The sequence below is a fragment of the Cyprinus carpio genome, chromosome A5 (genome assembly GCF_018340385.1).
Source record: "Cyprinus carpio isolate SPL01 chromosome A5, ASM1834038v1, whole genome shotgun sequence".
Taxonomy (NCBI): Eukaryota; Metazoa; Chordata; class Actinopteri; order Cypriniformes; family Cyprinidae; genus Cyprinus; species Cyprinus carpio.
The window spans coordinates 31558517-31617137 of record NC_056576.1 but is presented as its reverse complement, the minus strand read 5'-3'; the positions used below and the strand labels follow the sequence as shown (position 1 = coordinate 31617137).

General features: G+C 36.3%; 1 protein-coding gene across 4 annotated transcripts; it reads right to left on the bottom strand.

Annotated features, from left to right (window-relative positions):
• Positions 1–9731: 9731 nt before the first annotated feature.
• On the bottom strand, positions 9732–33818 carry LOC109087913 (phosphatidylinositol 3-kinase regulatory subunit alpha-like). 4 transcript variants are annotated; one of them, XM_042756895.1, is made up of 16 exons: positions 33481–33818; positions 31774–32350; positions 21816–21911; positions 21648–21722; positions 20883–21014; positions 19274–19475; positions 19105–19187; positions 14585–14687; positions 14371–14469; positions 14068–14248; positions 13827–13952; positions 13558–13700; positions 13303–13479; positions 13107–13181; positions 12849–13019; positions 9732–12712 (listed from the first exon to the last, which is right to left on the bottom strand). In XM_042756895.1, the coding sequence occupies exons 2-16, from the start codon at positions 32102–32104 to the stop codon at positions 12523–12525; spliced, it is 2184 nt and encodes a 727-aa protein (XP_042612829.1). In that variant the 5' UTR covers positions 32105–32350; positions 33481–33818; the 3' UTR covers positions 9732–12522. The 4 variants fall into 4 exon arrangements, with proteins under 4 accessions (XP_042612829.1, XP_042612831.1, XP_042612832.1 ...); XM_042756897.1 differs by lacking the exons at positions 19105–19187; positions 19274–19475; positions 20883–21014; ... (2 more) ...; positions 31774–32350; positions 33481–33818 and adding an exon at positions 17214–18089; XM_042756898.1 differs by lacking the exons at positions 19105–19187; positions 19274–19475; positions 20883–21014; ... (2 more) ...; positions 31774–32350; positions 33481–33818 and adding an exon at positions 16022–16672.
• Between the last annotated feature and the right edge of the window lie 24803 nt (positions 33819–58621).

The following is a 58621-nucleotide window of genomic DNA, read 5'->3' as shown; positions in this document are numbered from 1 at the left end:
GAATGAGTAGTTGTTGTAAGTGTACTATTTCAATACTCATTGGGACTAAATTGGCCCACTTTCTAGTATATAAAAGTATACTTTTAAGTAGACTTTAACTATAACAGTAGTAAACTTTGAGTACACAACTAGTTTACATCTGTGTTTTTAGTTTGTACTGCAACTATACTAAAAGTGAACTATACTATACTAATTATACTATACTACAAAGGTATACTAATAATTTACTAATTAAATATTTTTTGTACACTTTGAAGTATAGTCTCAGTAAACTACTAATTTAGTAGTTTTATACTGCAAGTATACTCTTAAGTTTTCTTTAAGTGAGCTTTACATCATACTTTAAGTATACTACTATGTCCCCATTTAGGTATTAATCTGTATATATTTGGTTATATGAATACCTGAACATACAAAACATCAAAAGAAAGAACAGAGTATCAAACAAAAACAAAACTTGTAAACAAAAACATTTTTTTTTTATATAAACGCTTAAATGTGGGTAAATTTCATAAATAAAAAATAAAGAAATAAACAACATTTTGAACAAAAAGCTGAAAAAAGTGTATTAACTGGATTCAGAATGATAATCAAAACTAATGATATTACCTCTTCATTGGTCGACATTTTATTCCATAACGTTACACAGTTTTGATTCTGTTTCATGTGTGATGATCATGTTAGATACACGTGGAAGCATCTGTTGTTACGGTTTCTTCTTCACTTGTGTTTTTTATTTTTGGGAATTTCTGTACAGAAGACATGTAATAGCGCCCCCCTACCGTATAACAATGAAAACATGGATTCTCGGAGCACAAGTATAGCTCAAATATATTTAGACTTTTCTAAGTATAAGTCAGGTAAACTTAAATGTAATTTTAAGTGTATTTCTGAGAAGTACATAAAGCCCATTTCTGAGAAGTACATAAAAAGTAGACTGAAAGTATACTTTCCTATTTTTAGTTTAAAAGAAGTATACTAATAGCACACTCGAATAAGCTTCTTTTGCGTAAGTGATGTCATGACATTTAAAGTCATTCATGTTGACCAAGCACAGCTAGAACAAATAGAGTTAGATTTTTCTTTTTGCAATTAGTCTTTCAGTAACCCTTACAGTAAACCCTGCTCAATTTTTAACCAAAAGCTGTGAATTTCAACTCTTTTCAGCTCTAATCTGACATAAGTGCCATGGCATCATCCAGTGTGCCATTCTGGGTAGTGGGGCACTGGGATTAAAACTCATTGCATACTGTGTTTATTTTGGGACTTCCAATGAATGAGAAAAAAACAGCCTTTTCTATTCACTTTCCCTCTCTCTTTTTTTTTTAGTGCTTTTTTTACTATTTATTATGTATTATCTATTTGTTTATTTTATTCATTTATTTACTGAATATGTGAAAGGAACTACGCAAATATTCAGAAAATTAAAGAAAGGGAATCAAGACTTATTTCCTTAAACTCTTCGCATTCAGAGGGTACAGATGTCCTTGTGGCAGCATCTGCTAAATTATTCATAGCTTATAGTGATCTTTGATAGGCTGCACTTTTTCAATTAGGCACAATAGCCTAGTGCTCAGAGTATTTTTTTCCCCGTCTAAGTGAATTAGAAGCCCTACAACCTCATCTCCAGGGATATTAATCTCATAATCTCTGGAGAGCGTTGAACTCAATGTGCATTTTATGAGCCTGCTTGCCCATGTAATAAACATAGATTGAGCTCTGAAATTATTGACCTGATTTAACTTTTTGACCATATTGCCATAATGTCCCCCCCCCCTTAAAAATCACCAATTATTATATGGGATTTTAGTTACAGCAACAATTCCAAACAATAAACCACACACAATTGAAAGAAAATTTCAAATATTTTATAACAATGAAAGTATTATTCTGTATTGCATTTTACTGATTCTATCACAAGGTATAGGATGTTCTTAGTCACAATATAAAGCACAACAGTGAATAAATTATAATGTATAAATAGTTCAATACATAGTTAATAAATTCTAGTTTATCAATTATAAAAATCTAAATAAACATCTGGAAAACTGCTTATACAGTTGGCAAGTAATTTAGCATTTATATAGAGTGCTGCAGTGATGACACACATTTGACATTTATAGGCCAAACGCCGGAAATGATTTAGCATTTTAGGACTTTCATCGTCTAAGCAAAAGGCTTTTTTTGAATGGATTTTTGGTTTAATGCCTGAAATAAGGTCTGTGGTTAACAAGCGATTCTGGCACTATATGTATGTGTATGTGTGTGTGTCTATATGTATGTATTATCCGATTAATACTTAAGGCTTTTTTCAGCCCCATACATTAAATCTAACTCCAGTCACAAATCACTTGCTGTATCAAAATTGTGTCATTGTATTTGCACATTAACAATTGTTAATTAATGCAACATGTATTTAAAACAGCATTGCTTTAAATGAAGGTTGTGTCTTTTGTTGTCATATCATACACAGCGAGGGCACGTTGCCAAAGACAAGATGAATCATTGATCTTGAAGGGAATTACCATGACAGATAGCAGCAGGGTTACTGAAGGGCATGACTAAAAGAAAAAGGAAAGAGAATCTTTTTTGAGCACTTTCTTTTTCTGTTCATGGTTCTTGGTACTAGCGCGGAAGTTTTTGCACCTGTATTAAATTGGGAAGTGCATAACCTCAGTTGTCTTGCTCAAGCAGAAAACAGCATCGAACTAAATCATTTTCCTAGAAGCAGCTTCAGCGTGTTGCACTGGTGTAATGAAACTCGTAGAGCAGGCCATGGAATGATAATCACTGCTTATTAAATGAACTGTTGGAAATGCTTGGCATCAGCTTATAACCTGCGTAACCTACACTGAACTGTTAGAATTAGAATCAGAATAAAAAGATATTCCTGATGTGTCAAGTTTTCTTTTACTGAAAGACCATGACTTTAATGTATATGCTCAGATGGTATGTTATTTAGAAATTAATGTGTATATTGTATTGACGATTTTGGGTTAGTTCACACAGAATACAAGGACAAATGCTGATGAATGCACTTTTACATAGAATAAAAGTAAATGGAGAGTAGGGCTGTGAGATCCAAAATGACAAATAAACTACACAGATGTATGTTAAATATGGTCAATATGACTGTGGCACTATTTTCTCACACAAAGATAGCAGGTACCTTCAGAACTCCTGGAATATATTGCAAAATTAAGTACAGCATTGGTCTGCTCACTACCTCTTTCAGCAGTTAATTGTCCTCAACCAACTACCTCTTCTGTCAGTTTAAATAAAGAACTGCTCTCTGTGATTTTTGACACTTTAATCAGACTGAATAAGCTCCTTTGCACTACAATCATTATATCTGCACTGTTTACTTCACTGGTTTGCACTCTATCTGCCATGTGCCTTGTGCTGCTTAACTTATCTTTCTTTTTACATGACCTATTTGTATATTTGTAAAGTTGTACTTTATATTTTATTATCTGTATTTAATGTTCTACTGTTAGTGTTATCTGTATGCACCAAGGGTCTGAGAGTAACGCAATTTCAATTCTCTGTATGTATGTACTGTAGATGTGGAACAATTGACAATAAAACAGACTTGAAAATATTAATTTTTGGCCACCTTTGTCAGCAGCAGGGACTAAATAGCTTCAAAGTCATTCTGTTTTGGAATTACTTTGATAGCGAGTAAGCTATTAACTATTCCTTTAGGTATTTTTGCTCATTAACCTCTAAATATTCATAAACCCACACGTTTAGTGCTTCATCCTTTTCACAATTCTTCTTACAGATACACTGAAGAACCAATACTTCAGTTTCATAGATATGCCTGGCAAACCATTAACAGCTTATTGCATAAGAGTAAACTTCTGATCTGAGCTCTTTCAAGTGTGCACTTTAAACCTTTATCTTATCTTCATACCACACATCAGAATCTGAGGACCATCAGTTGAGTCAAAAGCACCCAATCCATTCAGTGCCAATAAGTCAATAAGTCAATATTATAAAATAAAGGGGAAAAATCATTTATATACATATACATATATATATAAATATATAAACATATATATATATATATATATATATATATATATATATAACTGATGCATCTTGGCACATTAGATAAAACTACTATTTATTTGACATTAGTTGCTAAATTATTTTTGGAGTAGGCTAATTGACAAATAGTTCCAGAAGTTGGCAATCCTTTATTTGAGACACTGCATATTGTTTTTGAAACTGAAATATTGTTCTAAATGTTATTCTCTGCATTCTAATCAGATTTGTATTTTAACAAAGTCAAAAGCTTATTACTCATGAACCCATGGCAGGTTTATTGCCATGCAGAAGATTATCTAGGCCAACAGGTGGAACAGCCAGGGCTGGCTTGTCCTACAGGTAATATGTGTATTTACCTTGGGCCCCAAAGTGGCTGGGGGCCCTTTAAGGAGATGTAAATGTAACTGTTTTAGTATAGTTACTGCCAAGTAAATATTCTTTGTTCTCCATTAAAAAATGTGATAAGCACAATGGCCACACAGCATATTGCATATGCAAGCATACGTGCATGGACCTCATTCTTTAACAAATAGACCACAGTTCCACAAAAAAATAAGTAAAAAGATAAGCTTTCAGTCGTCAAATAACAAGTAGCTTAAATCATAATAATTACAGCAACAGCATAAAAAAGCATCACTGATATATTATTTCCAATTTCCACAAATTCCTTCATCAAAAGTGATCAAGTTGTTGAAAATGTACAAAACAGTTCACAGAAATGATTGCTTTGCAGATTTCTTTCTGTGTTTCAAGCATGTTTGGATTGCAGAAACAGCCCTTCTGTTGTCCAAGGCTTGTCATGTTTTCTCAAGAATGTTCAGGGCAACAAATTTAAAAGCTGTCAATATAAAAATGTGAACAATCAGCAAAAATGTGGCCAATTAATCTATCAAACTAATCTATGTACTAAAGATCTGGTATGGAATGAGATGTGTACGTAGTCATTACTGACCTGTTTAGTTTATTATATACTCATCAATCCATTCTCCAAACCTAAAATATTGTTAGTGCCCCACAAACCCTTGGGCCAGCCCTGTGTTTTCTATCATGATGACCAGGACTGTAAAGAGTAACAAAAATCTAAATTATTCAGTGCATAGTTCCAATCCTGGATGCTGATTGGTCAATAAGGCATTTCAGATGAGCTAAAATGCATTGTATAGTAACATCTAAAACAACTATGACATCTGATCAATCGCAACTGTGTATATTTAAAGCACATCACACATTAGTATCCGTGCATGTCGTATAGCACTTCAGGCTGTGTTGTGTTGTGAATTAAGTCACAGCTGTGCTCTACTAATGAATTCTTGTTTTTGACACATTCTCTCTCCTGTCATCCCCACAGTCCCCTGTGCAAGCCTGTCTGCAAATTGAGCTGCCATAGAGAAGGAATTGGAAATGCTTGTTCAGTTTTTATCACAACACTCCAGTGTCAATATACATTTAGAACAACCAACTGTAGCAGTGCAATTTTTTACTTTGAAGGTTGACAAGAAACATCATTCTCAACTGATTATACTTCCATAATGTGAAGCATTTCTAAATGAAACAAGATAATCCAAAAGAAAGAGTGTGGATCACTGACACCCATCAGTTGAAGTTTAAAGGGAAAGTTCACCCAAAAATTAAAATTTGCTTTAATATTTAGTTTCTTGCACAGACTGATCGTTTTGCTTCATAAGACCTCAATATTGTTCCTTGACATGATTTTTTTTTTTTTAAATATTATTATTCTCATTAAACAAGTAGCAGCTGACTTGCACTTTATGAATCACTAAGGATCACAGTTTCAGCTAAAAAAAAAAAAAAAGAAGAATTTTTTTTTTTTGACCTAAATCTTTGATGCCCTGAGGGTGAGTAAATTAACAGCAAATTTTCATTTTTGGATAAACCGCCTTGGTGATATCAGCTGAAAAATACATTTGTAAAAAAAAAAAAAAAAAAAAAAAAAAAAAAACCAAGTGACCTAAATCTTTGATGGCCTGAGGGTGAGTAAATTAACAGCGAATTTTCATTTTTGGGTAAACCGCCTTGGTGACATCAGTTGGAAAATAAATTTATAAAAAAAAAAATATGTTGACTTTAAGTTTGCTGACACTAGATGATGTATGCTTTAATATTAAGTTTCTTGCACAGACTGATCATTTTGCTTCATTAGACCTCAATATTGTTCCTTGACAGGATTTTTTATTATTATTATTATTATTATTATTATTATTATTATTATTATTATTATTATTATTCTCATTAAACTTTATGAAAAACTAAGGATCACAGTTTCAGCTACAAAAAAAAAAAAAAGAAGAATTTTTTTTTGTTGACCTAAATCTTTGATGCCCTGAGGGTGAGTAAATTAACAGCGAATTTTCATTTTTGGATAAACCGCCTTGGTGATATCAGCTGAAAAAAAAAAACAACATTGTAAAAAAAAAAAAAAAAAAAAAAAAAAAAAATATGTTGACTTTAAGTTTGCTGACACTAGATGATGTATTACTAAATTAAACATTTGAGTTTGATGTTAGAGGCTTATATGCTTTGGATTGGTCAGGCCTTTTCAAGCTATAAGTGAGGAGCCTGCCTTCTGAAAGTAGGCTGAGAGCTACCAGGAAGTGCAAAGTCTCTAATGAATATTTAACTGTGAGAGATTACAGCTGGACACACTGACATTCAATGCACTCATGAAGATCTGAGCCTCTCAGCCTTACTAACAGATCAGCAGCTTAGCATAAGATACATTACAGCAAACCAACCCTGCAAATGAGATGTAGAATGAGCTCCAAATGTTCAGAAATCTAGTTTAAATTCTTCTATTTTGTATTTTACTAATTTAGTATAATTCTTTAATGATAGCAGCACTCAAGCTGCATAAACTCAACAAGTATAGCTGAATGATCATGTTCAATGATCCACATAACATCTTATGCTTCAGTGGAAGCAAAAACATCTGTACAAAGAAGTTTGCATGGTCAGTGTTACATAAATAATGCAGTCTTATTTATTTAGTTATTTATATTGCATTTCTTCATAAAAAAAAAGAAAAAAAAAAAGCGTAATGTATTTACAAATTTAAATCCAATGTTGGATTTAAATAAATTTGAATCTAACGTTGTCTCAGACTTAAAGACCCAGACTTAATTTATGAAAAATACAGGATATTGAGCAAGTCAATGAGAAAAAAAAAAAAAAAAAAAAAAAACATGTAAAAAAAATATTGCCATTCTATGACCTTCTTACAAAATATACTTCACAGAGCATTTTTTTTTTTAATACATTACAGGTCTCATTGTATACTGCATTGTTTTCACAGAAATTAATGCTCCTAGCCAAACTCATAATCAGAAGTGGAAGTCCACACTTTTGTCCATATATTGTAGTATATATGGTAAGAATGTTGGTGTAAAGGTAAGATATAATGACCCCACCCTGTTGCTTCACTGTGAAAAAGAACTGAAACAACATGCTATACTGCCGAACACAGATGGCCTGTGTACGTGTTGCACAAGTGATGAAATCTCGCAGTCTGTCAGTCATTTTTTTATGCATACCATTCTGAACCTGTGTCACAATCTACATGCCATGGTGTCAAATGCGTGGTATGCATCTATATCGGACGACTCTGTAGCTGTGGCCTGTTTTATTGATGCAAGAACACGGTTTTACACTCTCCCCTTTTCCTGAGAACAGTGCGTTTGACGCTGCTTATGACTGTGGTTTACTGTTTCCGTCTTACTTCTCTTGCTACTGAGTGGCGTGTTAAAGAACTGCATGGTCAACCAAATGCTATAGTACGACAGAAAGTAGGTCACAACTTTTAAAGCCACTTCTCAAGACTCATAATATCGAAGCAATTCAGAAGGTAACAGTTGCAAAAATCATTGCTGTTTTAATGTCAGTCACATTTGATACCCGTTTTCAGAAGGTACACGCTATTGTAAGAGGTCACACAAATGCAGTGTGTTCTATATAAAGTCTCTTTTCCCAAAATAGTCCCTCTTTCAGCAGTTCATCAATTTGACTCCTGACTTCTGAGTACTTCAGTTATGCAGGAAGTTATGTGAGACTGTTTCTGCCCTAATGTGGCATACGGTTGTTGTTTTTTTCTTTGGGAACAGTTTAAGTGAGGAGAGAATATGTCTTCCATCAAACGTGATGACACAAAGACAAAAGAAATAAATAAGAGAATGCATACATGAGACATTTGAATCATTGTATTTTTATTGAACTTGTATTACATTTGCAAAAGATACTGGTTGATTGCTGTTTTGATAGTGTCATGGGCAGCAGGAAAAATAAAATAAAACTAAACAAAATATAAAAAAAAACATCCATAAATAAAAAAAAACAAAAAAAAAACAAAGCAATGCACCTTGTTCCAAACATAAGGATTTTTGTCTATTGAACACAATAGAAGATATTTTGAAAAAAAAAATGTAACCAAACATTTGCTGCACCCAGAGAGAGAGAGAGTGAGAGAGAGAGAGAGAGAGAGAGATACAAAATTTGTCACTGGGAAAATACACTTTTGTACCTATAAGGTACCACTATGTACCCTTTAGGTAAGGTACTGCCGCAGTGACTGCTTTTATAATTTTTTTTCTCTCTCTGAGAGTATGGTAGCCATCGACTTCCATAGTATTTTGTTGTGTCACTTTATGTTTTCATATTAGGTGTCTAACTACTTAACTATATGTACTTACTTTAAAATGTAATTACATTTAAACTACATTTAAACAGGGACCCACTGAAAATTCTTTTAGCACTTTATTATAGGCATCTTTAACTACTTAGATTATAAAATTATGCATTTGACACAAAGTACTTACTGTATACATGTAAGTAACATGTAACAATACGTACTGTATGTACAAATATTTTAAGTACATAGTAGTTAAGACACCTAACTTTCTTTGTAGAAAGTTAGAAAGAACAGTGTTGATTTTAATTATTTTTTTCTAACAATGTAAACATCTTTACTGTCACTTGATCAATTTAATTCACTCTACCTGATTGATAAAAAAAAAAAAAAAGAACAGTAGTGTAGTTAGTATTAGTAAGTAGTTCAGTTGCATTATAGCATATCATGCCACAAACCATACAATAGTGTATAGTTAGAGTAACAAAATATATATTAAGTTATTAGGTTAATATCTATATTTCAAATCAATCTCTTGGAACAAGTTCACATATTTGAAGCTATTCAACTTATGCCAATAATTTTGCATATTATCGGGCCTGTGCAGGTCATGGTAATGTAAATACATTTCAAAGTTTCTAAAACCCAAAAATGTTGGTACTGTATTGGATTGCCACCACTGAACTTTAAAGTCTTTAAGTCAAACTAGTAAGACCCTTGTTTAAATAACTTTACAAGTTGTTAGCCAGGAAAGAACTCAGAGAGAAAGAGAGAAAAAAACAAACAAAAAAAAACCAAAAAAAAAAAACGCCAAGTAAAAGCACCTAACTAATCATGTAAACCTGTTGCATTTCTCAAAGCGAGACCATGAAGTTCTGTAACCTTCAGCCCGTTTAGTGACTGATGACATCAATGCCGTACCATCATATCACGCCACAACATTTGCATAACCTCAAGTCTCTGAAATAGAATGGAGTTCAACAGTCAACTGTCAAATTCTAGACATCTATAGAACAGACCAGAAATGATCATGACCAAAGACTTTTAGTCTCCAAAACATCATTTTATTTATCTTTATAAAAAAAATAAAATAAAAAAAGCCAATACAGATCTGAAGCATTTTTTAGAACTGGAACACACTGGTTAATTTCATTTTCAGCATTCTGGTAACAATGTCTGTAAACCAATGCTATGCAATTAAAAAAAAAAATGGATTCACAAAATGCAAGAAATTCTGAGATAAGGGGCTGCAGAAAGAGGACTACCATGATAATGTGAAACAAGGAAGTCTGAGGCCTTTCAGCGACAACTGAAAAGAAGAGTACAACAAAGAAAGGGGAGACAAAAAAAAAAAAAAAAAAAAAAGCCTCAGATAAGTTACCATGAAAGCTTTCTTCATTGAAATTGAGTGTGTAGGCTTAGAGTGACATTTGCAGATGTACAATAAAAAAGCAACAACAAATAATAAGATTGTGTGAACTTCGATTCCTGATTCTCAGACTTTCAAAATCACAAGCAGTAAAATTTCAAAAATAACTGGCCTGTGAAGTTTAAATATTTATAACCACATTCTAGTTTACTCAGAAAAAAACAGTGACTCCGAGAGAGCACTTCTTATCATTTGAGAACTATATGCTAACTCGTTGGGTGAAATCCAGGCTGAAGTTTTAAAATCTTATTATGAGATAAGCATCAAAGTTTGATTTCAACCATTAATTTCACTATGATTTCAATCTTTGACATGGCCTTACTCAGTCAATATTAAAGATATAAAGGTTATATTTTCACAGAATGTTCTACATCTTTTTTTTAAATAAATAAATGTAGAAACCAGTAAATCACAAAAAAATGGACTTTAGCTGGGTTTTCACAGGCAGGGTCACATAGTGTAGGACAATTGTGCGTATAGACACGGCAGAAAAATGCAAGAATTGCCATTCCTCTCGCAAATCTTATATTAAAGATGTTCAAATACTCAAGAAACTCAAACTGGTGAAATTCAACAGTACTGTCTGCATTAAAAACAAAACAAAAAACCTGACTTATTTTAAGGCAATCAGGCCTAGTTAAAACAAGGAGTCAAACAAATTCAAAATATAGGAACAAAAAGTTTGACCAACAAAAGTGACATGAAAAATTACATTATTACTGGTGTCATATTGATGTTTATTTATGCAAAACATCAAATGCATTTGCCAAGTGTAACTGCAATGCAGACGAGAGGGGAAGGCAAAAGCAATACTGATTTACTGATGATAAAATCACAAATACTGTAGCTATCTGAGAATGTCAAGCTGGTGGGTTCCCCTAACTGTGTTGCAATCAAGTAATAAAATTTTGTTTTAGATAACGTGGCGCAAACTAGAACATTGGGTACTAGTCAAACTGAGTTGATCCATCTATGTAAACGCCATTAAGGATTTTCTGATACAGAAAAAAATACTATGTTGACAAGGAATGAGAGGGAGTTAAGTCACCGAAAGAAATGCTTTTTTCCATCATTCCAGAGGATCAAATCAATACGCTCTTGATTATGGGACAGATATCATAAAATAAACCTCTATATTGGTTTGGGAACCTGCAGTATTGTTAATGACATTAATAATTCAATTTAGTTATTTCAAATGTTATGTTTTTTTTTTCGTTAATGTTTGCTCTAGTGAAAATATTCATATACGTATATATATATATATCACCATTACTGTAGACAGAAGCAGCGCTAATGTCCTCCAGACTCTGCCCAAGAGAAAATCAGCTCCAAGTGAAAAAGACTGATAAAATACTCTCTCTTTAATTTTACCAGCGGCTGATAAAGAAATATGTGATAAAAGTACTTTTTCCTCACTTCTTTTGTAAAACTGAAGCCATCTTTCTCTGCGTTTTGACACTTAAAATATCCTCTTAGATATCTAAAAAAAGAGTTTAAGCAATAAAAACAAGTTTATATTGTTGGTAGCAACATGTAAAATAAAACTCACAACTTTGCAAAGAAGATGGAAAATACAGAATTTGCATAGCATATAAGAATAAAACTGAGAAGGAACTGCGTTTTTTTTTGGTACAATATGGTTTTGTCACATAGCTTTTGATGGTATCTGTATGTACAGTGTGAAGTCCGTTTCAGTTCCTTTCTTTCCAGTCCGTAAAGCAGAAATGTATTTAGAGTCTGTCACTATAATGCTCACAAAAGAAATGCCAAGCATCTCATTCGTTTCTCATTGCGCGGCTCCTTTCAGGCGAGACGTGTCATATCAACGTTCATGTAGGAGTCTCTTACAGGAAAACTAATAGATACTGTTTTGAAAGTGCCATCTTGCTACATTTGATCAGCTGATTCCATGGTCTGTTCGTGAAAGTTTAACACATCATGTTGAACATCCCGATAGCTTTCAGATTCTGTGAGTTTTGGTCACATCACATTCTCTCGTACACACACACACACACACACACACACCCAAGTGAGGACCTGAACTGAGCAGGTCATGGGTTAGAAGAGGTAAAAAAAAAAAAATAAGGGGGTCTAATCAATGTTCCACATTCCAGCAGCGGTTAAAGCTTTGAAATGAACAAGCACCATTTGGAAAAGGCCTCCAAAGTCCTCCACTTTGGGAGAGTGAGTTACATTTTAGCAGTTTCCACTCAATAAAGAAAACTACATTCAGACTGGCTGAAATGTTCGTTTTGGGTTTTGCTTTCTTGTCTTTCCGACATGGTCGATTCAAGGCAAAAAGCAGCCCTCGGTAGCAGCCTAACTGGAGGCGTCTCCATTCGAGGGGAGGCCCTTTCTCAACTCCCGTGTTCATAATGAGTCCCAAGGGTGTGTTCACGAGTCCTCACCGCCTCTGGTGTGCGTAGACTGGGTATGCTAACGTGACATTCAAAGAGTCATTGTGTTGAACCAGGGATGTATGCTGGTAGTGCAAGACCAGTTCTTTCAGAGAGCTGTAAAGGTTGTAGGGCTCAGCGAAGCCATATCCTGTGGGTGTCTTGTTGATGACGCAGTGCTTGACCTCACCATCCACACTGCAAGACGACAAAGAGATGGTTTTAATCATCAGTGCCTTTTGCAATTTCCTATTTCAACATGCACCTATTTCAGTATTGCACAGAGATGATGGTAAGAACAACTAACAACTCTCCAAATATGTATGATACGTACACAACACTACAGGCATAACATCCTGGTTTGCTGCTGTCCCTGACCAGGAATGTTCCGTCTCTCTTGCCTCGCAGAAGGGCCTCTGCCTGGTTCCGGATAATGTTACCAAGCTTCCAGGAACGTTCATCATGGTGTGGCAAATCCTCATCATCATCCACCATTGAGTATTGACTAGCACAGAAGTGCACAGTTTGATTTAGTAACCAGCACAACTTTTAAATATCAAGTGGCTATAAATGTGATACGTAGAATACTCACTCGTCCTGGTTGTCGTTGTTGATTCCCAACCATTCGTTGAGTTTCTTCTGTCTGACCCCTTTCTGTGTCAACCACCTGCGCAGCAACAAAAAATGTAATCATTTGTTACATTACATCGCGCTCCATTTCCGAATGCAAGATTGTGTCCTATGTGTTAAATTTGAAGTGCAGAACCTATGGAGTGTGAGCTACTTACATGAGGTACTGATCCCTGGTCTTTCTGAGCTGGATGAGGTCAGGCTTAATGCTGTTCATCCGCTTGTCAATCTCTCTGTAGTCTGCCGCCTGCTTCTTCAGATCTTCTTCGAGACGCCGTTTACTGTCCACAATTTCACTGATGCGGGATTTTAACTTCTCATAGTTGACCATAATCCTGTGTTGAAACATTGCATTACACTTCTGAAATATTCCCCAAACGACTACTTAAGATGTTCTCAGCTTCAAGACTCACCTTTGGATTTCCTTCTCATTGCCTTCCCTCCTAAACTTCTCAATATATTCTTTGCTGTACCGTTCTTGTGTCTGGCACTGCTCTTCAAAGATCTTTATGGTCTCATTAAAAGCTTCAATGGCAGTCCTTTTCATTTGTATTTCCTAGAGAGCAGACAAAAGCATGTCAGAATGCGAGCTTTCCCCTGAAGAGCTTTCCTCGAGCTCTGTGTGATTGCTTTACTGAAACACATAGACAATCATCGACTATAAATGCATTTAAGAGCACACCTGTGATGTTCTAGTGTATTCCTCATAGAGTCGGTCGTACTCTCTGTTCTTTTCTTGGTACTGCTGGTGGTATTCGTGCAACTTCTTCCCAACAGCATCAATGTTGTCCTCCTTCACCACCTGATCCTGTAAATGATTTTAAAAAAAAACATTCAATAAAATGTTTCCAACTGAAACGTGATGATCTAGAGTGAAGTTCTTCAGGACACTCTATATTCCAGTGAAATTAGAGGATGATTACCTGTTGGTGCTTGGACACAGGATACAGTAGTTTCACATCTAGTTTGGGGTTGTACTGGGCGAGAGACTCGTGCCGATAATGGTTGATCAACTCAACCACAGAGTTGAAGGTCAGAGGGTCTGAAAAGCCGTATTTTCCATCACGATGGAAGATTTTGATCAGCTTGTTGTTACCTCCTTTCCTATATGCCCAATAAAAAGTAGCATTATTTAGACCAATCCTTTGGATCAATCCAGAGTCAAGGCAAGCACCCTAAATAAAAAGAAATGCAGACACATATGGTTTTTACAAAGGAGAACGTACCTCAGTGTCAGTGTGTAATCCCCATGCATTTTAGTGGAAGCATCTCGGACCAAAAATGTACCATCAGCAGTGTCCCGAAGCTTTTCGTTGACCTCCTCCCTGCAACAGAAAGGGAGTCAAATTTTACATGAAGCAACATTAATAAGAACAATAATTTTTTTTTTTTTTAAATGCATGCTTATCTGACCAAACATTAGGTTTGGTGAGTACTTGCCTGGAGATATCCCCCCAGTACCATTCAGCATCTTGCAGAGCCATGTTGTTGTTCATACCGTTGTTAGTGACAGACGTTGGTTTAGGTGGCTTGGGAGGTAGTGCTGTGAAGGGAAAGAGAGAAACTGGTTGATAAACCAACAGCACTCAAGGGCATTTACACAGACAACAAAACCTGTGTCGATATGAAATAACAGTATAACTAAAGGATGCTTTAATCTGATGAGGAGAACTGAAAACCCCTAAAACATCCTTTGGTGTTTTCCTGTCAAGTTAGCCATGTATGTTTCCTTCCAACTGTGAGAGTTACGTTTTCAAAGCATGCAATGGTTACTGCAGTTTTCTAGAATTCTTTCCTCCTCCCCTTCCAGCGTTTTCCATTTCATTAAATGCAGCTGAGCACATGTCTCTCGAGCACTCAGCAGGGAGTCGGATTCTTTACTCAGTGAGAACGCATTTCATTGACCCTTTGAAAAAACCCTTTTCATTTCATCACCATTTCCTGATCTGGCCAGCATTATGCCAATAAGCTGTTCCCGAGATGCACAATCAGAGATGCTTGACAACAAGTGCTTCAGAACAGAATTAGCACTGTTTAGCATACAGAGACCCACTGATGGGCTTTTCAAAGCATTGCAATATGCACATTAATGCCAGAATCCCTAACCATTGAGAACATGTTGCTTTGCTGGATAGAGGCAGAGGTTGCATCTGATTGGCTGCTGCGCCGAGTGACGAGAAGCAGCGGGGGCAGTGTAGTCTCTGTGGAACATGAGGCAGAGCTGAAGCGGTGGGCTATTTTTATCTTCCAACACAACCCCCCCCCCCACACCATCTCATGCACACTCACTGTCTCTCCTTTGTTCGCTTCAGTCACTATCGTCACTAAGCATTTTCTGCCTAGTGCAATCGGAGTAAGAAACATGCACACAGAGATATTAAACCAGATAAACCTACAAGAACCTAACCAACAAATCGTCCAATGCTCTGTGGTACCTAAAGCAGATGCATCCTCTATGGAGAGACACTCACAATAATCTATGCAAGATCACCATAAGAACAAGTCAATAGCAAATGTTAAACCAGTTTTGAAACAAACGCTTGCATCCAATACCATGGACAGACCAATCACCCGTCAAATTAAGCCTTAAAAATTACACTTTTGAAATGCACCAACTTCAACAGTTACCTGGTGCGTCTATTTCTATGTAAAACAGCAGGTCTGATCCAGCTCCTGATCCAGTGTCAAGTCTCAGGCTCTCTAAATCTGCCATGCTTAATGGTGCGTTGCATATCCGGAAGGACTCGCATACAGTTTTCTTGGCAAACCTCCTCTGAATGGATATAATAAATCCAGGTTCTTCTTGCTCATCACTTTGAGAAAATTTTTCGAAAAACCCTGGAGAGTGGGATCAGTGAAAGCCATTACATCACTTACCCTAGCCAATGGTGCAGCAGGACTGTTGCTGGCCACTCCTGCCTCATCACCTGTCTCTATTTCTTCCAAGTCCTGAGTGCAGTGATGTAATTGCAACAGTCCTTTGTCCATTCAAAAGTTGACAATGCGAAATGTATCAAAAGTAAGATGTTTCTGCTCCGAAGTATGTGATCCAGTCCTTTATCCGTGTGGAACATAAGGGTTGTCTAAGCCGTTTCAATGCTGTCAAACGCAGGGAGGTAAATCACAGACAAGGTGCACTGCAGCACAGCATCTTTCGAATGAGGAAAGGAACTGAAGCCTCACTGTCTTTCTCTGTCACCCCCTCCCTTTCTGTATCTGTGATGCAGCTTTGCAATGCCCCGCCTCTGAGCAGAAGTGATCAGTATGGCCCCTCTGCTGGTAGGCAGACAAAAGCAGAGCTCTGATCGCTTCTGCAGCGGCACGTAGGCAGTCCCTACGTCAAAGACAAGGCCAGGTCAGGAGGCAGGCACGGCTTGCAAATACTTCTTATAATCCCCAAATGCGACTCACGGAGGACTGTAGGAGGGGAGAGATCAGCGATTCGAGCTTGAAATAGCCGCAGTTCTAAGTAGGGTTAAAAATGGCCCCAGGAACATGGACTATTGTCATGTTCAGCACTCTAAGGACAGCTCAGAAAGGCACTTCAACTGGTGTACTTAACAGTCCAGCAGGTGGACAAGTGTAACAGACCGTTTCCAACATCAACCGATAAAGCAGCGTATCTGTTATATATATAAAATAAAAATAAATAAAAATAAAAATTTTAGTTTTAAGATAAGTTGACTTCGTGTTTTAAAGATATTCAATACCCTGACTTTTTTGGAGCCGATGAATAATACAACACGTTCACCTCACGTGTTCAGACATGCCAGTGTCAGTCAAACAGGTTAACCCACTTTTCATAGCAGGTCGCACTTCTGCTAGTCTTGACACACACAGGCAATAGCCAATCGCACAGTGGAGAAGCAAGGATATACAAGTAAGAGCTTTAGTGAAAGAGCCAGAACAGGAAACAAAATAAAGACATCTGAGAAGAGCCACTATCATGCCCTCTGAAAAACCGGTTAACTTCCCAAAGCGATGACATGCTGCTTTACTTTTATGCACTTTGACAAAAGTAACCAATCATTACACCAAACTTCCTGACAAACCAAAACCACACACTTACATTGCAAGTTGTGCATGTTCAGCAGAAGTCAAGCAGCCTTTTGTTCAGCAAGTCCGTCCGGGAAGCATTTCTTGTGATTCTTAGTAAATCCAAGAGACAGTCCTTTTGAAAAATATTCCAACTTGACAGGTGCAGGAGTCTAAAGAAACGGTGGCAGTCTGAAGATATCCAACAAAATCCAAGTTGATAAAGAGAAGCTGAGTCCGACAGATTGAAACCGTAGAGCCTGAAGAAATAAAGCAGATCTGAGAGGGGTGGAGAATGACGCCTGCTCCGGGATGGCTGGGTTAATGATTGCTGGGGTCGCACCGCTGCTAACCAACTCTCTCTCTCGGCTCATTCACTCTGTCTGGCTTCAAGGGTTCAGTCTCATGATTAACTTGCTCAGGTTCGAATACTGCTGAGCTGTGCACCCTTATGTTTTAGGAGGGGAATGAGGCACAGGCAGGAGGGGGCCGGGGGGTGGAGTAAAATCCTCGGAAGTGAACATTTGCAAGTGTGTGAGATTGCACACAAGACAGAACAGCCACCGTTGCAAGTGAACAAGAGAGCTCTGTGGAGCAGACCGCACTTCAGTCCAACCCAATCCAAGTGGGCCTTTTGCCACCAGCTTAAAATAGCCTCCCAGTAACTAGGAACATGCACACACACGCACACTTGCACTCAAATTAACACACACATCCACTGCTACCCACCGCCACATGCGCAGGAATCGTGTATGGGCAACAAGTTCCAGTTAAAAGTGCCACTTGTGTGATTCGTGTTTGTGTGAAAGCTTGTACAGGAGGTACAAGAAGAAATTGAGCTGCCCGAGCAGAAAGGAGGCAAGTGTGCTTTTGAGTCTGGACTCGCCCAACCCAGCCTCCTGCAGGTGCAAATTACTGACAGCTGAGCTCGCTCCATGCCAGGGCAAGGTATAAATAGGCCTTAACAGGTAATAAAACATTTAAACAGTCACACAGTCAGACTTGGGGCCCCTGGCAGCCTGAGAGAGATAGACGGATAAAGACAGGGAGAGAGACTTTACTAGTGCTATAAAAGCCCAACTAGACAACTGGTCTGTGTTCGAGGCAGCATACACACAGCAAAAGCGCCTCTGTGGTCTGTCCCATCTCTAAATGAACCTGACCCACAAAAGCAAGGGAGTGGAATGCAGATTTTTCAACAGAGCACTCCCAGACATTAAACATTCATATCAAAGAGCAATACTGCAGCCAAGACTACACACTGCTGAAGTAAAGTGAACAGTTACTTCATATAAGAATAAAGAACATCAATGCTGTCTTCCTTTTGCTGCATAAAACAGATCGAACTGGGCATCTCCCTTTTTAATATCTCTTTTCTGTTCAGCAGAGCTTGCTTTTTGATTTTATGCACAAGTGTGAACATCAGTCTGATCTGTGGACTAGTGGCTAGCACTCACTATTAAGTCAAGGTGGCTCATGCAGCAAACCCAGGTGCCGGTCCATTACATGCTATTTCTCATTTACCTGCCTAATATTCTTCCCAATGTTGCCAGCCCTCTATTTACTCTGATACTTTAAATAAAGGTGCATGTATGAGACACTGAGCCAAGGTACTCTGTACTTGGCTCAATGTTTGGACAACTTTGGTTTGAATCCAGCTTGCTATCACTATCCATTTCCCCCACCATTGTTTTTTTGTAATGACCAAAAGAATAAATGTAGCATGTTTACTCTGTATGCACACCCTTAGAGCAGTGTTTCTCAAACTCAAGGCTGCCTTTCTCCAATATGATGCTAAGTTTGAAGTTTTACATTTTTAATTTTTTTGTACCATTTTAATTAGGATTGTTAATTTAGCTAAATAACTTATTGGTTGAGAACCATCACCTTAGAGTGGATTGTAATCAGCATTATAGTGTATTTACCTGGAGCCGCCTGACTGTCACTCCATTCACTGGTCACCAGGACTTCAATTATCCTGATGTGTGCCTCTGGGTTGGGCTCACAGCTGGGAAGGGAAATTAAACATCAGGTTTTTTGCTAACGAGCTAGCTGACAACAATGTGATTCATTAGCATATGTGTGAGGATGTACCTGGTGGGCTGCTGTCTGAAGAGTGTCGGGCTGAAGATCTCAGCGAGGGCACGAGCACTAAGCAGGTTGGCAGCTGAGGCCTGGCATACACGAGAGAAGTGGCGCAGCAAGCTCTGCAGGGTTAGCCAGTACTGCGGAGGAAGTGCAGAGGAGCTGGCCACCAGCCGCAGGTGATGTGCACATTCGTCTGTACTCTGCACTTCTGAAGAGACCGAGAGATAGAAGAGTGTTTGAAAAAAGGCCTTTCTCACACCCACATTCATACACTTAGAATGTTGTCAGAACACGTCCCTTGACATTTGTCTCAAGGGCTATGTATTTATAGTGAGCTAAACATACCAATAATCAGCGAGGAAATATGCAAACAAAAAAAGAAAAAAAAGAACATGCAGTCGTGTGGAAAATCGCGCTCAGCGTGCAACTAACCGCACAAGATCGTAAGCGAGACAAATGACAAGTGTGTAAGGTACACTGAGAGGTGATTGGTTGACAGCTCTGATGTCGCAGATAAGTTTCAGGTTTGCTTTAGTTCTATTAACCACAGATATCCTGTTTCCAGCCACGTGACTGTACACTACCCAAAAGAGTACTGCAAAGTGAAAAGAAGAAGAAGAAAAAAAAAAAGTGTTCTCTCTAAAACTGGATACATGTTAGTTTACACCAGCTACAATTTGTTTAGCACAAGGACAGAACGTTCAGTCAAACAGCGAGGGCAGATAAAGTTAACACCCTTAAGCCAACTACCAATACAACACCTGGAATACTTTTTGCTGTAGAATCGGCTGGGGTTTGTAGACACAAAATCAGATAAGTGCTGGGACATGTGTACTCATAAAAGCACGCGCTGTGATGATACAACCACACGATCTTGTTAGATGAGTCTCCACTACATGGGACTGTGCAAAACCTTCTTCTTTCATGAAGGCTTTGTAGAAGGCTCGTCATCATTGTAGAAGGCTCGCCATCTGGCTAAAACGCATCAGAACAATAGCACCACCCTGTGGCTCTAATAATGAAATGAGATCAACAGAAAATGGTCTGATTATTCCATGTATCCTTTGGTTTTAAGGCCCTTAAGTTTAATTTGAAAGTTCTACGTCACTTCTGAGAGTGACCATGTAATGAACCACTTATGAAAAATGAACAGGAGATATCATAACTCTGAACATGACAGTTTAAAAGAGGTCCTACATTTCAACTGAAATAGCTGAAAGCGCTTATTCTAAAATGTAAATTAGCAGGACAAGCCTGATTAAAATCCTTTAAAAAATAAATATTTTAACCTGATTTGAGCTAAAGAAGTAAACTTTAAGCTATTGTTACTGTGATATTTGATATGTTACAAAAAACAATCCTTTAACATAAGAGCTGTACTTACATAGCTAAAACATTGAAATGAACCAGTTTAAAAATGACTTAAGCCATAGCATTTGATGGAAGTTTAAATATTACTTTAGGGGCAAGCTGAGAATTGGCAACTCATCCCAGTGTAAATCCAATTATTCACATGGCTGTATTAATATGGATTATTATTATATCATAGAAATCCTCTGAGAGTTGTATGGCTGTTGATCTAATACTGATATGCAGTAATCCTAAGGAAACCCACCTTGAGCGATGCGTATCATCTCACTGTAGACCACAGAGGGAACGACAGGCTGAGGTAGATCTTGAAGATACCTCCTCAGACTGTCACACAACATCTGAAGGTCCATCTGATCAAGATCCACCGAGGCAGGGTCTGATTTAAAGAACACAGACATCAGTAAGCCAGGAAGGAATGAAGCTAGCACCGGCACAAAGAGACAAGCGATAAATCTTTTTGATTGACTGATTTTTCTCTTAACCAGCTTTTGCTACGATAACCGACAAGACATTTCTTTTTCTATTTGTAGTATGCTGAAAATATGAGTGGTGCCCAGTGCAAAAATTCTAGCTTGTTCTGGGTGGTTGCCAGGATGTTGAAATGTGGTTTCTAAAAGGATTCTTAGTAGCTGTTAGAAGCTGCTACAGTATGGGGTTGCTAGGACGTCCTGGGTCAAAATCCATTGCCGAGACTAAGTGACAATCTGGATTTTTACCCGTTTTCTCATTTGCTGGTGAAAACTAAATCTGACTGCTTATACAACCGACAGAACACCTGTTCTTAAGAAGCCACATGTCTGTAGCACAAATTGTGTGAGATGAGCTGTCAATTGTATTACTTCATGTTGGAGTTTTTGAAAAAGAAGCAATAGTAATATCAAGCTATGCTGGTTAAGGCTGTGATTTTGCTGCATTTTTTCACACAGCATGGACTGTAAAGCATTTGTCGCATCGCACCAGTTTACATATTTACTGATAGTAGCGACAGCTAATACAATGTGTCACTCACCACTATCAAAGCATTGTCTGACATCCAGCCCTCCTCCAGCAGTGAAGTTTCTGTAGAGCGTAGGGTTGTCTAGACCTGTACAGAGTTTATATGCGAGTTAACACATGTAGAAAATGCAGTATTATGGCGTACACATGACAAAGAAATATGTGTGATGGCTCTATTCACCTTTCTTCTCGATGACCTCAAGGAGCTTGAGCAGCACAGGCGGAGCTACCTCTGGAGGAGTGAACTGCTCCGTCAGGTCTAAAAGAGCGCTCGAGCCTAGAGGAGAGAAAGTTGAACGTTCGCATCAAAAAGCCGCCAAGTACCTTTGAACATCTACTAGCTTTTCATTAAGCACCAAACTCCATAATTTCAAAGCCTCCAAGGAAAACAAGAACTTTACACCATGAACCACTCCAAAGTCACTGCGTGCTTAGATCAGTAGTGGTCTTCATGTATTTATGTGGTGCAGCGAGAAGCACATTTGGATGGCACATCTAAGTGTGGCCGGGGCAGGGGTTTCAGGGCTGGTGCTGACCTGTAGGATATGTGTTCAGTGAAGGTGGACAAGAAGGCTAAAGCAAACAGACCGCAATATGCAGCTGCTGGTGAAGGGTGGAGTGTTACTGAGCTACAGGCATGAAAGGCCTGCGGGACTGGCTTGAGCTTTATTTGGATTCGTTGCACAGCATTTTTAAAGGCTTGGATTTCTAAAAGACTTGACTGTCAGCAGCATCCGAGGCCGCAGACCCAAACACAGCAGATTATGAATGGATTCCCTTTACAGAGTCTTTTTTTTTTATAGAGGCATCAAGAGTATCTTTACAGTTTGCAGAGCTCCTTAGAAGGAGTGGCTCAAATTAAAAGTTTGGAGGCTGCTTAAATGGGGGAAAAAATAACCACACATGAGGAAATGGGGGTTTAAGCCATTAGAAATAATGGTCTTGTTTAGTCCCAAGGCTCTGGGACTTTTTTCTTTGCTAGCCTGGGAGATAAGCAAAGAAAGTTGTAGTGCTCATATCTCACCCCTTCCTTTGAACTTAAATTTGAAAGACAACAGCCATCTGGGGTCCATTAGATCGAGCATAAGGAGGGTTATTCATTTTCTGAGAACTGCTGAACTCGTGGCAGGGAGAGTGAACGACGATTCCTCATATAGAAATTTGGAGTGTAGTGTCACTTTGGTACGCTGCGCTGAGACAGACACCTTATCCAGCCCACTGCTTCTTAGAATCCAGATTCAAAGATCTGGGCTAATTTTACCTTAGCTCAAAATGTTCTGGTCAAAGGTGACAAATATGGTCTTTGAAATTAACAGATACCTACATTTCCCACATATGTTTGGTGTAATAGCTAAGTGGCTATGTTGTCATGAGATTGAAACTGGCTCAGTGAGTAACACTATAATGGTCTGGAATCACAACATAAATAAAATAAAATAAATACGTGTTATGACGGACACCCCATTTCACAGTAGAACTGTATTCCAAGAGTCTTGTGTTTATTTACATGTGTTGGATGGGCATTTCCACGGAGACGCGAGACTGAGAGGGAAGGGGGGGATTGAGTTGCTTCTAAGTAACTTTGGGTGATCTGATAGCGCTGGCCTTTTACGTGGCTAGATAGAATGACATTCAGGATTGATGATAGTGGAATAGTCCAAATGTTTTGGTTCAAGGTTCCACTATGTCCCTGAGAGACCTTCTCCAAGATCTTTGTGTATCTAAAGAGGAACTGGACTTTAGTTCTTAGGTTTTGACCATGCAAATCAAAGGTCACAGGTCAAAAGAGCCTGTCCCAAAGTTTCGGCTTGGGTGTGTTCTTCAATGTAATTCAATGAGATTTTTTGGCTATTATTATTTGGTGAAAAGTGTCTGACCACTCTCTGTAACGAGCTGTGTGATGTGTTACATGCAAAGTATAAGCAAGTGACACTAAGAACAGGGCAGTCCAGCAAGAGTGGATGCATCTGCATTGAACTCACGCAATATTATGCTCATGCTAAGCTCATCAACCCACTGAGAGCAGCAATATTGGAAACTTAGCAAGTGTGTTCCTGTGAACAATGCTCTAAAAAGATCCACATGAAAACACCTTCTGTTTCCAACCACTAGGCTTAATTTATCCCAGCTGTGCAGTTGAGATCACGCAATCAACCGGGAAATGGAAACAATTTAAGATGCATTCATGACATGCAAGTGCTGTAAGAGTTTACGGGCAAAGGGTAAACATTGGCAACATTGGTGCGTGAAAAACAGCTTAAAATGCCTCTAGTTCTCTGCAAGCAAATTAAACAAACAGAAAACAGACAGAAAGTAGCCCAGCTCAGATTCAGAAAGCCAATCAGGTGGGCTGCAGATTTTGGTTGCCATAGCAACTTCTAGAAAAGGGAGTCTGTGTGCAAGTCTAAACATGCGCAGTGTCTGAATGTGTGGAGGTCCTGTTGTTTCTATGCCATGGGATGCAAGGGATGCATTGTTTCCATTAGAGTCATCAGCTGTTCTGGTTACTGTGAATATTTGTGCTGTGCAATGTTTTTTCTTTGATGATTCTTGAAACATTATCCTTTTGGTGTCCCCCACCCTCCCCCATTTAATATCTCATGTAAAACATTGTTAAGTAATCAATTTTATTCATTAAATCTTCAGTAACAGCAACATGCAATGCAAGAAATAAGCTTCCAAAATTTTATTACAATTATATCAATGAGGAAAATGTTGTGTATAAAAGAATATAACAGCTCAAATCATCAGAAGAAAGAAGTTTTCAAACAACCCACTTCTCAACAGAAAAACTTAAGACAAAAAGGCACTTGTGCTGATGATTTGCAACATCTACTGTAATAGCAATGTGAGATATTACAGTGATGAACACTCAATGTAAAAGCAGAGGGGCCGTGTGTGAAAATGCCTGACCTCAGATAGCACACATCAAACTATCACAGCACACAAGATATATCCCAGGCTACTAATTCAGGGTTATGCAGAAAAATAGACACAGATGGGCTATTTCTGTTTTCAATCTTCATGCCCTGAAAACAGCACAAATTCATTGTGATCTTACATGAAGATAACAGGTTCTTTGTTTTGTCCTGTTGCTTTAAGAGCTTGTAACAATCTCAAACCCCTGGAGTGAAAATACTTTTATTTCTTTTAATGAGTTCAGTGTTTACGGTTTAGTTTGCATGCAGGGTTTAGCTGTTCAGTGCCTGTTCACTGATGGCAAATCAATATTATTTCAGTCAACACATCACACTCCTGCTGCAGACCTGCTGGGAATAATGAACACATCTAAGATCAGACCTTATACTACATAACAATATGGTGTAATTTGGAACAGTTCAGTAAAATGTTGTGGAGTCCAATTCATAAATAAGTTTTTTATAAACATGTTTTAAAGCCATTCATGACCAATTAGTTTGCATTGGTTTACATTAGTTATGTAAAGGAACTGAATTACTAAAATGAACTTGAATTTGGATTTCAGCTCTACTACATGGGCTTGAAAAAAAAAGTATTGTATTACATACAAACACTTCTATGTCTCCTCACATAACCAACACCAACGATAAACCGCTGGTAACATTATACAATTTCAATACACTTTTGACCCAAAGGCTTCGACAGATATGATCTCTTGTGACTGTTATGCAACACAGAACTTTATCCTACAGAAAGAGCCTCAAAGAGTTTTTCTTGCTTTAAAACATAGTGGATGTGTAATAGCCATTCCATATCCTGGCAAACGCGGTCAACTGGATCAGCACAAGTTTTCTTTTTGCTAGAGCACTTTTCCGTTGCCTACTGCACCAGCGCTTAGAGATGATTGTACTGATTCGTCATGATGCTAAATGCTAAACTGTTCAAGCTAAGCCACAGGAATGTGCGCAATTATGCCCACGGCCACAAACCAGTCCTGCCCCGGTTACAACCACCATGATCTAATGAGTACCATTACCCTGCATAGGAACAACGTCTTTAGCGGGGAAAGAAACCTGAAGAGATAGCAGGATGCACCTCACAAATTTGTTTGAAAAAATGTCCTGTGCAGCATTCTAGACAAAGTTGGTCACTTTAGAAGATAAAATTTAAATTTTTTCAGGGTTTCCGATACATTGATTTATTTGTGGCTTGTGGCCGTGGCCGTAATTGTGCACATTCCTGTGGCTTAGCTTGAACAGTTCGTGCCTGGTCGCCACATTTAGCATCATGACGCATCAGTACAATCATCTCTAAATGCTCTAAAAGTCAATATCAACACTAGACTGTGCCATAATTCGATATATCACGGTAATGAATATGCACAATATCGTTATCGTAGGCACTTCTAAATAACGTGAATAATTGTGACGTGTAACGTGAATATATTAAAAATTATACAGAATTTTGAATGCATTTTAAGAATATTTTTCCCATCAACTGGTCAAAATGCACAACACCGCTGTATGCTGCGTGAAAGACGCGTGGCACTCTGATGTAAACAAGCACGGATGAGAAGCGCATGGCAGAACACGTGAGATGCTCTGGATGAAAGCTCTCTGACAGCAGATGGCGCTAAACTGCAGAAATTCAGCCGTTACCCAGGAAACCCTGTAAACAAAGCAGCTGCACTACTTTCTGTTTCTGAAACGTGTTTAAATTATTTAAACAACCATTCAGATTTGTGTATTTGCTATGATGTTCATCACAGCACCAAACACTTAAATATTTTGACTTAATAGGCTATTTATTTTCAAACTTTTTTTTTTTTACATTTTAATCTGGACTACAACATGCCCTAGATATTGTTTGAAAATGTTTTGATTCTTTGTTCGGTCACACTTTACATGAGTTAATTCATTAGTTAACCTAAACTGCCAATGAAGCGCCTCCTGCTGGCAGAGAATGAATTTCACTTTCAATAAGCCCATCTGCTATTTTATATTTATACTATATACATATATATTTGTATATAGAAGTACCGCCACACATAGATTGTAAGTCTGCAGGAAACACTGTTGTTTAAATTTGTATTTTTTTTTTTATACATTATCACTTTATACTTTAGATGACTATATTATCATAATGCTAAATGTGGACAATAAAGAATAAAATATGCAACAATATATAGGCCTACACCTATTGTGATACTTCAAGATACCTAAGAAGATACATAATAGCATCTAAACAAATACATTATTAAACAAATAAATGCATTAAATTAAAATGATATAAATTAACTAGGCTATATTACAATATACATTTTATATATTCTCTCTTTTTTTTTTTTTTTTTTAAATAGGAGAGAAGCAAATTATCTCAAACACCAGCAATGCCTTCCCCCAATCAGCTCACACTTTCAGTTAACTGCCACAGCTCTCCCTGACAGTTTTCACACATACTCAGTTTTTTTTTTCTTTTTTAACAGTTAAATCATTTGTGATTCCCTGCATTTTTCAAATAAACAAAAACAACAACCACAACAGATCTGTATACAAGTAGCATCTCAAAACTGAACAAACAGATTGCATCACTTTCGCAAAATCACCCACTAAAAGACTGCCATATCTCATGAAGCACAGAAATGCGGGCCTTGCATGGACCAGTAACAAGTTTTGGTCCAACCGTGCACAAAATTTTATCACATCTACTTTAATTAGCCAAGGAAACAGAAAAGCCTGAACTCCAGAAAACTGGAACATGGAACATGGAAGACGTTATATTAAAAAATATCAAGCAGATGGACGTTTAATTTATTATTTTTTACATGATGAGTCTTAAACATAATGCTTGTGATGGGACATCCAAAAAATACTGGCCAAACATTCAGAAGGAATATTAACTTTAATTAAATTTTAAAATGTAAACCCTCTAACAGCTTTAAGCACAGCACTGCTAAAAATATCAATGGTAAAATAAAAATATTAGCGCTCATCAGTTTTTGGATGACTAGTCCACTGTTGTGACCAGTGCATCTCAAATTTATTTAGTTATTTCTTCATATTTATTATTGAATAATGTTGCCCATTGAATAAAAAAAATACACATTCCACAGCTATGCAAGTCAACATGAAATAGTCATCTTTCCTATTGTGAGGTATACCTTAGTGAAACGGCTTCTTGAATGAGAAAAACAAAAAACAAACAAATGTAGGGCAGTTCTTGGTCCTTCGGGAATTGATTGGATCTTTGGCTGTTGTCGTCTGCTATTGTTGTGATCTCATGTGAGAGGGAAGGGAAGTTACTTTTTTTAATTTTACTTGGTTTGTTATAATTATTATTATTTTTTTTTTAATTATGTGCATGGATGAATGGTTAATAATATGGTTAATAATAAACTGAAATATTACATAAAAATAGTTAATTTAAATTTTGGGGGAACCAAGTATGCTGGAAAGTACTTATAAATATATACTGTATGTATAACAGCTACTATCATTCTCCATGCAATAAAATAGAACAGTGGTGGATAAAGAGGAACTCTAATTTCCATAGTACAGAAGAAGTCAAAGAAGAAGCCATAAAAGATTTCATTCCCTGTTTGGAGTCACGCACAGAAAAATTCCAACATCCAAATTGGAACCCAAGTGAAGGAAAAACTGAGCAATACCATTCTGTGGACCCAGAATGCAGTTTAAAGCTTTAGCAAGAATGGCTTAACTTAACAAATAAAACAAGAAATAAAAACAAAAAGCTAGGCTGGGCACATATGGATCCTCTCACTCCAGAGGCCCACAGAAAGGAGCATGTTAGTGTTATATATAAAAAATAAATAAAAAGCCTGGGAGCCAGAGTGGACTGGAATTCCACATCTGCTGTTCTCTGAAGTCAGCCCCTGCAGCTCGGACAGAGAGAGAGAGAGAGAGAGAGAGAGAGAGAGAGAGAGAGAGAGAGAGAGAGAGAGAGAGAGAGAGAGAGAGAGAGAGAGAGAGAGAGAGAGAGAGAGAGAGAGAGAAACACTGGCCTCCAAGACATGGTGCATTTGTGTTCTGAAAGCTCAAGAGAAAGAAGAAGAAGAGAAAGAAAGAGAGAAAGAAAGAGAGAGAGAAAGAAAGAGAGAAAGAAAGAGAGAGAGAAAGAAAGAAAGAGAGAGCGAGCGAGCGAGCTGCCCAAAGCTCAACACTTCCCCTTAATCTCCTCTGTCAGGTCCGGCCCCAGAAGAATAATCCAAAAATTCAAAGAGGAAGATGGAGAAATAAGAGAGCTGGGAGGAGAGAGAACGAGAAAAATCTGGAAAAGACCATTCAGTGGCGGCTAATAAATCTGAAACACAGTGAGGCAATGAGAAGTGAAACCTGGGTGCCTTAAATACACAATACATTCACACTGATTTCAGTTCTGCCATTTAGCAGTATGGATGGGACACCATTTAGAGAAAACACCATGATGGTAACACTAAAGAAAAATGAAACTTAAATGTAAGCTGTCACACAAAGAATTCTGTGAATGTCAATTGACGGGTTTTCCACCCGTAAATGATGAGACTTGTATATGTTTTTGATGACTAAGATGACTAGTTTTTGGAACTGAAAAGAACATTTAACAGTTTCTGGGAGTAAAGATGGAATGGTTCCTATTACACATTAAATCACAGTCTAGGCTGTTATAATAGACACTAAAAATGGAGAACAAGCTGCTGAATTGGTTTACAAGACTTAAGGTTGTTTGTTTTTTCCCTTCTTCTAAATCTTAAAGAAAAAGAAGAAAATGAGCTCAGCTGGCTCTGGAGTTTCTCCTCATTTTCTACTTGGATCTCTCCATACATACCATACATACATACCATACATACATACATCCATACACACACACATATATATATATATACACATATATATACATATATATATATACACAGTTTAAAGTAGCTCGCCCCTTCAGATGCTCCGACTGACGTGCTGCTGACAGAGAGGCTTGCATGTGCAGTTTAATGTATTTGAGACGTGGGGTTTTCCTCAGTGCATAACTTACATTTCACATGTTATATTCTCCATCTGTAAATGTTAGAAAATCATGGAAATATTTCCATTTTGCTGTTAGGAGCCGTTTGCATGCAATTCTCTGCTAAAGTTCACAGACTTAAGTAAACGAGTGATTAAAAATGCATCATATGTCATATGTAGAAATTTAAACCTACAAGTAAGTGTATTTTATGATAGCAATAATGGAGCTGTGCTCTTATGTTATTTTCTTTAATTTTTTAGTGTTATTTGCTTTAATGTTTAGTGAATTGAACTTCTGCCTTCTGCCTGTATATATATATATATATATATATATATATATATATATATATATATATATATATATATATATACAGATAGATAGAGAGAGAGAGAGAGAGAGAGAGAGTCCAAATAGAAAATGTAGAAAATACCGAGATATAGCATTTCAGCCAAAAAATACAGAGATATGAGTTTTTGGCCATATCGCCCATCCCCAGCAATAGCATTTGGCATAATGACAAAACACCTCAAGCATAAAAATTAGAATAATTTTCTGACATTTCACTTCTCTCTGCATTGATTCTTTACGCAAGAGTTATGCAAATAGACTGACTACGGGAAATTCAAGAAAAAAAAAATTCATAAAGTCATTTCAGATGAGGAAGAAAAACCAGAGAATTTTCAGCAAGACTAAAATCATCTTCCTAAACGTATACAGTGTAAATCAACCTCAGAGTTTTTAGTCATTCGACTAATCACCGCCAAGTCAAAAGTGCTTAGGTTTGAAAGCTGGAATTTTATGTGGATTTAGTGGTTGTGTGGAGGATCAGGGTTTGAGTTCTGTTTCTAGTGTGTGAGAAGCATAATGCCATAAGTTCTGGCCATCATCCAGATCTGCTTCTGCTTTACATTTTGCAAAACGCCATTCTCCACTCCTCTCCCTTCAGTTAAAATGGACATTAATCGTAATAATCATTCAGAACAAAAACAGATTATAGTGTCACTTTAGCTACAGTTATGCTGCTTACGCATTTAGTTGGGCTTCAAACAAAAATATCTCTTGCCAAAGATAAAAAAAAAAAAAAAAGTATGTGCTTGTGTTTTTATGCATCAAACCACACATGACGAGGAAGTAGCACACAAGTTTGCCACTGCTTTTCAACAGCAATGACTCTGATCTATGTTCCACAACCTGAAAAACACATCGCTAACCAAGGAAAAAAGTAATAAGAACACTGGCTGTGTATGGGTTCAATTTAATACACTTTGTTTAAATCTTAACTGCTCTCTGTGCCATTAGCGTCACCAAACAGAAGAGCAAAGATACTGACTGTTGACAAACATTTCCACACAAACTAAACTCAAATGAATCAAATGGAAACTCGTCAAATGGATTTGGGTCCACAGAAGCTCAAGCATTAAAGTGGCCTTAGAATCTGTATTGCATCATGTACAATAAATATACAGATCAAGCCTTTTTAGAAGTTGCTGGTCACATGACTAGAAAACAAATGTCACAGCTGGCACAAAAGACAGCACAGACCAAAACTACAGAATAAGAGAGTTGAGAGATATGTTAAAGGAGCCATAGGGGGCTCTAAATGCTCATACTGCGGCTGTGTGAAAGATGCAGCCACGCCAGACAATTACAAACTACTGTGTGCAGGCCTTCATCCAGATCTGGGCTTCCTGCCATGTTTGCAATTATGAACCATAGCCCAGTGAAAACCTTAAACAGCCTTAAATATTCAGGGGACATTTGTGTGCTGCAGCTATAAATCCAATCTCTTGATGAAATGGTGGTGTAAAATCTGGTCACTAGTTACGAAAATGGAACAAGTGGCGAGTGGGTATTTTGAGAGAGGCACGTGGGTTTGGCATCAGCATGAATGGATCTAGTTAAGAGGAAAGAGCGTTCGTTTAAATTTTGCACCCTGAGATCCGACGACACCAAGCAACTCTGGTGACCAAATATTAATCTACAGGTTAACAATATACAGCTTCTGTGAGCAACTATCTGAAAAGCAGCTTAAAGGGTAGACAGGTAGAGGGTTTGAGACATAAGTATTTTGAATTCACTGGCTTACTCGCATCATAGTGCACCAAGCTGCAGTACTTGTGCAGCCAACGTACGTTTGAGTCCAGTTAGCAACATTTCCTGATGCCTCAATGTGGCAAAAAGACTGAAAATAACATTCACGAAAAAAAAATTAGTTCACTTACTTTGCTCAGAGTCTGAGTCTGGCCTTGCGGGCCCAGGGACCACCGGTAGAGGCCTTGGGGGCCTTGGTTTGGGAGTTGGTGGTGAAATCTTTTTCTTGCCGATGAACTCCACGTACGTACCAGGAAAGTCCCCCTTTTCCTGAGTGCTTTCATTAAAGCCAGGCAACCATCCGATTTCATCTGGTCTCTCCTCCATCCCCTCAGTGTAACCAACTGAAAGTAGTGCACCTTTACTGACTGTAAGAATGTCCCCGACATGCAGGTCAATATCCTCCTCCCTCTCTTTCTTATAGTCATACAGCGCTCTGTACTGATATCCTTCTGCACTCATTTTGATGGCGTCGTCTCAAACTTTTGGCGTCACAAAAACAATAATGATTGCTCACAAAGGTTCTTTGAACCAATATTAGGATGAGTGGCAAGAGTCAAAAAATTATCATCATTATTTTTTTCCCCCAAAGAGTTTATTATGTGAAACTAATAGTCCAATGATTGGGTGCACCTTCAAGGTGCTTCATACACACTCTTCCCATCTGTGTAAGGCCTTATCCTGTGAATCTCACAGAGTAACTCGAACCTGCAACACAGAAGAGAAGCCCTTTTACACACGCCACACAAAAAGCACTTCAATTACACAAACTCGACTTCCATTGGAAAAACACTGTAAATCTACTTGCTACACAGTATGTGCTCAAATAAGAACTAATACCAAAAACTAAAAAGTGTGCAGCTGTTTACTGATTTATTTGTTGTAGTAGCTTAATAGTATAAACAACAACAGGCTATAAATTTGCTGCAGCTTTAGAATGAATGCTTGATGTTTTTATCAATTTTTAGCAAAATTAAATTGTATTTAGCATATAAAAATGATTTATGGCATTATTCTTTTTCTTTCTCAGTCATGAAACAATAAACTTCTTTAAAAAAAAAAATTATACAACATATACATAAAAACTGACAAGCCGACTTAGAAAGCGTCAAAAGGATAAAACACACACACACACACACACACACACCGTGTGGACAAATGCGAATTAAAGAACAAATGGCGCAGAAGAAACTCCAAAGAGTCGCAATGCCGACCGAGCAAAACCTCTCGATTAAGTTTCACGTCACAGATTACGATTAATAATCGGCGCCACATTAAAATAAAACGTATACAAATTAACTAACGTTAAGCATAAACTAACCCAGTGTGAAGTAACAAAATAAATAAAAATACAATTAAGGCGCAACTTCATAGCTTTAAAGTGCACTATTAAGACTGAACACCACAACCAAATCAGATACAAACCGCGGATGCATTAAAATAGAACTGACTGTAATTTCATAACATGTGGCGTTTATCGAAGACGCTTTTATTTATAGATTTACATTAATCTTGCGTGGTCGGGTTTAGCATATTTGCTAACGTGATCCATAAATAACTTAACAGAATATTATTAAAAGCGAAACATATCAATTTATACGCAAAATAATCTTAGAAAGAGTGCAACTTCAATTACACCGCTAAACGCAGAGTGGCGGTAGAAAATAAATCGCCATGTAAAGTAAAGCGTAGAGCCTATAATAGGATGCAGCTGGGACACGCTGTACTGGAACAATCGACACAGCAAAAGCGATGCCGCTAAACCTCCCTTAATATCAACATTACAGTACATACCAATCCTAAATGCATTGCATATTTCATAAAACATGCATACTTACCGGGGAATGGTGAAAATAGAGAGAAACTGAAGTATGTCTGCGAACTTTAGTAAGTTGTAAGGGGCCCGTTCATGAAAACCCGGGCCGAGAAAATCTCCTTCGCTTCCCGTAACTCCAGTTTACACAGCACTACACCAAATCCACCCACCAAAACCGCATTAAAACACACCTTATGCGACGCGTCTTCGGGGAAGTAACATCCATTAGTAGGATAAATTACAACACGCTAATTGAACGTTTTTTAAATACTTTAACTTAATGATTGAGCTCGTTTCCCGACAGCGAAACCGACTCCGCCCGAGTCCCCGCACACAGAATCCTCTCAATGGCAGGAACGCCAGAATGCAAGCCACGCCTTCTGGGTTGCGTCACTGCCAGTCCCCCTTTCAGGCCCCGCCTCTCTAGTTAATATGTGTGTGGGGGTTTCTAGAGCAATATTGTAGCTCCGATACGATAACCATTAGAAATTAAACAAAAGATGTTATCTTAATGCTTGGAAATCATAATCTAGCTAAAATGTGGATCATAGTTCTGACAAAAAAAGTTACTGGATTGGTTCACGAAATAAATTAGTGATCAGATGATAATGTCACTTTATTTTGATATTGCGGTGGTGAATAACACAAAATTATGTTGAAATAAATAACAGTACTTACATACTGTAAGTATGGTACAAGTCTCTAATTGGTACAAATGTCATAATATAGCATTATGTGTTTGATTGCTAATTGATGTCCAACGTAAAATCTGGGTTGTCAATTAAAACCAGATGAGAACCACTTGGTTATCTGACATTATACCAAGGCAATACACGTGACATTTTATGGTATGGTTTATGTTCTTGATATACAGTTGTGGTCAACATTTTACATACAATTTGCAGTATGTAAAATGTTAATTATTTTACCAAAATAAAAAGGATAATAAAAAATGGATGTTATTTTTTTTATTTAGTACTGACCCGAATAAGATATTTCACATAAAAGATGTTTACATATAGTCCACAAGAGAAAATAATAGTTACATTTATAAAAATGACTCCGTTTAAAAGTTTACAAACACTTGATTCTTAATACTGTGTTGTTACCTGTATGATCCACAGCTGATTTATTTATTTATTTATTTAATTTTTTTTGATAGTTGTTCATAAGTCCCTTGTTTGTCCTAAACAGTTAAACTGCCCCACGGTTCATAAATAAGTTCAATTTACCCTGATCTTCTAATTCAAAAAGTTTACACCCCAGGCTCTTAAATCATCATGTTTCCTTCTGGAGCATTTGAACTTTTTGTAATAGTTGCATGTACGTCCCTCAGTTGTCCGCAGTGTGAAAAGATGGATCTCAAAATCATACAGTCAAATATGCAAAAGATTCAAAAAAACAAAAAATACTTGAAAACCAAAGAATTTTGTGGGACCTGAAGGAATTTTCTGAAGAAGAGCAAGCAGCTTAACTTTTATGTGAAATATTCAGATCAGTACTAAATAAAAAAAATAAAAAACATGCATTTTATATGATCCCTCTTATTTTGGTAAAATAATTAACATTTTGCAGATACTGCAAAGTGTATGTACAATTTTGACCACAACTGTGAATAACGAGGTGCATGAATATGGTAATCATTCATTACCATGGTAAAGAGTGCCATAACTTTGGCACATGTTGTGTGTATTATCAAAAAGGCCATTCCACATGATTCACATTTTTAAATTGTTTATTTTCCAACGGTTTTGTTATCATGTTCGCAGCATGCAGTCTATGGTGCGTAAAGAAAGATTGTAAGCATAAGAGCCTCATGCAACATTTTCTCTCTAACTCCCTGTTCCGTTTGCCTAATTAAATCAAGCTGATTTCTTTCACAGTCCCCCGTTTCTCAGTACTGGAACACTTAGCGTACTCAGAATAGAGCAGGAAATGTCCTCAGTGTATCACTGTGGACTAAGGACAGTGTGCTAAGGAGGACGCTGTGAAGCCGTGATATTGCAAAAAAAAAAAAAAAAGAAAGAAAAAGAAAAAAAAAATAACTGGGACACATTCATCTTAATTTAGTCACATTTTCCTCATAAAATACACAGTAATGAATTTCAAGGAAAAGACATGAAATTGAATTAAAGTGCAATAAACTGTAATATGCTGTGTCTGTGAAAATAGTGCAATGTGATCTTATCACCTGATTTCAACTTTGATTCTAAGAAAACTTTCTTTCTTTCTTTCTTTCTTTCTTTCTTTCTTAAAACTTAATAAACTTAAAGCAAAATAAAAAAGTTAATAATTTTTATTAATACGTTATTGCATTTGTAACCACTAATAAATGATTGTTTTCTGTTTTTATATAAATAATTTCTTTATAAAATAACTACATGAAGAAAAAATTATTTCACACATCTACTTTTAGACAACTTCTAGTAAATGTCAGCTTTTCTCTGAAAAGTATAATAAATTATATTTCCTTCAGTCTTTTGAGAGCAAGTTTTGTGCAACATCCACAAAATCTACAGTATCGTGCTCCAAGATAAGTGGTCATATTCAAAGCAGGGGCCATTTCCTGTGTTCCATTATTCCCTGTCAGTCAGGATTCAATATGGAGTACACTGGACTCATTTAGAATGGCCAATCCCAGGCACATGACTGTGAATGTGGGTGGCCTGATCATGGGGGAGGTTAACTTGCAGAAATCCTCTGTGTGAGTAGCTTACCATCCAAAAGATACAGAGAGAGCTCCCAGCATTCTGTGCTATAGAATAATTTTAACACTGTGAAAGATTCGCAGCCAACGTTACTGTGACATTAGAATGTAAAACAATAGATTGATCAGACAAGGTGTACAGACAATACTGATGTGAAAGAAAGTTCTGAATTTAGAATTATCTTTAATCCTCCAGAAATTTGATCATAAATAAATAGATAAAGATGTGCTACTGTTTTCTGTGTAAACGCTTTGATGCAAGTGTCCCCAGATTTGAAACCTGTGTGAACAAAATTGTGAACAAAATTACTACTATATCAACAGCTTCAGAAATGGTGACTTTTTTAATTAATATTTTTAATCAATTGTTATCCCACCTAGATACCTCTGCTATTCTGTTTGAAACGCTGTGGTTTCCCCTTGGTCCATTCCCATGCACACCACCTTTCTGCAGTGTTTTCTGGTGGTGAATGGTGAATTCATGCAAAATAATGTTAACTAGTGTGAGTACCGGCACAGTGGATTATTATATGCACATTCTTTTTGAATTATATTGCATGATCATAAATTAACCAAACTCATTGTGACATACAATATCCCTCAGAAGCAGAGAAAAAGAATATGGCTTTCTCCCTAATGGAACTGTGGTTGACTGCATTCCAGCCCATCAGCTGCAGGCTCTCAATTCAACATTGCAAATCCAGACACTGGGTCGCCCAGAAGCATCATTCTCCTGATAGAGGCTGTGTATGACTTGTGGAACAGTTTGTCCTGAAATGCTGTTGCTTTGTTTTGCATTTTCACCTATACTCTTTAAAGAGATGAATTACGCAATGTTAGATAGCAAGGAGTTACTGTAGCTCGCAAAACTCGAGCAACAACATTCACTCACTGTACCAGGCTGCACTTGAGAGCTAAGCAGACAGACCTATGTCTGCAGGCAATATACAGTTTCAAGTAATTACACCTCTATCATTCTATCCACAGCTATGAGCTTCAGGGCTGAAGCATAATGATTTGAATTCTTTCTGTTTATTAACTTTATTAGCTGTTGTACTACCAGCTCACTTTTTTCATGATTTATGTGCCTACAAAACATGTTCTTCAGAAAAATACTGTGGTGGTACCTTTGTATCAGTTATCAGGTCTCATGTTTATATATCATATAACTATATAATTATGCTTTTCATGGTCCACCAAGGTACGTTTAAATAATACCATTTAAGCTGTACTGTACATGTCCAAAGTAGTATACCATGGTACTTTTATGTGTGCAAAATTACTTTTAGCATTGTCGACCACCTTTTGCTTTATATGTGCATCACTTACTTTTGTATAGGCTTTGTTCAAAAACCCTGTCCTGCATTTTTTTACTTATTATATATATAATCTTTTTTTTTTTTTTTTTTTTTTTTTTTTTTTTTTACTGGTTATTTTTACACAAACAATTTACCATAATTTACTGACTTTCATGATGTTCCAGAACCCCATGTAGGAATGTGGTTGAGAACACATTAGTGACTCGAGTGAAATGTGCCTCAGTGCTTCAAAGCAAGTTCAGACATGTCTAGAAAAGCAATCCCTCATCATGTTGCTAGCTGTAATATTTCTTTCTTTCTATTTTCTCCTTCGTGTTTACCTCCTGCATAGACATTCACACCGAATACATTTTTGCATAAGATGCATAAGGAAATGTATCTCATTAATACAATTATGTGTACAAGTTACTTCCCATGCTCAAACTAAAGAACACCTCCCCCAGTTCACCTATCTTTTTCTCACAGGCTGAAAGCAAAGTAAATCAATCCTGTCCGCAGACTGTTGCTCTTGGCTCTTGCAAGTTAGTGTAGTTTCAAAATGTGTTATATTAATGCCTGAACATGACCACAGAGGGGTGTACCATAACATTCAGTGTATGCATGTTTGACACTTATATATACAGAATATACACTGTACTTTTGACAGGATTTTGGATAACAGTGAGTGAACTGTTCCAAAACCTTACCTATTTTGACTGGAACTGTCAGCTAGTCTTTTGTTCTTGCTGTAGATTAGTTATGCTGAGGCTCCAAACCTGTGTGTGGCCATCTCATAAAACTGGGGTCCCGGAACCTCTGCAGTGATGGCTATTATCATGCTAATCAAACATTGATATCAAAGCAGAGGTCCTCACAGACCACCAATTGCCACTTAAAGTTGGAGATGGGAAGTAGGGCACACACACAGTGATTTTGTATTTTGTGAATTTGTAATTTCTGCCTAAAGGATGATAAAGTGGTATAAAAAAATCCCTTTTTGTTGAATAAACTGTAATAAAGACTTGATGAACTTATGACATAAGTTGCAAGGTAGCATGTGTCTCAGTAGTTCTGAGAAATGAGAGCCAAGTTCTATTTCTGTCCTCAAGTGTAGTACAAATCTTTTGCACATTTGTTTTTCTTTTTAGGTTTGACTGAATGCTGCATAGGAAACAGAAGGTCTCTCTACACTCCCTCAGTGAATGTCTAATCTACTTTTAAAAAATTCACTTTGCACAAACTGGGCCCCCTAAACCATTAATCGGACCCATTTAGTGCTTATTCCACTGCTGCAGTGAGGGGTCTTTTGACTGCCTCCTTTCATTTTGCTTCCCATTCACTGATTCTTCAAGTTTTGTGAGCAAGCTGAGAATTCTCACACAGTCTACCCCATAATACCCAGTGACATAAGAGGAACCTGTGAAATGCATCACCCACCAACGCTTATTTAAACAAAACTGGATAAGAGCCCTCTTTTTTGCTATGCATCTCTATTTCTTTCTTTCTTTCTTTCTTTCTTTCTTTCTTTCTTTCTTTCTTTCTTTCTTTCTTTCTTTCTTTCTTTCTTTCTTTCTTTCTTTCTTTCTTTCTTTCTTTCTCCCCATCAACCACTGCTTTACTGAACATTATACATGCATGTCATTGGAAAAGCTACACTGTTGAAGTCACAAAAAGTGCAGTTATTACTTTTACCAGTTACTCCCTAGCACTGATCAGCCCTGAATACACAACACTATTTACAACAGTATTTCCCTCTTTCAAGCTGGCAATTAAATGACGCTGTCTATTCTCATTGCTCTTCAGTGTGCAGTGCAAACATGATACTTTAAACCAAATATCAGTAATGATTTGCAAAAAAAAAAAAAAAAAAAAAAAAAAAACCAGGAAAGCACAGTGTTTTTAAAAAGGCTCAGAGCAACAGACTGTGAGACGCTGTGTTTGAAAAGACTCGTTGGGAGGTGACAGTCTGTAGGGAACTATGACTGATGGATCTAGTGTCTGTTCTGCTGCCCAACAGTTTTCTTTGACAACTGAGGAGGGAGAAAGAGAATTTGCATCACTGATTGATGTATAGCCATGGCTGCCATGATTTAAATAACTGTAAGTCCTAAACTCCTCCTAATCCTGTGAGGGGAAAAAATGAAAAGAGGAGCTCAAAAAAAGTTTCATTTTTTTCTTAAAGAGGTCATATGATGCAATTTCAGGTTTTTCCTTTCTCTTTGGAGTGTTACAAGCTGTTCATGCATAGATAAGATCTCTAAAGTTGCAAAGACTAAAGTCTCAAACCCAAAGAGATATTCTTTATAAAAGTTAAGACTCGTCTACGCCCTCCTAAAACGCCTTGTTTAAAAATGCCCCCACTACGTCACTGTATGGGAAGAGTTGCATAACACCACCCAAATGTTCATGCAAAGAAAGAAGGCGTAACTTTTATTCTCGCTGTAGTATTGTTGCATCTGCCGCCATGTCGTGGAGATGCTGTGTTTCGTTGTGAAAGCCAAACTTCTTTGTTTGGTCTTCCAAAATAGGACACAACTACAAATCAGTGGTTCAGTTGTATTTACAACACTGTTCCAGAACAGTTCAACCCAAATATTATATATATGTGGTATATATATAATATGTACCAGTATATATATAATATATATGGAGGACTGTTTCCTGAATCTGGGAGAGTAGCCTACAATGCACAGGCTGTGCACAAAGGTTGTTGGTGCTTCTGACTCACAGCCTGTAAGTACGTTTTCATATTTAAAGAATTTGCCACTGACGATTCAAAAGCGAGTTTTGAACAGTGTAGGGTAGCGTTTGTTGTTTGTCATTTCTCCAATCACAAATGCAGGCATGGTTTTATGTTTACGTGGTGCGATGCAACGCGTAAAAAGACAGTATAAGTCATTATAATCCGTAATTATGTCCCCACTGGATGCAACAAATGCCTTGTTTGTAATGGGTTTCATTGGTTTTGTCTCGTCGTGCTGGGACACATCATCACAGTATGGTAAGGGGTATAACATTTCCGTCATGCGCTTGAGGTATTCGGCCAATCACAACGCATTGGATAGCTGGCCAATCAGTGTACACCTCGCTTTTCCGAACGATGAGCTTTAATGTTGTTAAAATCGATGTGTTTCAGAAAGGCGGGACATAGAGGAGCAACAATAATGTACAGTATGTGGAAAATAATGTTTTTTTGAAACTTAAAACGCATAAACTACTTTACACAAAATACACAAAATAATGTTCTTTTTAGCAACATCATATGACACCTTTAAGCTTTATTTCTGAATGTCGCAGTGATTTTGTGTATTTAAATATGAACGTTACAGTGATACACACTGGATGTGTACAACAGGACACACACACACACACACACACACACATATGTATGTACAGTATGTATGTATATATGTATGTTTGTTGAGCAAAAAAGAAGGGTATGTATGTGTGTTGGGCAATAGAGAGTATAAAGGAATAAAGACACCTTGAAAGATAGCCAGAGTTCCTGCTCACCTGCGTGAACATGCAATAGTCCAGCTGCAGGAAGGGATCGGCACTAAAGATGAAGCCAGAGCAATAAACTACAATGTCTGCAATGTAAGATGCCAAAGACAGCGCTACAGGAGGACGGACAGCTGATCGTCTATGCAGATATTACACAGATACATTTCTCATCAAATTCATCTTATGATGGTCTAAAGACCTATAATGATAAGTTGCTCAGTTTTACTTTCCAAATTCATTGCATTGCTCTGTTCTCTGACTTTGTCAACCTTTGTTTTATGTTTCTCATAAGGAATTCTAAAAGAGACCTTGGAGACGAAGTACTCCTGTCTCAAGTTCTTCTGAGGTATTACTATAAAGAGCAACTTCTGAGCAATAAAATTCTACTCTGGGCAATATTCATGTTAGAGAAGAGAGAGAAAAAGGTTTAAGCTAAAGGCTAAAACTTAACCCTTGTGGAATTGCTCTAAGCCATGATTTATGCTGTCCTCTGTTTCATTTTTGTTTTTGTTTTTTTGTTTTTTTTTTTTGTTTTTTTTTTTTTAATCGCACTTCATTTGACCTTTGACTGACCTCAACTGAAATTTTAAAAGCTGTTTTTTACCAACATGCACAGTTTTAATGGATAACACACCTATCTTTATGCATTGCTCTTCATGACATAAAATGGTGCAAAAACTCAATAAGGAACAACACATTCTACAAGTTATTGATTATTTAATTTTTTATTTTTATTTATTTATTTATTTTTAACTGGCAGACAACAAGAAATAAGGAAATAAATAAAATAAAATGTATTTTAATTTGTTGCGCTAAAAACCTAAAGCTAAAATCTATTATACAGATTTAAATTGACCATGGTCTAAAAATAAATTAAATAAAAATTACAAGTTTCACTTATACAAGGCATTGTAAAAATAACGTAAATCATATTTTCTATTACTCTTCTACATTGGTTGTAGTCTCGGTAATGACCAGCTATTCAGAAAAACAGTGGGTCTATTCCAGGTTTGAACATAAAAATCTTGAATGTCACAGATATTGCTCCAAGAACAGACTCCAAGAACATTAATCTTATTCATTCTCAAAAGACCATTACTTATGCATCATAAAGGACTGTGAGGCCAAAATACTTTTCATGCTCAAAATTCATACTCATACTATTAGACAATTATGCCATCAGGTGAAACTACTGGTTCAATGATTGTGGGAAATACTGATATATTGCTATTTTTTTATAAAACATAAATTTTGGGCTTTATAATTATCAAGGTGTGACATGATTAGACTTACCAAATTCACACATGCAGCAATACAAGGAAATAATCCATGAAAGACATGAAATACATGTTTCTAAAACTCAGTTGAAATGCCTGTTCATCCTGTGATGACAAGCCTTTCTGAGCCTAACGTGTGGGTACATAATGTTCCTTACAGTGTACCAAACAGATCTGGCTTTTATAAACCTGCATTTATACAAATGATGAATATATGTGTACTTAATCAAATCAAAACCACCTGAAGCTAATACATGTACTGTTTACTCTTCTCATAATAGTACATGAAAATATGGAAGAGAAAAAAAACAGCCTTGTTTTGAATTCTCTTCCTGTACTGTTCTCATCTTTGACTTATCAAAGCAAACTCCTGTTGCTTTTGTTTAGTTTCAGTGGAAAAAAAGGTTACACTTTGTTACACACACACAATATAGGCAGGATTTACAGAATAATCATAAGCATTATTTATGAACTTGTGTGGTTCTGTTAAAAGATTTGGGCCCACAATTGGAACCCATTAGCTTCTGAAAATTTGGAGGCACAGAGGGAAAATACAGGTTATTTTATGTTTCCCACAATTACTTATCATTACGTATCATGAGAAATATAATTCATCATTTAAAAATCAGTCAGATGTGTCCATGTAATATACTGTAAAAGGACACTGAACAAATTCTGTACAGAATTACAATTATGTCACCATTTATTCACATTTATGTCATCAAAACAAATGTGGCTTATCAAATGTCCATATTTCTGTTTTCTGTAGAGATAGAGAAAAATAAGAAAAAAGAGAAAAAATAGAAAAAATAGAGAAAAAAAAGAAAGAAACAAAAAAACAACAGAAAAAAAAATGCACTGGTAATTTTCTGCCAGGACATCCTAATTTTACAGACATTTCCGTTAACCCACAATGCAATGAAGTGCAAAATTCAGGTAAAACTCCTATAAAAAAAATAATAATAATAAAATAGACACATACATTACTTCAAATTAATACAGTGCCCTTTTTATTGATTTTTTTTTTTATTTTATTTTTAACTGAGCACTTCCAGGATACATTTCTTTACAGAATTAATAAAGAAACTGAATTGTAAGATAGTTTGAATTGAAAGGGGTCATGAACTGAGAAATCAAATTTCCCTTGTTCTTTTGACATATAACAGGCCATTGTACAATAAAAACATCCTATAAGTTTTTAAAATCCAAAACTTTCTTGTTAGTTTAAAACAGCTTTTATTGAAACCGAACTCAGAAAATGACTCATTTTGGAATGTGCCACTTTATGATGTAATAGTGTGGCTAAGCACCGCCTCCGCAGGAGAAGATCAACGTCTGCTTCTACATCACTGCCTCTTATGCCCCGCCCACTGATATGCACTTGTAAAAGGGGGAGAGGAAATACTTAATAACTTAATAATTATTAGCAAAGAGCTCCAGATCGTGTCAGTGAAACGCTATTTGTTTGTTTGCTTTACTTTGCTATGCATTCATTTTTAAACAAGACAGTATGATGCAGCTTTGAATCTGACTGGATCCAACAGTAATGTTGCAACACAAAAGTGTGAGTAAACCTGTTTTTACCACTATTGCATTGTCTGTTCCAGACCATTTGATATATAGCCTACTGAGTATTTATAAGTTTTTAACCCAAATTACCCATATTATTTTCAGAGTACGTCACAGCAGCATACATCTGTTATTTTAATAAGCAAAACTGTTAGCCAATCATAGTTGTGATCAATCATCCTGGCAGAAAAAAATAACCAGTACTACCATTTCCACCAATACCATTAAAATTTACTAAAATCACAAAAAACAAAAAAACACAACATAAAATAAAAAAAAATGCAAAAAATGGATAAAACTCAATACATAAAAAAAAAAATACATAAACTTCCTTCATATTAACATGGTACACTGTTTTTTGAAGCCTTTAGTGTAGTCAGATTTTGACACACATTCTGATTAAAAGTAACCCTGTCAATACAAAAGACTCACTAATTCCAAAGCAACAACAGCTGCTTGTTTCAGTTTAATATGAATTGATCACAACCCTTCTGGCCTCTTACTCTGCAGGCAGACAGGGAATAGATACAGGGATATATAGGCAAGGGGAGGACAAAGGGAGTAGTGAAGGGGGTTGAGGCTAAGTAAGAGCCTGGAGAACAGAGCAGCAGTTTCACAAGCACACTGAAGTGATCTGGCCGATCCGTGGAAAGAAGGGCTGACCTAGTTTTGCTCTGATGTGGTTATGGGTGATGGGCACAGACTAGTGAATTCTGTAGTAGACAAGGCAGTCTTGCTCTAGGCATTCTTCTCAGTTCCAACAGCTATGTCTTAAAAAGGATGCTGAGATGACATAAAATCTTCTGGTTACATGGAAGGACTTCAGCTTCATGGACATGGCATATAAAAATATATATATATATATATTAATATGTATTTATAAATATATACACATATATATATACCAGTAAAACTAATCATCTTTAAAACAAGATAAGCAATAAGCAACATTTCTGAGAAAAACTAATCATCTTTAAAACAAGATAAGCAATGAGCAACATTTCTTAGAATTTAAATTGAATTAATTGTACTTTAAATGGTTGAGTTTAATTAGGGATTTTTTTTTTCAAACTGGATATGAGTAGTTGTTAGGCAGTTATTTACTAAGTCAAAAGAGTGCATAAAGTAACCTTTAATAAAGTAACAGCACACCTCTGATCAACAAACCATCTGAGCTGAGAAGTACACGTTTCCAAAATGCTAATAGAGTGATGGTTGCTTTAGGAAACCAAAATTTTGGCAGATTTAACTTCCCCAGATTAAGGCCAGCATGATAAATCACTTTGTAATTATAGGCAACTGCAGAGCCATCCACTGTGTACATCATGTCACCAAGGAAACAAGGAATCAAATGGTTTCTGATGGAAGGTGGTAAATATAGTTCCCCTTGTTTACTGGAAACCTTGTATCATGAGTGTATCATCACAACTGAGATCTCTGATGAGTTACTTACTACTATGAAAAGGTTGGATAAACGCTCCATACCACATTAAACCAGACTCCTATTCACATGGTTCGTGACTCACCTACTCCAAAGGCTTATAATAATGTCCATCTACATTTCATTAAAGGAAATGCCACCGTTTTTCCATATTCCACTATGTTCTTCCCTAAACTTAGACGAATTGATACGTACCTCTCCCATACCAGTGCGTTCACTTAATCACTGTAGCATGTGGCGCCACTATGATAGCATTTAGCTTAGCAGCATTCATTTCTTAGGATCCAAACAGGGATGAATTTAGAATGAGTAGTTACATGAAGTAGTAGTACATGAGTAGTTACACGAGTAAGTATGGTGACACAAAATAAACAGTGGCGATTTTCCTAAGCAGATAAAAATGATGATGTATGGCGGAAGAATACTCTGAAGCACTTCGACCTCAGCGTAGCAATATCATCATTCCTGATGAGAGTGCAAGTTTTCAGGAGTGATGATATTACTGCGCCGAGGTCGAAGTGCTGTGAAGTATTCTTAAATAAGTTGAGGGAAGAACATAGTGGAATATGGAAAAACGGTGGCGTTTTCCTTTAAAGTATTCATCGACACTGCTTCCTTCTTCAGTTTGAACTTGTTTTTGTGAATGTAAAATATAGTTATAATCGTGTTTTAATTTGAGAATTAAACATTTTACAGTGTCTTGTTTTTCAAGTATTTACAGAGTAATTCTACCCTTATGTCACATTAAAAGGCTAGTTGACCCAAACAACATGCATGTGAATAAGTAATGAAATTTATTGAAATGAAATTTTCATGGACTCGCTAACTTAAATATTAGCTAGTTTTAGCCAGAGAAACCTTGCTGAAGCACAAGATGATATTAATGTTTAACTGATACTCAACTGCCATTGGCTCATCTGCATTCGAGGGGAGGGGCTTATACCAATCGGTTAATTGCAGTCTGAAAGGGTTTAACTGCCAGGGCAAATTTGTCTTTACAGTTCACACCCACTGAAATAAACTCCAATCCAACTTAATTTTGGTGATATTTTGTTTGAAATGATGTCCCGCACATTCATTCTTTAATTTCTCTGTTAGCAAGACCACTCATGCACAATGTGTATGAGTACAAGATGCCTGACCTACTAATAAAAGACTGTGATGATAATATCTCTTTTCAAATTAAATGCTGAGATAATCAACAAGTACTTTACTGTGAGTGCTGATAGAAGACAGTGGACAGAACAGCCTCATTCTGCAGGGCTTAAAGAGATGAGGCACATATCACACTGATCTGCTAAACCTAAAGCTGGAGAAACAGCCAAGGTATTTTTCACCTTGTCCTCAACAACGTCATGAACCCAGTGGACGACACTGTAGGCATGCATCCAGTGTATAAGGTCAGACATTGTTGGAGCAGTGTAGCTGTTAAAACACAAGCTCCAGACATATTAAGCAGTGGTGCTCATGCAGGAAATATATAGGTTTGAATCTGGCATTGTAATGAAAATAATGATTTCAGTCAAACAGAAAGAGATATTCCTGTCACAAAGTCAAGCCATTAGTTGATTCAGGGTTCTATGTTAGTCTCTGGGGTCAAAGATGGGGTGATTGCCTTGGCCTGTAAGCCCCTACCAGTAGATGCTGTAATTATATCATCAGGATGCAAAAAGAAAGAAAGAAAATCATACAGGTTTAGAACAAAAAAATTTTTAGGCAAATTATCCCTTTAATGATAATGGTAAATATTAATCTGTTAATATGTCACTATACAACATTATAACAGAATAAACTTTACTGCAACAAGACACATGATTCGTATTAGTCTCAGGCCTTTTCATAGTAAATACTAGCATAGGAATACACATCAAATATACTTACACACTTAAAACGCAATTGCACTTATGCTTATCTGTATACTGAATACATTTTAAGGCTTTTTATTTTCCCCTGAACTGAATAAATCGAATGACCTCCATGTCACAATGAAATATATACAGTAAGCCATATTTATACAGAGAATAGTGTACTGAATGTAGAGCAGCACATTGCATTTTCTCTACGTGTTCTGAGAGCACTGGCAGAAGCTCCACTATTGTTAAAGTAAGAAGCAAATGGTGGTTTTCTTTGGTCTGTGAAACATACAAATTTAAAAGAACGTTGTTGCCATACAGTGAAAACATATTGTGACCATAGACTGTCATGCTCTAAAAAGGACAAACAAGTACCATTCCACACAAGTCATGTGATACTTTTATGATACTTTTTCTCATTCTTGAATTTGAAAACCTTCTTTCATTGATTAGATGGTTTCAATGGCAACAACATAAACAAACGTTACTGTGCATGCACGCTTTTGTGGCCCTAACTTAACAAGCAAAATATGTTTGCTGCGTAAATCAGACTTACTGAAAATGCAAATTAGATATTTAAAGCAGGAGACTGCTGTACACAAAGCAGCGCTGAGCTCACAAACGCTGCTTTATCAGGCATAATATGCAAGATTAAATGAAAATGACATTGAAAATTAAATAGACCAATTAAAATAGTCTTCCTTCAGAAATACAGTGATATAAAAACACCCGCGCCTCGTTTTGATTTTTAAACGTGCAGTATGTGCTCAAGTTTATTCAATGAAGCCTTTTGGAAAATCAGTCAGTTTTGATATTGTGAGCACCACAAATAAATAAATGTATGGGAAGCACATCCCACAGCACAACCACCTGAGCCTAACTTCAGTCTACTCATCACCTTAACTTTAACTGTGTTTGTAGACAGCGCCATAGCCAGACTAATAAACAAACACAGACCGGAAGTTAACTTCGGGCCAGGCGTGTGCGCCCGATGAAACGTCTATATTATAATGCCAGTTTATTGTTGTTAGGAATTAGGTGCTGTTTTGGCTACTCTTATGTGATATCTTTGACTATCAACCATAAAAAGTGCTCCATTGCTTGATGCTCGAAAGATGACACAAATTAAAATGCAAAATGGTACTGGCTCTGTTTGGTTTGCAGGTGTTCCATACAGTTCCTTGGCACACAGCAACCGATTTGTGGATAAGTGGATAAGTGACACTATGCAATGTTAGCATTCGTTCTGCAGGTGTGTGATTATCAACAGAAAGGATCATTTTAACACACCTGCATTACATTATACAAATGTTTGCTAAACTGAGTTCATTATCATGTAACGATGGGAGAATTATTTCTTACTGCACTTTATTTACTTGAAACTGAATGTCCAATAAGCATATCATTAAATATGTACCCAGGGAGGCTGCGGCCACCACATTCGTGTTACATCATATATCTGTTACATCACATGTGACCCAGGACCACAAAATCAGTCTTAAGCGTAAATTTTTCCAAATTGAGATTTATACATCATCTGAAAGCTGAATAAATAAGCTTTCCATTGATGTATGGTTATGTTAGGATAGGACAATATTTGGCTGAGATACAACTATTTGAAAATCTGGAGTCTGAGGGTGCAAAAAAATCTAAATACGGAGAAAATCACCTTTAAAGTTGTCCAAATGAAGTTCTTAGCAATGCATATGACTAATCAAAAATTGAGTTTTGGTATGTTTACGGTAGGAAATTTACAAAATATCTTCATGGAACATGATCTTTACTTAATGTCCTAATGATTTTTGGCCTAAAAGAAAAATCGATAATTTTGACCCATACAATGTTTTTTTGGCTATTGCTAAAAATATACCCCAGCGACTTAAGACTAGTTTTGTGGTGCAGGGTCACATATATAGGTGATGGAGTTTCCAATTTGGAGGTCTGACATCGTGCCATTCAATCGGACGTTTCCAAGTAAGAATGTTACATGGAATGCAGCAAAAGTCCAGAAGACAAACATAGAGTTGTGAGACTGTCATTAAGGCAGCTAAATGCATTCTTTCTGTGAATGGAATGTTTCAATTTCAGAGTTAAAAAAGGATTGAGGACAAATTCTTTGGTTTGTGTTGCCAAGCTTGTGTCTACTCTAGTTTGATTTGATGCGCATGTCGAAATATTTCATAACATTGTTCATACACAAGTCTGCAATGCATTATCAGCATTGCCACAAGGAGCACTATAGCAGGCATTATAAACGGTTTTCTTCTGTGATGAATTTCTGTTTTGGGATTTACAGTACATTCTGTATCTTTCATTCAATTTATACATATAGTTTCAATCCAAATGTTTCAGCATGTCAACAATCAGCACAGTTTTTGAAGAATGCACATGAGCATAAAGTGCAAGGCAACCTCAGAGTATGACGCAAGTAAGAGGAAAGCCACGATGAATCAAACATCCAACAAAGCAAAATAACTGGAAACAAAAAATAGTAAAGTAGTCATCAAGGGCCATGTTCAATACAGCAGCATCTCAGAGATCTCTAATCAAGTAATTAACAGAAGTTATTATTCCACCATATGTGCGTGATGTAATTAATGCCAGCACTATAACGACGGAAATGCAACCATGTTCCGGAAACTGTTTTGACTATCTAGTTTGTTTCCAAAATGATGCATCACACTGTGGTAGTTAATCAGTCATTATATGGGAAATGCTTTAATGCTTTTGGCTTTAAGGGATTGAGTATCTGGTGCAACACAAACATCTCCACAGCACCTCATTTTGGCCCATTTCACTTTGGAAATTATTTTACTAATGCATTACGTATTTCTGGCACTGCTATGATAAGTGCATTTATGGGTTAAACAAAAGAAACCACATAGCATCTGGTCACAATATGTACAGTAGAATGGTTGAAACATCTGTCAAAATGCAATAATTCTAAGGTATTATTTCCCAATCTGTGTCATATTCCCATAGCAAAATCAGGCTAAATATCTTTGTAGGTCAATGGGGGCTGTCAAAAAAAAGTACATTCTTCATTCAATTCCATTTGCATTTTAAGCTGGATGCTAAACGATTAAAAACACCACAGCTTGGTCTAAATGGATGGTACCCCTCTGATAAGTACCCTGTGGTATCATGGATCACTGAGTGTTGTATAAAAGCAGTGGGATGGCTCTATGCAGTACAGATTGCATTTATGCAAATTTAATCTTATTTTTTAAATGTTTTTGTGACATTCTTAGTGACATTTTCAGTGACAAAGGCAAACATATGTATCACAGTAACGGAGTAAAAATGATCAGTATTCATTCAGCTAAAACTAATCTCATTCCTCTGTTGGTTTGTGATGTGAGAGTTCACAGTAGACTTGACAGTGTCCTGCTTCCTGACCTGCAGCACAGATGAAATCAAACACATGGCTGAACACCATTCATACATTCCGAGTCCAGCAGGAGTGCAGATGGGGGAACTTGCCTGAAACGACAGGCTGAAATTTAAATTATTCAAAGACACAGTTCTCTTGTTTAGCTACTTTAGTTACACCCCATCTACACTGCAAGCATGCAGCAAAATTAGATTAGAGATTAGAATTAGATTGCTCCAATTATAATTGAATCTGTCTAGATTAAGAGAGTATGACAATGCTTACAGCTTTGTTGATGATTACAAGGAAACTTCATGCTCGATGGAAAATTTGAGTCTGTCAGACTACTTTTTGAAACCTATATGAACATATATATGGGTAACATTTTACAATAAGGTCCCTTTAGTTATCATTAGCATATGTATATGTTATATATATTAACTACAAAGAGCTATATTTTTGCTACAGACTTTATTAATCTTTGTTTGTAAATAAAAATAGAAATGTCCATTGTTAGTTCATGACCACTAACTAATATTAACAGATGCAACTTTTGATTTTGAATAATGTATTAGTAATTATAGTCATGCTGAAATTAACATTAAATGAGATTTAGAAGTATTTTTCATTTGTAGTTCATGCAGGGCCAAACATAACATATATCCTTATATTATTTTATATTGTAACTTTTCATTTTAATTTTAATTTTAACTTATATATTTATATATTTATGTAAATATAAAATTGATATCTAAAAAAATGCTGGATGGGAATATTATATATAGATATATATATATATATATATATATATATATATATATATATATATATATATATATATATATTTTTTTTTTTTTTTTTTTTTTTTTTAATAGTAAGTAGTACACTCCCATCTGAACATGGTGTACACAAGTGTGCTGTTGTGAGCCACTGCATCTCTGTTTCTTAGGAAGGGCTGCGGTGGCTGGCAGACTTTATGCATTTCTCACGAGGGAGGAGCAGCCTGAACGGGCAACACTGGTGCCTGCTGGTTCCGCCACCTCCTCCACTTTCACAAGAAAGCTAAAACCTGAACATACAATAGGATTTTGGAGGGAGATATATAAATTAAATAAGAATTTAAGATGAGACTTTTAAGAGAGAAATGTAAACTTGGCCATCTGGCCCCATCAAAGATGAAAATTAGCTACAGAAAGATGGAAGCGCAGAGTATACAGTCACCAGTAAACTGACTAGCTGTGGTCACTATCGCGTGCTACACAAGCAGAGGCGGTCAAACTCCAACTGCTGTGGTGTGTGATTCATTCCTCTCATAAAATATTTAAGCATCCATGCTCTTTTTTTAGTTTCTTCCAAGAAAGCCATCTAGTATAAATAATTTTAAAGCAATCCCTGTTTGAAACTTTTAAGCATTTTTAGCCATTTGAGCAGTTTGGTAGAACTGGAAAGGTGGCACAAAAGTTGTGGTGGGAGCATGGTGAAGTTTTCAAAGGCGTATCATTATTGTTTGATAAATAGTGTTCAGGCTCAATGAATCAAAATTTGATTTTTTTTTTTTTTTTTTTTTTGTATAATAAAATAATAAAGGTGTATTTGTAAAGAAATTTTTAGCAGATATACACATTTTACAATTCTAGAATGATACAAATGGCTCCTACAACCGAAAAGCATAACAGAATATATATATATATATTATTTATATGATGATAAAGCAGTGTAAAGCAGTTTGAAGATTTAGATTTAGAGCAGACATTTCTATCCAAGAGTTACAATACTAATGAGAAATGTTTCACATTGAAATTAGATTTGTATGTCTACTACATGGTGATCATAACTTCTTATGTCAAACCATCTGAGATGAAAGGTTCCCATCACAAACTTCTGACACTGCCTTCTCATGCTATAGACCACTATTGCGTTGTATCTGCCTGTGTGTCAGTTACATAATTTGAAACATACACACAGCAGCTATGCAGCTGTCACCATTTAAATATGTATGGTTGTTATTATTTTCTATATCAAAATATCAAACCAAAGGGCATTCATTTTAAAGAAAGATACACTGTCACACACACACACACACACACACACACACACACACACACACACACACACACACACACACACACACACACACACACACACACACACACACACGTTTACTTAGCTATCTAAATGGGGACATGACATGGACTACTATTGTTTTTGTAGTTTATAAACTTAACCCTATCCCTAACAGAAAATTTTCTGCATTTTTACAGTTTCAAATATATATTGACACTGTGAAATAGAACAACAACTTAAAATATGCTGCCACTGGAAAAAGAAAACTGATGTTGTTCCTTTAGCAGATGATTGTGGGAGGTATTTTATGGCTTCAGGCTTCAAACACTTTGTGATTGGCTGCGTGAGACACACCCACTCTTCTGTGCTCCTCCAGTTCTGAATGAGCACTGACCTGCTAACACTGTTCAAAAGGGAACATTCACAGAGCCACAGGAAAAGAACAAAGAAAAAAACCCACCCAATCACTCTAACATAGACAACAGTCATATCAAATGTCTGTTTATTTCATGTTCTCAGTGCAGAAAAGAACTTACAGATGCTTTTACCTCAATAACTGAGTGTTATTTAAAGACCTAGTGTAAGAGGAGAGTACATTGGGAAATTGGTTTGTTTATATTGTGACTTGTTGATGTGTGCTTGTGAGATAGAATAACTCTCTGAGACATATCCTCATTTGACATGCAAGTTACTCTATTATTAAAGGAACAGAGGTAGAATCTTACATAAGGACTATGTTTTAAGTAACCTGAGCAAACTTTTCAAGTGGTATCTTGCATTTTTAATAGCCTACAGTTGTGTAAAAATGTCTGAGAAAGAAATAAAGAAAATACTCTTAGCAGTCCAATCAAAAAATGAGTCAAGAAGGTGTTACAGATCATGGTTATTAGTTCCAGTTCATGGAAGGTCAAGTGAGTGAACTCTATTGTGGAATATATTTGGGAAAATGATGTAGGTCATCTATGTAATGTGCATGCTGCAGAAATTCTGAATATAAACATTGATATCTAATAGTAATATTGTGCAACTTCAGCCAACTGCTTTCCTGTCTCCAACAGAGCAAGAGAGCTTGTTTTTTACTGTCTGCACATTACATCTGCCACAAAGCCCTATGCATACTAAGTAGTCCATCAGCGGGGCCCTGTGTGCTATGGTCGGAGATGGAAGGCTTCAGATTGATAGCACAGAGCGTGTGGGCGGGCTTTTGAGAAGCAAAACAAGGCCGTTTGGGAACATTTGGTACGCTGCATGTTCTTGTCAACTAGTGGTAATAGAGTGAGTTGAATCATCATGTCAAGATAATTGTCCATCATGGAGACCTGTTCTATGCAGAAGCAAAGAAATTGGGAAAGTAAACACTGACTGAGATCAAATGTATTCATGAACGTCTGATATGCATTATGAGGGAGACGTTTTAGCATGCACAGCTTGAGTATGGGGTTTTGGCCCACCTTATGTTATGACATGTTTATTGAAAGGTACATTGGTCATCAGTACAAATCATTTATGATTATCCACTTTTTTGTGTGTGTTAATGTTGTTGACTAATAATTATTAAAGCACCATGTTTATATTGTTCCTTTTAGCTTGTTTTAGTCTTGCTTTTTAACAGTCATTTGGTTTTTGTCAATTTGTTTGGTAAAAAATGCTGAATGAAGCTATTCCCTGGCATAGAGCCACTGCATAAAACACTAGCCTTGAAACTTGCCCCAGTATGTGGAATTCAGTGTTTATTTCTATCCCTGCAAACATTTGTCAAGTTTATTTTTTTTTCTGAATTAGACATGAAGCATACAAAAATCTTTTTTGGAATAAGTTTAAACTTCACTGTGCTCGGAATAGAAATACCAGCTTACTTCTTAATAAAAAGAGGAGCATTTTTTTATATAACAGGAAACAGTATACCCATACATTATCCTATAACTATTAACTATAAATGTCTGAAAACGTTGTATGCAACACTGTTATTAGATGGTAATGTGCATCATTTATTGGAAATAATACAGTTTGCATTTGATTTAATTTTGTGTAGAAAAAGAACAGGAATTGTAATTACCTCCAGTTCATTCATCACACTGTAAATGTTTAAGTCAACTTTGGATTATAGGATACTATTTTTCTTGTATACATTTGTCTAATAACAAACATAGTATCAAATATTGTAGGTCATACGCATTCTGAGCATGCATACAGAAAATGTATAAACTGTGTTTACAATATGCTTGCTACATGCTGTAGAAGTAATAAGAGTAATATGTTATTATTCAATTCCAAACATGAAAATTCATGCAAGTATATGTCTCACTCTAGGTTTGTTTTAACTGTGCATTGAATACTATGAAATTCTCTACAGATCCATAAATCACTACACAAATAAAATTTGCAGCTCATATTTAGAGTTAGTGTTTTGAATCAATCCCGTCATATTAAGCTTTAAACCATAGTGTGTAACATTCAGAGTGTCTTTGCAAAGTAGCAACACCTTGGTAACAACACATAATGAACATATTAGCATTGTGATAGTAAGTTTTTATTCAGTTGTTATTTTTCTCCAGAAAAAGTACAAATGTATTTTTCCACACTCAATAAACTCTAGAATATTTCCTTTTTTGGTGTCCAGAACACAAGGTAGAAAATCACAGTGATTGCAGAAATACAAGATCACCCAGTGTTTGAGATAATGCTTGTTATGTTTTAATGTCAAACTAATATTTAGCACCATTTTAACTGATCAAACAAGTAATTAGACTAAAATTTGGCCATTGAGGCCAACAGTGCAGCTAAATCTGAGATCACCCACTGGGATTCAACATCTGTTTTCCTAATAAACTCACAACGGTACTTTTTACTTTCTCTCTTGGCCCTCCACACTAGTCACTTTCCTCCCATCCTGCTTCAACTCTTCTCTGTCCTGGGACTGGTTCTGTTAGAGAAACAAAAATAGCAGTAATGGTTTCAACGGATATTCCCAGCCATGTCTGAAGGTTGCAAATCAATAAATCTGTTTTTGACTACTTTGCTAATAATTGTGACACATTTCAATAACTTAATGCAGGCAGAAAAGTATTTTTATTGCAGACATTAATGACATCAAGGGCATCATTCTTGAAAAATCAAATGATCTGGACTGTACTAAGTTTTTTCCTGTATATAGTACGGGAGCCTACTGTTAACCTATTAACAGTAAGTTCCTGTACTATATGCAGTGGAAAACTGTTAAAGATCTAACCAGGCTTTTTATGTCATTTTACAGTAAAATGCTGTTAATTGTAAAACTTTTTGGAAGTAAAAAAAAAACAAAAACAAAAACAAATCAACGTATAATTTACAGTAAAAAACTGCAAACTGATATTCCCAGTATTCCCTGTATGACACTCCACATTTGAAAGTATTTGAAAGTATTTTTTTTAAACAATCATGTTTCTTAATAGTTTTTTCATGTTTGTTATCAGTTATGTACATTTGGGCTTTTGTTACATCTTCTGTTGTTTAATGAATGTTTATTGCATTATTTAAGTGTCATGTTTTTTTACCATGATGGTGTTTAGTGTTTACGTGAATGACACTGTGTGCCTTCTATATATTAGTATATACTTCAGCTTGTGGAAAAGCTACTTGTGATGAACTGATTCTTCATATTGGTGTCTCTCTTACCACCTGCATTATTATGGTGGTTGTCAATTTATGTTAAAGATACAAAACAGATTTTAGTAGCAGTGTGCATTGTTGAATTTACTAGTTTACACTCAGTTTTTCTTGTTTGAAAATAACAATTTATGGTTTGTTCTATAAATGTTTTTACAGTTTTTCTGTATTTTTTACAAAATTATTCTGGCAACCACAGCTGGCAAAATTATTTTGTAAAAACTACAGAATTTTTACTACAACCTTTGAGCACTAAAGGTTTCCTCAGGACCAACATATGACAGCAAAGCCTTGGTAATGCAATGGAAGACCTTCCATCACATGAGTGATTATTAAGTAAGTGAAACCTCTTGACTTTTACTGATCTCATTTGAAGTTTAAGACCCTGCCAGTTCACTCCAGTCCTATGACCAACCCAGAGCAAATCATTTACATTTGACAAAGGATTTTCTGTGAAAAATTACAAAGTTTCCGAAAAGCCTTTTTAGTCATGCAACAGCAGAATTCTGTGGAAAATTTTATAGCACTCTATTTGTCATGTTTACCTTGTTAAAATATACTACATAAAATTCCACAAAGCTAAAGAATACTTTACAGTAAGTGTTATTTTTCTCAGATTAACATAGTTACCAGTAAAGCAGACAGCAGTTTTGTGATATCTAATGCAACTTTCTATCTACAGTGGGTCCAAAATATATTTGGACATTTAATTCACCCTTAAATATAGAAATATCATTGCTTAAGATAAAGCACAGAGGCATTCAAGAAGCTTAGACTTCAAGAAAAGTTTATACTATATCAGTGGTGAGGCTAGAAATTATAAAGTGAGTGGACCTTGGTGAAATAGGATGGACCTCAGAGTCTACTTTAATTTACAATGCGAGATTTCAACAAGCTCATTTCAACAGCTAAAAACAGCATTTCACTACACTACTAATATATAAAATCACATGAACACTCTTTAGATTTTAAAGTGTTATTTATCGCTGCCTTTGGAAACAGAAATAACACAGTAACCAAATAATACAGCACAAAATAATAATAAAGACAAAAAAAGTCAATCTCTGCTCTTTAAACATCCATCTCAGTATTTCCCTTTTGAAAATAACAAATGGAAATAGATCACAAAATTATTTAGTGTTTTCAGTTTGTGCATTATTTTTACAATTCTTTTGGACTTGAGGTAGAGAACTTGGAAACATGATGAAAAAAATGGTTGTTGACTTGAACATAAATAATACTATAATGGGGATAAAAGATCACAATGTTGTTTAAGTATTATTATTAATATAAAACTAATATTTACTTTATTTATCACCAAGGGGAAACTGTTACTGGGGGAATTAGCTGAACTGTTATTGTCATTAACTTTCATCCATACATATTAATTTTAATAATCTTTTTGATAATTCCTCTAATTTTACATGTGGCCTGAGAAAATCATGTCTTTTATTTTGGTTTGTGACATCGGAGATCGTGCTGCATGTACGCATTCAGGAGCACAGAAACTTGACGTCAATGCTGCCCCACGGCTTTTATTAAAGGGATCATATGATGTTGCCAAAAATAACATTATTTTGTGTATTTGGTTTAATGCAATGTGTTTATGTGGTTTAAGGTTCAAAAAACACATTATTTGCCACATACTGTACATTATTGTTTTTATAAAGCTCATCATTGATTTTTACAAAGCTCATTGTATTGTATTATGCTGCGTAAACATAAAACCATGTCTGTATTTGTGATCGGAGAAATGACAAACAACAAGCTATACTCTATACTGCTCAAAACTCATGCAAATGCAAATCTTCCCACATCGTGACATAAACATGTGGGGGTGTGTCAAAATTAGTCATTTTAGGTAGGCGGGGTTGACTCGTAACTTTTATAAAGAATATCTCTTTGGATTTGACACTCTTTGCAACTTTACAGATCTTCTTTATGCACCAAGAGCTTGTAACAAACCGCATCATATGACCCCTTTAATAAAATAGCTAAGATACTGGATCGCTACATTTTATTCATCAGCAACGAGGGGTAAAATCACTGTTTTGGAAATAACTAAACACAGCTTCAACGTTTGTAGAGAGACACAAACTGAATACAAAAATAAGAGGAAATATTACTTTTTAAATAAAATATAATATGATGCGTGGCAGAGTGAGACACATCACACTGGAACATCCTTTATGTTTTTACAGTAAATGTTAAAGTAATTTTTTACTTAAAAAAAAAAACAACATTTTAGTTAAAAGGTACAGTACATGCACTGTCCAATTAAATCCTATTGAGTATTTCACTGTATATTATACTGTGTGATAACTGATTGTTATAAAGGCTTGTTTTTATTAGTATTTTTATTACTAACATTTTCTATTAATTTCTATGCTTTGCTTCCATACCTTAATTTGTAGTTTTTTAGTGTGTTTTTT

Excerpts from the sequence above, each read along its gene's own strand:
- LOC109087913 (XM_042756895.1), bottom strand. The coding sequence starts at position 32,104 with ATGAGTGCAGAAGGATATCAGTACAGAGCGCTGTATGACTATAAGAAA. Across the intron at positions 21,912-31,773 it reads AGACTCAGACTCTGAGCAAA|GCTCGAGCGCTCTTTTAGAC; the intron begins GTAAGTGAACTA and ends TCTCTCCTCTAG. Across the intron at positions 19,188-19,273 it reads TTCAGACAGCAGCCCACCAG|CTGTGAGCCCAACCCAGAGG; the intron begins GTACATCCTCAC and ends TTCCCTTCCCAG.